Source organism: Lytechinus variegatus, chromosome 8 (assembly GCF_018143015.1).
Source record: "Lytechinus variegatus isolate NC3 chromosome 8, Lvar_3.0, whole genome shotgun sequence".
NCBI classification, from domain to species: domain Eukaryota; kingdom Metazoa; phylum Echinodermata; class Echinoidea; order Temnopleuroida; family Toxopneustidae; genus Lytechinus; species Lytechinus variegatus.
This window is the reverse complement of record NC_054747.1, coordinates 37,931,121-38,003,209: the sequence shown is the minus strand read 5'-3', so window position 1 is coordinate 38,003,209 and position 72,089 is coordinate 37,931,121. Positions and strand designations below refer to the sequence as shown.

At 37.9% G+C, this 72,089-nt stretch overlaps 2 protein-coding genes and 1 pseudogene across 4 annotated transcripts; 2 read left to right on the top strand and 1 right to left on the bottom strand.

Annotated features, from left to right (window-relative positions):
- Positions 1–25,549: 25,549 nt before the first annotated feature.
- LOC121420464 (zinc finger protein 551-like) lies at positions 25,550–32,185 on the bottom strand. Of its 3 annotated transcripts, none has more exons than XR_005970762.1 (4): positions 32,055–32,185; positions 30,963–31,087; positions 28,054–29,437; positions 25,550–25,667 (listed from the first exon to the last, which is right to left on the bottom strand). XR_005970762.1 is itself a non-coding variant. In XM_041615110.1 (3 exons), the coding sequence occupies exons 2-3, from the start codon at positions 31,051–31,053 to the stop codon at positions 28,152–28,154; spliced, it is 1,377 nt and encodes a 458-aa protein (XP_041471044.1). In that variant the 5' UTR covers positions 31,054–31,087; positions 32,055–32,185; the 3' UTR covers positions 25,674–28,151. The 3 variants fall into 3 exon arrangements, 1 of the variants encoding a protein (XP_041471044.1); XR_005970763.1 differs by having other exon boundaries at positions 30,963–31,084; XM_041615110.1 differs by lacking the exon at positions 25,550–25,667 and having other exon boundaries at positions 25,674–29,437.
- Positions 32,186–36,114: 3,929 nt separating this feature from the next.
- On the top strand, positions 36,115–48,476 carry LOC121419710 (proline-rich receptor-like protein kinase PERK10; the record flags this gene model as incomplete). The annotated part of the gene is made up of 3 exons (XM_041614166.1): positions 36,115–36,962; positions 46,150–47,810; positions 48,235–48,476. Coding segments are annotated over exons 2-3 (1,620 nt in total), but the record flags the coding sequence as incomplete, so codon positions are not given.
- Positions 48,477–48,478: 2 nt separating this feature from the next.
- On the top strand, positions 48,479–68,475 carry LOC121419709 (annotated as a pseudogene).
- Positions 68,476–72,089: the final 3,614 nt, after the last annotated feature.

The following is a 72,089-nucleotide window of genomic DNA, read 5'->3' as shown; positions in this document are numbered from 1 at the left end:
TTCACTATTTGGCAAAGCAAAGCCAAATTCTTTTCAAATAATTTGTTCCCATTCACATTGTGCATAATACCGTAAGGGCCTGTAGCGGCCATTTTGACTTTCCAATAACAGTATTTATCACCTTACTGGCAAAATAAATGATATATCTTAAAAGAAATTATGCTTTCAGACAATATTTTACTCATAGATCACTATTACGTGCATTTATGGTCCTCATCCCTGTAAATATTGGTTTCCCACTTTGCATTGTACATAATACTGTTAATGTCTATGGCGGCCATTTGAAAGTAAAAATACAGTATTTAACATAAACTTGAAACCTGAATGATATATTTCTTTAGAAAATACATTTTGAGACAGTATCCCATTAATTTATCACAATTATGCAGTTTAGTGCTCACTAGCTCTTGTGATTTCTGTGCTTCTCTTTCTCATTGTGCATAATACTTTTAGGGCCTTTGGCAGCCATTTTGAATATCAAAATGTAACATTCATCACATACATGGCATATTGATAATATATTTCGTTAACAATTATGTTTTTAGTCCGCATTCCACTTGTTCAATCTTAATAATAAGCATTTTAGTGATCACTATTGTGAATTTTTTGGCCCCCATTATTGTACGCAATGCTGTTTTGGCCAGTGGCGGCTATTTTTTGATATAAAAATACAGCAATTTTCCCATATGTGACATAATAAATGATATATCTCGTTAGTACTGATGATTTGCATATGTTACTTCGTTCACACATCGAGATTTTCTGTACTTTAGTGCTCATTTTTGTGAAAATTAGTTTTCCCTAATAATAGCGTATACAATGGCCTATGGCGGCCATTTTGAATATCAGGAAAATAAATATTTTGTCCAAAATTATTTTTTAAGAAAATATTTCACTCCTGCCACATGATTTCATGCATTTCATAACCATTTTGCAATTTTTTGACTTCCATGGGTAACTTGCATATTTTGGCGGCCATATTGGATTTTGCCAATTTGCGGAAAATGCTCAAGGTTACATAAGTGGCATCATCCAGATTCGTAATCAGCACCCTCGAATTGACAAGAAACCATTAAAAAATATTGTATATATAAGAGAACAAGGTTATGCCTCTTCTATCCTGGACTATTTGTTCGTCTAGTAGGCAAACCGTACTTCTTTGAGCTCCGACGACTATTGCCTCGTATTGGGCTATTTTGTGTGATTTCTTCATGAGCTGCCAAATGATTTTGGACAATATATATATAGGACCCAAGTCACCCTACAGGACAGATTTGAGAGGTTTTCGTTGATTCAGTCTTGTGTATTTTGGGACGATAGATAACTTACACTGTAAAAAAAATGGGTAAAATTTAACCAGCAAGAAGGTAATTATTTGTCCAACCAGTTTGGGTCAGTATTTTACCCAATGCGGGAAGCATATTAGGTTAAATATATAAGCAGCAATTACTTTAGAATGGGCAAAATTTTCATCACACTGGATAAATAAAAATGTTTATAAGAAATGCTCTAACAATGGTGGCAGAGCAAAGTTGAAAGTGAGGGCACAGGGTAAAAGGGCACATTTTCTTTCGAAAAGGGCACTATCTTAAACAAAGGGGGAATTACTTATCTACCCCCACTCACATTACTCATGAAAACTTAGGCACGTAGGATCATTCTTATATGTCTTTTCCCTAATTCATAGTCCCTCCCGTGGCGCTGCCCTGGGTCCGATGCAGAAAAGTTACTATAACGATAACTCTACCATCAAACTATGATATCATTGTTCATCAGCCAATCAGAATCAAGGATTGTATGAAGGTTACTTTCGGATGGCAAAGTTGTAACTTTTATGCAACGGGACCTTGTGGACATGATGCAAAGACCAACCGACGCATATTTGTAAATCTATCATATTCCGTTTTTTTTCTCGTGTCGAAGGGTCATGTGTGGCATTTAGTTGTTATGCATGTGAAAACAGACTGAGGCTCAACATGATAAACGGCACTCAAATCTTTGCAGCGGATAATGGAACACGATTCTGCGCAGACGATGTCGAGATCGATTCTTTACAAAGACAATGCGACCCTGGGGTAAAAGCTTGTTTTGTAAGTTCATTTCGACAATATTTGCAGGGCCGGATCTTAATTTTTTTTCGAAGGAGAGGGTTTGACAGAAAAAATTACAAGCAAGAATAAAACAAAAAAAGTGGGCGTTCACAACCAAATAAAGGTAGCCGATTTATGGTATCGAGATTTTTTTTTAAGGTTCACTTTAAAATGTAGGTCATTACTTTTTGTTTACTTGACTGGCCAATGGGCGGGGTATACCCCTACCCCACCCCCCCCCCCTAGATCCGCCACTGATTTGATCTGTCCCCACACTGGATATTGAGAATAGGCCCTATTTAAAAAATTCATATTCAAAAGTAATAGTAAATATAGTGATGGTGATAACGACAACGACATGAACAATAAATAGCTAAATAAGAAAATGATAATGATGATATATTCAGTGACGAATAAGTAATTTAATTTTCCTCCATTTCATGATAAGGAAAAACTAGTACATCTACACGACCCTAAAACCTCTAACACTTCTTAACCATCGCCTTGTTTTTCTCCCCTTATTTTTGTTTGTTCCAATAACAATCAGAGAGCGAACCCCCCCCCCATGCCCATCCCCTGTGTGTGCAGCATTACTGACCCTCCCCCCCCCAAAAAAAAAAAAAATAATAATAATAATAATAATAGTAAAAAAAAAGGAAACATTTATTGAAAGTTGATATAGCACGTATATATTGAAAAATGACAAATAATATATAGGTTAAGATATGAAGGGGTATAAAGCAACAAAATTGACAAAATAAAGACGCCATAACCCCCCCCCCCCCCCCCCCCCATGTTGAAAATTGAACCAAAGGATAAAAATCTCTCTTTGGTGATATGTTTATCAACTTTCTCATATCGAAAGTGATAAACCTATGCAAAATTAAAGTTAAGAAATGAAGTGATATATATTTCAAAAATGGTCAAAGTATAAAGAAATCCCCCACTCCCTCCAAATACTTATTCTAAAAACGTTCTTCTCCTCCCTTACAGGTGAATTACCTTGTCTTTACGGATGAAGAGAACCGACAAGTCACCACGTTGAAAATTACACGAGGATGTCATTGTACATCATCATCCCGATCGACCGCTTTTAAACAAACACAAGAAATACAAGAAGGCTACTTTTGCTGCTTCACCAACAATTGCAATGACATGCATTTTCCAGATCTTCTTTGATTTCGTCATCCGGCCCTTGCGCTAAATTATTTTTCCCACCGCAGTTCTGGAAGCCAATATGAATATTCATGACTTGCGTCTTCGGAATAATCGGATGTAAAATAAGAAAGTTATGACATCTTAAAGTTTCGCTTAATTTCACAAAACAGTTATATGAACATCCTGGAAACGGAAAGTTTATTTCATCTATTATTTTCAAACAGCAAGAAACATCTCTATTTATTGACAGGTGAACTAGGTGTCCATATACTACATTGTGATGTATTGATTTGTCAAGTTCCTTTGTTCATATTTATGTGAGAGGTCTGTAAACTTTGTTTCGGAGGCTTCAAAACAGTTAACGGAAAATTGACCATCAGTTAGGCTTTGAAAAAAAAATAAAAAGAAGTATATTTTGTTATCATTTGGAAGTTTATACTTCAAATGTTACATAAAGGTCCTAGGGAGCAGAATTCTATTTTTTGAAAACCAATGCTCGGAATATAAAGTTTGTTAGCTATTGTTAATGGAAAATGAAGCCTCCGAAACAACAAATTGGACTATCCCGTACTCAGAAATAAAGAAGCAGTCACTCTAAAAACCTATCTGGTATTTTTCATTGAACATCTACCTTCACATTCTGCATAACAAAAGTAATCCTCAACATTCTAGAAATGAATAAGGGCATTACAAACAAGTCTATGTATTTTATGTTAACAAGAAATGTGCAAGTTTGGGTACCTATGTGCCTGCCAAAATTGAACGAATGAGTGAAGATGTCTATGCTACCCGAGGTAGCACTCATTGAGGTCACTCATATGCCAAAGCATCTTCAAATTATGTGGCTTTATGAGAATGCTACAGATAAAAACATTGAAATTTCAGAGTTACACCATATATTGTGAAAATGACCACATGTATAGGGATGACTCTCAACTAACAATCCATGCTTCCTGTAACAGGGTGAAAAATTACTTTTCTTAAACCTTAAGTTTGTACTCTAAAGTCTAGTGAGTAGCACAGAAAATTTTAATGAAAACTGATCTCAAATTGATATTCAATTACGCAAGAACACACACACACATAAGCTTGATTTTCCTGATTAATTATACATCTTAAAAAAAGTACTATTCAATGTATATTAAAAGTAATGGAATTTTGAGAACCCCAAAGATACATTTCTTACCATCACTTAATTATCGATTTCTCTCTTCCCTATTCTCAATTCTTAATGAAGACCTATTCAAAAATCCAGTGGAGAAACGTCATGTTGAACGTATTGTTGAAAAACAATCCAAACTGAGTTATTATATTTAAGCGTATAAAAGAAAAAGTGAGTGTAAATGAGCCGAAGCATTTAGCTAATGACACCATATAGATTCTGTCAACTACAGTACTAAATAAACCTCAGATAAACAAAATTACAAACGTTTGTTCAAATTTGAATCACCCATACATTCTATTATAATGTTTATGTACCCAATCATGTTATAATTAGGCGTAGGGGAGATCGGGTTAGTTGAAACGTGGGGTAAGTTGAAACATTTAACACCTGTAAAACAAATGTATGCAATACTGCCCTCAATTCATTGATATCAATAATACAACAGTGTTAAATCATTATTGCAATAAATTGAGGGCAGTATTGCATAACTTTATTTTACAGGCGTTAAAGAAAATTATGATGTTTCAACTTTCCTCACGTTCCAACTGGCCCCGATCTTCCCTATGGTTTATGTGAGTTATCTGCGCTGTGATGAAAATGTGAGTTTGGGTCACCATTACTGATAAAACTAATGGTTAGTATAAAAAAATACAAAAAAGTGTTTGAAATATTGAACAATTGTTAAGAAAAATTATGAAATCAAAAATTCAATGTGATTAAAATCATGATCGTAACAAATAGAAGACTAGAACTGCAATCGTTTCAGAACGATGTGCATGCATTGACGCCTCTGATTTAATAGAGGGCAAGAAACAGAAAGAGATAGAAAGAAAACTGTAGATGATATACATTCTCAAAATATTAGAGGGCGCTATTTCTTAAAGGAATGGTCACTGATGCGTAAAACACAGTTAGATTATGTTAAATGATACAATTGGCAAACCCTGAAAATATGAGACAAAAATAAATTCAAAGGAAGTTATGGCAATTCAACTATTTTAAGACTTTGCAATAGAGGGCGCTATTTCTAAAGTTATGGTCACTAATTATGGATAACATGTCTACCAAATTAGAATGAATTTTGATGAGGAACGGTGGCAGGGGAGGACTAACAAATATTACATGTTAATCAAATTGGATATTAGCACATTTTGCTGTCCATTGGAAGTTCTCGAGTAAAATTCTCGAGTAAAATTTTTTAGACCATATTGGCGGCTCATACGTGGTTGTTGAAAATGTGTGCATTGTGAGCAGGATACCATATGTTCAGATTGACTTATCTTGAAATTTTCTGTTGTAACCTATGTCGTATTTGGTATCACTGGAAAGAGTATTCCAATGCGGTGACATTGATACCACTTTTATTTGTGTGGAGGCAATAGACCGGAAGTAAATGCCATATAAAGAAAGACATTAAAAATGAAGGTTTTGCACAATAATTTTAAGCTACCGTCAGCAATTTGTTAGTTTCTGTTACAAAACATTAACAAACTGTTTAAGTATATAACAATACTCATATCTGCCAAGTTAAAAAGAATAAGCTTCAATAATAAGGAAATAAGAGCAAGTTGAAGTTGTGCTGGCATTAAAGTGCATTTTGGGGTATTTTGCTGATTTTCGGGAGCATTTTTGAGATATTTCGTCAGTTGTAAGGTATATATTTTTTTAAATGGCATGAAAGGGCATATCTTGAAGACCCTAAATCCAAGAAAGGGTACGGGTTTGGCCATGCATGACGCAATGAGGAGCATTCAAAGGTAAGTGTTTTTGAAACTTTAGAGGGCGCTATTTCAATGACGAAAAATCAGTGATGCGTGAAAACTGAGTAGTATGTATGATATGGTACTGTAATCAACTCCTGAATATATGAGCTCGAAATGAATAAAAACAAGAAAATTATGGCCATTTTACGATTTTTTGACTTTACATTTTAATAAATATGAAGTTTTTGAAGGAAGGCTATTTCGGATTTGAATTTAAGGCATGAAGATGGCATTTTGAAGGTCAAGTTATACGTCGCAGATGACGGAGCAACTCTTGGACTATCTATAGCAATTTGTTAGAAGTCTTTAGCATGCAGGATACCGAGATATGAAAGAATGAAGAATGGTATGCAAATGGACTTGAAATTGACAAAATGGCGCCTGGATGGTCATGCATGAGTGATTTTGGAAAATGGAAGACGAGAGGCACAACTAGGGATGCTGGGCAACATGTCTACCAAATTTGGTTGAATTTGGATGAAGGACGGAGCCAGGGTAGAGCTAACAAAACCATGTGTTAAACAAATGGGATTTTGGTGGAAGAAGAAGAAGAAGAAGAAGAAGAAGAAGAAGAAGACTAGAACTGCAATCGTTTCAGAACGATGTGCATGCATTGACGCCTCTGATTTAATAGAGGGCAAGAAACAGAAAGAGATAGAAAGAAAACTGTAGATGATATACATTCTCAAAATATTAGAGGGCGCTATTTCTTAAAGGAATGGTCACTGATGCGTAAAACACAGTTAGATTATGTGAAATGATACAATTGGCAAACCCTGAAAATATGAGACAAAAATAAATTCAAAGGAAGTTATGGCAATTCAACTATTTTAAGACTTTGCAATAGAGGGCGCTATTTCTAAAGTTATGGTCACTAATTATGGATAACATGTCTACCAAATTAGAATGAATTTTGATGAGGAACGGTGGCAGGGGAGGACTAACAAATATTACATGTTAATCAAATTGGATATTAGCACATTTTGCTGTCCATAGGAAGTTACATTCTCGAGTAAAATTTTTTAGACCATATTGGCGGCCCATACGTGGTTGTTGAAAATGTGTGCATTGTGAGCAGTATACCATGTGTTCAGATTGACTTATCTTGAAATTTTCTGTTGTAACCTATGTCGTATTTGGTATCACTGGAAAGAGTATTCCAATGCGGTGACATTGATACCACTTTTATTTGTGTGGAGGCAATAGACCGGAAGTAAATGCCATATAAAGAAAGACATTAAAAATGAAGGTTTTGCACAATAATTTTAAGCTACCGTCAGCAATTTGTTAGTTTCTGTTACAAAACATTAACAAACTGTTTAAGTATATAACAATACTCATATCTGCCAAGTTAAAAAGAATAAGCTTCAATAATAAGGAAATAAGAGCAAGTTGAAGTTGTGCTGGCATTAAAGTGCATTTTGGGGTATTTTGCTGATTTTCGGGAGCATTTTTGAGATATTTCGTCAGTTGTAAGGTATATATTTTTTTAAATGGCATGAAAGGGCATATCTTGAAGACCCTAAATCCAAGAAAGGGTACGGGTTTGGCCATGCATGACGCAATGAGGAGCATTCAAAGGTAAGTGTTTTTGAAAGTTTAGAGGGCGCTATTTGAATGACGAAAAATCAGTGATGCGTGAAAACTGAGTAGTATGTATGATATGGTACTGTAATCAACTCCTGAATATATGAGCTCGAAATGAATAAAAACAAGAAAATTATGGCCATTTTACGATTTTTTGACTTTACATTTTAATAAATATGAAGTTTTTGAAGGAAGGCTATTTCGGATTTGAATTTAAGGCATGAAGATGGCATTTTGAAGGTCAAGTTATACGTCGCAGATGACGGAGCAACTCTTGGACTATCTATAGCAATTTGTTAGAAGTCTTTAGCATGCAGGATAACCGAGATATGAAAGAATGAAGAATGGTATGCAAATGGACTTGAAATTGACAAAATGGCGCCTGGATGGTCATGCATGAGTGATTTTGGAAAATGGAAGACGAGAGGCACAACTAGGGATGCTGGGCAACATGTCTACCAAATTTGGTTGAATTTGGATGAAGGACGGAGCCAGGGTAGAGCTAACAAAACCATGTGTTAAACAAATGGGATTTTGGTGGAAGAAGAAGAAGAAGAAGAAGAAGAAGAAGAAGAAGACTAGAACTGCAATCGTTTCAGAACGATGTGCATGCATTGACGCCTCTGATTTAATAGAGGGCAAGAAACAGAAAGAGATAGAAAGAAAACTGTAGATGAATACATTCTCAAAATATTAGAGGGCGCTATTTCTTAAAGGAATGGTCACTGATGCGTAAAACACAGTTAGATTATGTGAAATGATACAATTGGCAAACCCTGAAAATATGAGACAAAAATAAATTCAAAGGAAGTTATGGCAATTCAACTATTTTAAGACTTTGCAATAGAGGGCGCTATTTCTAAAGTTATGGTCACTAATTATGGATAACATGTCTACCAAATTAGAATGAATTTTGATGAGGAACGGTGGCAGGGGAGGACTAACAAATATTACATGTTAATCAAATTGGATATTAGCACATTTTGCTGTCCATAGGAAGTTACATTCTCGAGTAAAATTTTTTAGACCATATTGGCGGCCCATACGTGGTTGTTGAAAATGTGTGCATTGTGAGCAGTATACCATGTGTTCAGATTGACTTATCTTGAAATTTTCTGTTGTAACCTATGTCGTATTTGGTATCACTGGAAAGAGTATTCCAATGCGGTGACATTGATACCACTTTTCTTTGTGTGGAAGCAATAGACCGGAAGTAAATGCCATATAAAGAAAGACATTAAAAATGAAGGTTTTGCACAATAATTTTAAGCTACCGTCAGCAATTTGTTAGTTTCTGTTACAAAAAATTAACGAACTGTTTAAGTATATATCAATACTCATATCTGCCAAGTTAAAAAGAATAAGCTTCAATAATAAGGAAATAAGAGCAAGTTGAAGTTGTGCTGGCAGTAAAGTGCATTTTTGGGTATTTTGCTGATTTTCGGGAGCATTTTTGAGATATTTCGTCAGTTGTAAGGTATATATTTTTTTAAATGGCATGAAAGGGCATATCTTGAAGACCCTAAATCCAAGAAAGGGTACGGGTTTGGCCATGCATGACGCAATGAGGAGCATTCAAAGGTAAGTGTTTTTGAAACTTTAGAGGGCGCTATTTCAATGACGAAAAATCAGTGATGCGTGAAAACAAAGTAGTATGTATGATATGGTACTGTAATCAACTCCTGAATATTTGAGCTCGAAATGAATAAAAACAAGAAAATTATGGCCATTTTACGATTTTTTGACTTTACATTTTAATAAATATGAAGTTTTTGAAGGAAGGCTATTTCGGATTTGAATTTAAGGCATGAAGATGGCATTTTGAAGGTCAAGTTATACGTCGCAGATGACGGAGCAACTCTTGGACTATCTTTAGCAATTTGTTAGAAGTCTTTAGCATGCAGGATAACTGAGATATGAAAGAATGAAGAATGGTATGCAAATGGACTTGAAATTGACAAAATGGCGCCTGGATGGTCATGCATGAGTGATTTTGGAAAATGGAAGACGAGAGGCACAACTAGGGATGCTGGACAACATGTCTACCAAATTTGGTTGAATTTGGATGAAGGACGGAGCCAGGGTAGAGCTAACAAAACCATGTGTTAAACAAATGGGATTTTGGTGGAAGAAGAAGAAGAAGAAGACTAGAACTGCAATCGTTTCAGAACGATGTGCATGCATTGACGCCTCTGATTTAATAGAGGGCAAGAAACAAAAAGAGATAGAAAGAAAACTGTAGATGATATACATTCTCAAAATATTAGAGGGCGCTATTTCTTAAAGGAATGGTCACTGATGCGTAAAACACAGTTAGATTATGTGAAATGATACAATTGGCAAACCCTGAAAATATGAGACAAAAATAAATTCAAAGGAAGTTATGGCAATTCAACTATTTTAAGACTTTGCAATAGAGGGCGCTATTTCTAAAGTTATGGTCACTAATTATGGATAACATGTCTACCAAATTAGAATGAATTTTGATGAGGAACGGTGGCAGGGGAGGACTAACAAATATTACATGTTAATCAAATTGGATATTAGCACATTTTGCTGTCCATAGGAAGTTACATTCTCGAGTAAAATTTTTTAGACCATATTGGCGGCCCATACGTGGTTGTTGAAAATGTGTGCATTGTGAGCAGTATACCATGTGTTCAGATTGACTTATCTTGAAATTTTCTGTTGTAACCTATGTCGTATTTGGTATCACTGGAAAGAGTATTCCAATGCGGTCACATTGATACCACTTTTATTTGTGTGGAGGCAATAGACCGGAAGTAAATGCCATATAAAGAAAGACATTAAAAATGAAGGTTTTGCACAATAATTTTAAGCTACCGTCAGCAATTTGTTAGTTTCTGTTACAAAACATTAACAAACTGTTTAAGTATATATCAATACTCATATCTGCCAAGTTAAAAAGAATAAGCTTCAATAATAAGGAAATAAGAGCAAGTTGAAGTTGTGCTGGCATTAAAGTGCATTTTGGGGTATTTTGCTGATTTTCGGGAGCATTTTTCAGATATTTCGTCAGTTGTAAGGTATATATTTTTTTAAATGGCATGAAAGGGCATATCTTGAAGACCCTAAATCCAAGAAAGGGTACGGGTTTGGCCATGCATGACGCAATGAGGAGCATTCAAAGGTAAGTGTTTTTGAAACTTTAGAGGGCGCTATTTCAATGACGAAAAATCAGTGATGCGTGAAAACTGAGTAGTATGTATGATATGGTACTGTAATCAACTCCTGAATATATGAGCTCGAAATGAATAAAAACAAGAAAATTATGGCCATTTTACGATTTTTTGACTTTACATTTTAATAAATATGAAGTTTTTGAAGGAAGGCTATTTCGGATTTGAATTTAAGGCATGAAGATGGCATTTTGAAGGTCAGGTTATGCGTCGCAGATGACGGAGCAACTCTTGGACTATCTATAGCAATTTGTTAGAAGTCTTTAGCATGCAGGATAACCGAGATATGAAAGAATGAAGAATGGTATGCAAATGGACTTGAAATTGACAAAATGGCGCCTGGATGGTCATGCATGAGTGATTTTGGAAAATGGAAGACGAGAGGCACAACTAGGGATGCTGGGCAACATGTCTACCAAATTTGGTTGAATTTGGATGAAGGACGGAGCCAGGGTAGAGCTAACAAAACCATGTGTTAAACAAATGGGATTTTGGTGGAAGAAGAAGAAGAAGAAGAAGAAGAAGATTACGGAATAGGAATATGGAACAAGAACAATGCATTGTCGCCATTGGGCGTCAATGCAACTAGAACTGCAATCGTTTCAGAACGATGTGCATGCATTGACGCCTCTGATTTAATAGAGGGCAAGAAACAGGAGGAGATCAAGAGAAAACTCTAGATGATATACATTCTCAAAATATTAGAGGGCGCTATTTTTTAAAAGAATGGTCACTGATGCGTAATACACAGTTGGAGTACATGTACGTGAAACGATACAATTGGCAAACCCTGAAAACATGAGACCAAAATAAATTCAAACAAGGAAGTTATGGCAATTTAACTATTTCAAGACTTTGCAATAGAAGGCGCTATTTCTAAAGGTTATGGTCCCTAATTATGAACAGTATGTCTACCAAATCAGAATGAATTTGGATGAGAAACGGAGGCAGGAGAGGACTAACAAAAATTACATGTTAAATTGGATTTTGGCAGATTTTGCTTTTCATAGGAAATTACATTCTCGAGTCAAACAAATTTCGTCCATTTTTAGACCATGTGGCCACTGAAGAAAGAGAGAGAGAGAGAAAGACGCAGAGAGAGTAATAGAAATAAGCATACAAATTCGCTGACAATTCATCAACGTAACCCAGTGTTAAGTACATACCAGAATGATGTGCATGCATAAACTGAGTTTATCGCCTTACTGGACAAATGGCGTGCCATAGTAGTTCGTTTTTGTGCGAAACCGATGCAATAGACACTGTGTACAATTCTGTTGTTGATAATGTGTACATAGTGAGCAGTATACCATGTGTTCAGATTGACTTATCTTGAAATTTTCTGTTGTGACCTATGTCGTATTTGGTATCACTGGAAAGAGTATTCCAATGCGGTGACATTGATACCACTTTTATTTTTGAGCAGGCAATAGACCGGAAGTAAATGCCATATAAAGAAAGACATTAAAAATGAAGGTTTTGCACAATAATTTGAAGCTGACGTCAGATTTTTGTCAGTTTTTGTTACAAAAGGTTGACGAACGGTTGAAGTATATATCAATACTCATATCAGCCAAGTTAGAAAGAATAAGCTTCAATAATAAGGAAATAAGAGCAAGTTGAAGTTGTGCTGGCATTAAAGTGCATTTTGGGTATTTTGCTGATTTTCGGGAGCATTTTTCAGATATTTCGTCAGTTGTAAGGTATATATTTTTTTAAATGGCATGAAAGATCATATCTTGAAGACCCTAAATTCAAAAAAGGGTACGGGTTTGGCCACGCATGACGCAATGAGGAGCATTCAAAGGTAAGCGTTTTTGAAACTTTAGAGGGCGCTATTTCGATGACGGAAGGTCAATGATGCGTGAAAACTCAGTAGCCTGTATGTTATGATACCGTAATCAATTCTTGAAATAATGAGTTCAAAATGAATCAAAACAAGAAAGTTATGGCCATTTTACGAATTTATGACTTTACATTTCAATAAATATGACGTTTTTGAAGGAAGGCTATTTCGGATTTGAATTTAGGACATGAAGATGGCATTTTGAAGGTCAGGTTATGCGTCGCAGATGATAGAGAAAGTCTTGGACTATCTATAGCAATTTGTTAGAAGTCTGTAGCATGCAGGATAATTGAGATATGAAAGAATGAAGAATGGTATGCAAATGGACTTGAAATTGACAAAATGGCGCCTGGATGGTCATGCATGAGTGATTTTGGAAAATGGAAGACGAGAGGCACAACTAGGGATGCTGGACAACATGTGTACCAAATTTGGATGAATTTGGATGAGGGACGGAGTCAGGGTAGAGCTAACAAAATCATGTATTAAACAAATGGGATTTTGGTGGAAGAAGAAGAAGAAGAAGAAGAAGAAGAAGATTACGGAATAGGAATATGGAACAAGAACAATGCATTGTCGCCATTGGGCGTCAATGCAAAGAAGAAGAAGAAGAAGAAGAAGATTACGGAATAGGAATATGGAACAAGAACAATGCATTGTCGCCATTGGGCGTCAATGCAAAGACTAGAACTGCAATCGTTTCAGAACGATGTGCATGCATTGACGCCTCTGATTTAATAGAGGGCAAGAAACAGGAGGAGATCAAGAGAAAACTCTAGATGATATACATTCTCAAAATATTAGAGGGCGCTATTTTTTAAAAGAATGGTCACTGATGCGTAATACACAGTTGGAGTACATGTACGTGAAACGATACAATTGGCAAACCCTGAAAACATGAGACCAAAATAAATTCAAACAAGGAAGTTATGGCAATTTAACTATTTCAAGACTTTGCAATAGAAGGCGCTATTTCTAAAGGTTATGGTCCCTAATTATGAACAGTATGTCTACCAAATCAGAATGAATTTGGATGAGAAACGGAGGCAGGAGAGGACTAACAAAAATTACATGTTAAATTGGATTTTGGCAGATTTTGCTTTTCATAGGAAATTACATTCTCGAGTCAAACAAATTTCGTCCATTTTTAGACCATGTGGCCACTGAAGAAAGAGAGAGAGAGAGAAAGACGCAGAGAGAGTAATAGAAATAAGCATACAAATTCGCTGACAATTCATCAACGTAACCCAGTGTTAAGTACATACCAGAATGATGTGCATGCATAAACTGAGTTTATCGCCTTACTGGACAAATGGCGTGCCATAGTAGTTCGTTTTTGCGCGAAACCGATGCAATAGACACTGTGTACAATTCTGTTGTTGATAATGTGTACATAGTGAGCAGTATACCATGTGTTCAGATTGACTTATCTTGAAATTTTCTGTTGTGACCTATGTCGTATTTGGTATCACTGGAAAGAGTATTCCAATGCGGTGACATTGATACCACTTTTATTTGTGCGCAGGCAATAGACCGGAAGTAAATGCCATATAAAGAAAGACATTAAAAATGAAGGTTTTGCACAATAATTTGAAGCTGACGTCAGCAATTTGTTAGTTTCTGTTACAAAACATTAACGAACTGTTGAAGTATATATCAATACTCAGATCTGCCAAGTCAGAGAGAATAAGCTTCAATAATAAGGAAATAAGAGCAAGTTGAAGTTGTGCTGGCATTAAAGTGCCTTTTGGGGTATTTTGCTGATTTTCGGGAGCATTTTTCAGATATTTCGTCAGTTGTAAGGTATATATTTTTTTTAAATGGCATGAAAGGGCATATCTTGAAGACCCTAAATCCAAGAAAGGGTACGGGTTTGGCCGTGCATGACGCAATGAGGAGCATTCAAAGATAAGTGTTTTTGAAACTTTAGAGGGCGCTATTTCAATGACGAAAAATCAGTGATGCGTGAAAACTGAGTAGTATGTATGATATGGTACTGTAATCAACTCCTGAATATATGAGCTCGAAATGAATAAAAACAAGAAAATTATGGCCATTTTACGATTTTTTGACTTTACATTTTAATAAATATGAAGTTTTTGAAGGAAGGCTATTTCGGATTTGAATTTAAGGCATGAAGATGGCATTTTGAAGGTCAAGTTATGCGTCGCAGATGACGGAGCAACTCTTGGACTATCTATAGCAATTTGTTAGAAGTCTTTAGCATGCAGGATAACTGAGATATGAAAGAATGAAGAATGGTATGCAAATGGACTTGAAATTGACAAAATGGCGCCTGGATGGTCATGCATGAGTGATTTTGGAAAATGGAAGACGAGAGGCACAACTAGGGATGCTGGACAACATGTCTACCAAATTTGGTTGAATTTGGATGAAGGACGGAGTCAGGGTAGAGCTAACAAAACCATGTGTTAAACAAATGGGATTTTGGTGGAAGAAGAAGAAGAAGAAGAAGAAGAAGAAGAAGAAGACTAGAACTGCAATCGTTTCAGAACGATGTGCATGCATTGACGCCTCTGATTTAATAGAGGGCAAGAAACAGGAAGAGATAGAAAGAAAACTGTAGATGATATACATTCTCAAAATATTAGAGGGCGCTATTTCTTAAAGGAATGGTCACTGATGCGTAAAACACAGTTAGATTATGTGAAATGATACAATTGGCAAACCCTGAAAATATGAGACAAAAATAAATTCAAAGGAAGTTATGGCAATTCAACTATTTTAAGACTTTGCAATAGAGGGCGCTATTTCTAAAGTTATGGTCACTAATTATGGATAACATGTCTACCAAATTAGAATGAATTTTGATGAGGAACGGTGGCAGGGGAGGACTAACAAATATTACATGTTAATCAAATTGGATATTAGCACATTTTGCTGTCCATAGGAAGTTACATTCTCGAGTAAAATTTTTTAGACCATATTGGCGGCCCATACGTGGTTGTTGAAAATGTGTGCATTGTGAGCAGTATACCATGTGTTCAGATTGACTTATCTTGAAATTTTCTGTTGTAACCTATGTCGTATTTGGTATCACTGGAAAGAGTATTCCAATGCGGTGACATTGATACCACTTTTATTTGTGTGGAGGCAATAGACCGGAAGTAAATGCCATATAAAGAAAGACATTAAAAATGAAGGTTTTGCACAATAATTTTAAGCTACCGTCAGCAATTTGTTAGTTTCTGTTACAAAACATTAACAAACTGTTTAAGTATATATCAATACTCATATCTGCCAAGTTAAAAAGAATAAGCTTCAATAATAAGGAAATAAGAGCAAGTTGAAGTTGTGCTGGCATTAAAGTGCATTTTGGGGTATTTTGCTGATTTTCGGGAGCATTTTTGAGATATTTCGTCAGTTGTAAGGTATATATTTTTTTAAATGGCATGAAAGGGCATATCTTGAAGACCCTAAATCCAAGAAAGGGTACGGGTTTGGCCATGCATGACGCAATGAGGAGCATTCAAAGGTAAGTGTTTTTGAAACTTTAGAGGGCGCTATTTCAATGACGAAAAATCAGTGATGCGTGAAAACTGAGTAGTATGTATGATATGGTACTGTAATCAACTCCTGAATATATGAGCTCGAAATGAATAAAAACAAGAAAATTATGGCCATTTTACGATTTTTTGACTTTACATTTTAATAAATATGAAGTTTTTGAAGGAAGGCTATTTCGGATTTGAATTTAAGGCATGAAGATGGCATTTTGAAGGTCAAGTTATACGTCGCAGATGACGGAGCAACTCTTGGACTATCTATAGCAATTTGTTAGAAGTCTTTAGCATGCAGGATAACCGAGATATGAAAGAATGAAGAATGGTATGCAAATGGACTTGAAATTGACAAAATGGCGCCTGGATGGTCATGCATGAGTGATTTTGGAAAATGGAAGACGAGAGGCACAACTAGGGATGCTGGGCAACATGTCTACCAAATTTGGTTGAATTTGGATGAAGGACGGAGCCAGGGTAGAGCTAACAAAACCATGTGTTAAACAAATGGGATTTTGGTGGAAGAAGAAGAAGAAGAAGAAGAAGAAGACTAGAACTGCAATCGTTTCAGAACGATGTGCATGCATTGACGCCTCTGATTTAATAGAGGGCAAGAAACAGGAGGAGATCAAGAGAAAACTCTAGATGATATACATTCTCAAAATATTAGAGGGCGCTATTTTTTAAAAGAATGGTCACTGATGCGTAATACACAGTTGGAGTACATGTACGTGAAACGATACAATTGGCAAACTTTGAAAACATGAGACCAAAATAAATTCAAACAAGGAAGTTATGGCAATTTAACTATTTCAAGACTTTGCAATAGAAGGCGCTATTTCTAAAGGTTATGGTCCCTAATTATGAACAGTATGTCTACCAAATCAGAATGAATTTGGATGAGAAACGGAGGCAGGAGAGGACTAACAAAAATTACATGTTAAATTGGATTTTGGCAGATTTTGCTTTTCATAGGAAATTACATTCTCGAGTCAAACAAATTTCGTCCATTTTTAGACCATGTGGCCACTGAAGAAAGAGAGAGAGAAAGACGCAGAGAGAGTAATAGAAATAAGCATACAAATTCGCTGACAATTCATCAACGTAACCCAGTGTTAAGTACATACCAGAATGATGTGCATGCATAAACTGAGTTTATCGCCTTACTGGACAAATGGCGTGCCATAGTAGTTCGTTTTTGTGCGAAACCGATGCAATAGACACTGTGTACAATTCTGTTGTTGATAATGTGTACATAGTGAGCAGTATACCATGTGTTCAGATTGACTTATCTTGAAATTTTCTGTTGTGACCTATGTCGTATTTGGTATCACTGGAAAGAGTATTCCAATGCGGTGACATTGATACCACTTTTATTTTTGAGCAGGCAATAGACCGGAAGTAAATGCCATATAAAGAAAGACATTAAAAATGAAGGTTTTGCACAATAATTTGAAGCTGACGTCAGATTTTTGTCAGTTTTTGTTACAAAAGGTTGACGAACGGTTGAAGTATATATCAATACTCATATCAGCCAAGTTAGAAAGAATAAGCTTCAATAATAAGGAAATAAGAGCAAGTTGAAGTTGTGCTGGCATTAAAGTGCATTTTGGGGTATTTTGCTGATTTTCGGGAGCATTTTTCAGATATTTCGTCAGTTGTAAGGTATATATTTTTTTAAATGGCATGAAAGATCATATCTTGAAGACCCTAAATTCAAAAAAGGTACGGGTTGGCCATGCATGGCGCAATGAGGGGCATTCAAAGGTAAGCGTTTTTGAAACTTTAGAGGGCGCTATTTCAATGACGGAAGATCAATGATGCGTGAAAACTTAGTAGCATGTATGTTATGATACCGTGATCAATTTCTAAAAGAATGAGCGCAAAATGAATAAAAACACAAAAGTTACGGCCATTTTACGACTTTTAGACATTACATTTCAATAAATATGAAGTTTTTGAAGGAAGGCTATTTCGGATTTGAATTTAAGGCATGAAGATGGCATTTTGAAGGTCAAGTTATACGTCGCAGATGATGGAGCAACTCTTGGACTATCTATAGCAATTTGTTAGAAGTCTGTAGCATGCAGGATAACTGAGATATGAAAGAATGAAGAATGGTATGCAAATGGACTTGAAATTGACAAAATGGCGCCTGGATGGTCATGCATGAGTGATTTTGGAAAATGGAAGACGAGAGGCACAACTAGGGATGCTGGACAACATGTCTACCAAATTTGGATGAATTTGGATCAGGGACGGAGTCAGGGTAGAGCTAACAAAACCATGTGTTAAACAAATGGGATTTTGGTGGAAGAAGAAGAAGAAGAAGAAGAAGACTAGAACTGCAATCGTTTCAGAACGATGTGCATGCATTGACGCCTCTGATTTAATAGAGGGCAAGAAACAGAAGGAGATTTTTTTAAAGAATGGTCACTGATGCATAAAACACAGTTGGAGTATGTGAAATGATACAATTGGCAAACCCTGAAAACATGAGACCAAAATAAATTCAAACAAGGAAGTTATGGCAATTTAACTATTTCAAGACTTTGCACGAGAGGGCGCTATTTCTAAAGGTTATGGTCACTAATTATGGACAATATGTCTATCAAATCAAAATGAATTTGGATGAGAAACGGAGGCAGGCGAAGACTAACAAAAATCACATGTTAATCAAATTGGATTTTGGCAGATTTTGCCTTCCATAGGAAGTTACATTCTCGAGTCAAACAGATTTCGTCCATTTTTAGACCATGTGGCCGCTGAACAAAGAGAGAGAGAGAGAGATAAAGACGTAGAGAGAGTAATAGAAATAAGCATACAAATTCACTGACAATTCATTAACGTAACCCAGCGTTAAGTACATATCAGAACGATGTGCATGCATGAACTGAGTTTATCAATGCAATAGACACTGTGTACAATTCTGTTGTTGATAATGTGTGCATAGTGAGCAGTATACCATGTGTTCAGATTGACTTATCTTGAAATTTTCTGTTGTAACCTATGTCGTATTTGGTATCACTGGAAAGAGTATTCCAATGCGGTGACATTGATACCACTTTTATTTGTGCGCAGGCAATAGACCGGAAGTAAATGCCATATAAAGAAAGACATTAAAAATGAAGGTTTTGCACAATAATTTTAAGCTGACGTCAGCAATTTGTTAGTTTCTGTTACAAAACATTAACGAACTGTTGAAGTATATATCAATACTCAGATCTGCCAAGTCAGAGAGAATAAGCTTCAATAATAAGGAAATAAGAGCAAGTTGAAGTTGTGCTGGCATTAAAGTGCCTTTTGGGGTATTTTGCTGATTTTCGGGAGCATTTTTCAGATATTTCGTCAGTTGTAAGGTATATATTTTTTTAAATGGCATGAAAGGGCATATCTTGAAGACCCTAAATCCAAGAAAGGGTACGGGTTTGGCCGTGCATGACGCAATGAGGAGCATTCAAAGATAAGTGTTTTTGAAACTTTAGAGGGCGCTATTTCAATGACGAAAAATCAGTGATGCGTGAAAACTGAGTAGTATGTATGATATGGTACTGTAATCAACTCCTGAATATATGAGCTCGAAATGAATAAAAACAAGAAAATTATGGCCATTTTACGATTTTTTGACTTTACATTTTAATAAATATGAAGTTTTTGAAGGAAGGCTATTTCGGATTTGAATTTAAGGCATGAAGATGGCATTTTGAAGGTCAAGTTATATGTCGCAGATGACGGAGCAACTCTTGGACTATCTATAGCAATTTGTTAGAAGTCTTTAGCATGCAGGATAACTGAGATATGAAAGAATGAAGAATGGTATGCAAATGGACTTGAAATTGACAAAATGGCGCCTGGATGGTCATGCATGAGTGATTTTGGAAAATGGAAGACGAGAGGCACAACTAGGGATGCTGGACAACATGTCTACCAAATTTGGTTGAATTTGGATGAAGGACGGAGTCAGGGTAGAGCTAACAAAACCATGTGTTAAACAAATGGGATTTTGGTGGAAGAAGAAGAAGAAGAAGAAGAAGAAGAAGAAGAAGATTACGGAATAGGAATATGGAACAAGAACAATGCATTGTCGCCATTGGGCGTCAATGCAATTACGGAATAGGAATATGGAACAAGAACAATGCATTGTCGCCGTTGGGCGTCAATGCAATTACGGAATAGGAATATGGAACAAGAACAATGCATTGTCGCCATTGGGCGTCAATGCAATTACGGAATAGGAATATGGAACAAGAACAATGCATTGTCGCCGTTGGGCGTCAATGAAAAGAATAAACAAAATAAATAGAAAATCAACATTGTTGCTTGCTAAGATAGATTAGTTCAAAGAGGAGCAAGCCCACATGCATATGGCTTGACCCAAAAATATTAGAATCTATCCAAGAGATAGAAGAGACTGATACCCCTTTCATAAACATATCCTCCAATTAGCCACCTAAGAGTAATGCGGATAATTCAATAAAAATTGTGTTCCTAAACTCCGAAAATAATCCGCACTATTTTTACGAGTGCCCGTCCTGAAAAAGGAGGATAATCGTCATGGCAACCGCACACACCCCCTTCGATGCGGTTGCGTTGGAAAAGGATGACCTTGTGACCGCTCCATGGCAATTATCCGCATTACTTTCGAAATGCGTTCATAAAGTCAAAATCTGGTCCCGATGCTGCTATTATGCGGATAACTGCAGCATCAAAATAATGCGGATAACTCTGGTCCTCCTCCGATTTTACGACCAAATTATGCTGTTATTAGCCGCATAATTGGGTTTATGAAAGGGGTATGAGATTAAATGTAATTCTCTTTGAACTCTGTACTTACGAAAGCTCTTACCCTTTTACCTCTGAAATCCCCCTCCAGTGCATAACAATAACAATATGCATTTATATAGCGCCATCTATCTCGAAATATTCTATTCCGAGGTGCATTATCATTATTATTACCCCATCTTTAGCTCGAGCTGCCTTTCAGCGCTCAGTGCATTCAAGGAGTTAATTCTGCCGGGTACCCATTCACCTCACTTGGGTTGCGTGCAGCACAATGTGGATACATTTCTTGCTGAAGGAAATTACGCCATGGCTGGGATTCGAACCAAAAACCCTCTGTTTCAAAGTCAGAAGACTAAGCCACTGGGCCACAACGCTCTGTATGATGTTTCATTAATTCAAGTCAATGCTAAATTACAAAGCTCACAGATGACCTCTGACACTTGTCAAGACTTCATTCTCAAATTAAGTTGAATGAGGTTCTCTAACTAATTAGGCCACAACCACTCCCGAATTCCCCAAATTTGCAAGAAAGATGGCAAAGAATTTAATAATATTGCGCCACAACTATGAAACCATACAGGAAGTAGACGAGCGTAGATAAAGTTGTAATATACTGCTTCTCAAACTATTCCTCCCAACTTGCTGAGTTTTGAGTGTGTAATCTGATCAGGAAGACGTTGCTGGCTGACCTAAGATCTGTGTGGGACAACCAAACATCTCTCTGATCTCGTCATGGAATTGGTCCCCGTCGCTAAAAAAAGAGTGGAAATCCAAAAGTAAAATTGAGTATTGTATACTATGGAAGCAGGAGACCGTCAAAAACACGTATATACGTCGTGTCGTAATTCAATTTACTACACGACGTAAATAATTACGTAGTGTAGTAATTCGAATTACTACACGACGTAAATAATTACGTAGTGTAGTAATTCGAATTACTACACGACGCAATTCCGAATTACTGCCCAACGATTTAATGTCATGACGTTAAATGAATTAGTGTCGCTACATCAAATAATTAAGGTCGTGTAGTAATTCGAATTACTACACGACGTAAATAATTACGTAGTGTAGTAATTCCAATTACTACACTACCTAAAGAATTACGTCGTGTAGCAAATAATTACTACACGACGTAATTCCGAATTACTGCTCAACGATTTAACGTCATGACGTTAAATCAACCAATGAGACCGTTCGTTATATGAGCGCAATGCGAAGAGCTGAGACTACAGAGTATTGTACAGGAACGTACCGGCAGGAAGTTAGTTGGATGTCCTGACTAATCTCTTGGTGCCGCCAGTGGATAGAGTAAAAAAAAACAAGGAAAGAGAGAATATATAATAGGAGAGAGAGAAGCGAAAGGGGGAGATTGGAAAGAAAAGGAGGGGGAACGGGAGAGAAAGAGAAGGGAGAACGGAGGGGTCATATCATTGTATGAACAGGATGTTTTATGATTGTGCCCCGAGCAATAGGGCGAAGCCCCAAGCTCAGTGCGTTATAAGAACAAAAAGAGGGGGCACACAATGGCGCATGCAGCAAAAATTTGCTTAATAATAAGTCTCGAGCCAGCGAGAGAAAAAAACTTTAACTTTGAGATTGATTTTGACATGGTATGCATAAAATGACGTATCTTTCATCTTTCTTTCCTATTATCATTTCCTATTCTCGGTTGTAGAACTTTTTTGGGGGGCAGTGCTATGCGGATCGGGTCCGTGGCATGTGACGGCACCAAGGTTTTTAACCTAGGAGGAGACAAAGTAACATTTTGGGGCCAGGGGGAGGGTGACACACATTTTTAAAAAAAAACAGAGCGTGGGGCGCAAGCTAAATTTTATTTTAAATGTAGTCTCTAATCAGTGACTTGAAAAGGGACCTGTTAAGGACTAGCAGTTTGCATAATTAATTGGTCCATGAAAATGATATCTCACGAGCCGAAGAGCTTTGATATCCGGGGATGATATCTGGACGTTCTAAGCACTTTTTGTAATCATGAACACGATGGGTATACACCTATACAATTGATGCGATCGCGCTTGAGCGGAAACAAAATGGCGATTTCACACCAAAAAAAAAATGGTCCAGCTTCACAGGCGTTTGCATATCGAACCTGAATATCAAACCAACTTCACAGTTTGAATATCGAACATCCAACTAACTTCCCTTCTCTTTCTCTCCCGTTCCCCCTTCTTTTCTTTCCAATCTCCCCCTTTCGCTTCTCTCTCTCCTATTATGTAATCTCTCTTTCCTTGTTTTTTTTTTACTCTATCCACTGGCGGCACCAAGAGATTAGTCAGGACATCCAACTAACTTCCTGCCGGTACGTTCCTGTACAATACTCTGTAGTCTCAGCTCTTCGCATTGCGCTCATATAACGAACGGTCTCATTGGTTGATTGACGTTAAATCGTTGAGCAGTAATTCGGAATTACGTCGTGTAGTAATTATTTGCTACACGACGTAATTCTTTAGGTAGTGTAGTAATTGGAATTACTACACTACGTAATTATTTACGTCGTGTAGTAATTCGAATTACTACACGACCTTAATTATTTGATGTAGCGACACTAATTCATTTAACGTCATGACATTAAATCGTTGGGCAGTAATTCGGAATTGCGTCGTGTAGTAATTCGAATTACTACACTACGTAATTATTTACGTCGTGTAGTAATTCGAATTACTACACTACGTAATTATTTACGTCGTGTAGTAAATTGAATTACGACACGACGTATATACGTGTTTTTGACGGTCTCCTGCTTCCATAGTATACTGGGTTCTTTATCTTTAACGTCACCAAACACTCACAAATTGGTCGGAGACCCGATGTGGGGATAAAACAGTAAAATTTGGTGGATTCACAATATGTTGCAACATCTATCGGTTGCAGCGAACCGGCCAAATTTCTAACTTCCGAGTCGACACCGCACGCAGGTGCAGGCAACGCACAGTGCTTGCTCGTGCACTGTAATGTGACTATGATACTTCAAAAATGAACACGATTTGCAAAAGAAGAGGACAAATTCACCGAAAACGGTCTAAATTTTGCAAAGAAATATGCGACAGTATCTCTCCCACCTCCTGGACCCTAGTAAACAGCATATGCAAGCCAGTCGAGCCGTGTTGGCCAGCGCAGAATAATAGCATGCAAGAGATGTCGATTTTTTTTCATGAGGCATTGCAAATTTCACTCTGTTTGCTGCAATCGATAGATGGCGCATCGAATTGTGGATCCACCAATTTGGTCTGCGACCCGGGCCCTGTAACACAAAGGTTAGCTATTAATCGTACGCTTGATTTTCACGATTGATTGTACATTGTAGTCAATGGAATCAATCGTAGAAAAATGTTCTACGATCATTGCTAAGCTTTGTGTTACGGGCCCCTGATTTGGTAATCAAACATTGTAAAATTTGATGCAAATACATGGAACACCTTACTGATTTAGGTTCTATAAATACTTAAATTCAAATCTATGGTACCACCTAGTTACCATCCTTATTAGAATAAAACCAAATTGAATATCTAGTCGTAATGACATCATAGCAATGCTCCTACAATTAGCTTCAAAATCAATTTGGTCTTTACTCCAAAACAATGTCTTGCAATCATCCAAAATTTTTATACATGTATTATTTTTACAGTTCATTTTAATCTAAAATAAAAAGATAAAAATTCACCCTTTTAGGGGGAATGTTTCATAAACATACCTTAAGGCTCAAATCTCAATGTGTTTTGAGCTCCTTTAGTTCTTCTGGCTGTTGACACTTTGACAGCCTACTTATAAAGGGAATCCAGTCACTTCAATCCTATGGCACCACCAAATAATGCAATTGTGTTATGCAGTTGAAGAAATTACTATTTTGATTGAATTTAAGATTTGGGGTGTCAGTCATAATTACTTCTTTTTTATTATCATTGTTTTTGGAGGGAGGGCTGTAAACATACCTTTACTCTAATCTCCATGTTTCATGAGCTCATTTAGTTCTTCTGGCTGATGACTGTATGATAGTCTACTTATATAAAGGGAATCCAGTCACTCAATCCTAAGCCTCCTTCTTGCCTGGCTCTTGTAATTGCTCCAAGGTATGCTTTGAAGTTCTGGGTGAAAAACAGAAGTGTGATTAAATAATGTATTGATATATTACTGATTTATATGATATAGTGGAATAAATATTCATGTTATCATTGTATATACTGTAAAACAAAATGCTTGTGTCAAGTGAATGAGGTTGTTAATAAGTTCAATTCAATAATATTAACTAATCTTTACTTTCTTATATTTGCCTTACAATTTCTTGATCAGAACACTGTTGCAAAAAAGAGTTGTATTTGAACACAAAAAAAATCAGGACTGAAATTATGAAACTATATGATCTTTCAGGGAGATTTGTTCTGAAATAAAAACAAATTATTAAGAAGAACTCACCATACTTGGCCATGATTTTTACTCCATCCATGATCCGGCTGGAATGACGTAGCTAACAAACGGAGGATTTACAAGGTGTGGCAGTACAAAGAAGCAGAATGAGTTCTTGAATAGTTCTTGCTTGCTGGGAAAAAAGAGAGAGAAATCAAAATGACTTTCCTAAAGATTAGAGCTAGATTCCTATGGCACTTCAACAACTCTTGTGTTTTTGGTGATTGATACATAATCATTATGACCCTAGGCATTGGATCTATCACTGTTCCACAAATGCACTCTCTCCACTCCCTGGGGAGCAACCTGGCCAGGCAACAGTGGTTTGTTTACCAATGCACACATGCAAGTTTCCTCTCCTAAACTGGTAATAGCTGTGACTAAGTTCTCTAACTTCTTATATTAGAGGGGGAATGGTACCTAATTCCTCATCCATGGAGTATGTTATTATTATTAGGGTAAACAAAGACTAGATTACCAACATTCATTAATGGAATACAGCAAAAGTTCTTAATTCATCGTTTCAAGCTATAAACAATTCATGCAATAAACATTTTTCAAAAATTTCAAATAGAAAATTTTAGCAACAATGTATTAATTCAAATTTTTTTTTCTTCAAAATGTTAGTGTTAGGAACAAGGAAAACTTTGGCAACAATTGTTTTATATTTAAAAAAAAAATCAAACCTCAGTATGTTTAACTCTGTACAATACTGACATGAATGAACATAGAAAGCTTCTCTGCAAAGTTCGAATTTGTGAAACAAAGACAATTTTTTTTTCAGTTTTGAACCTCATATCCTTAACTTTCATTACAATAATAAACTAACAATCCCTTGCAAAGTACATTCAGCAACAGTAAGAAACAGTCAAAGACTAAAAAAGTCCACACAATTTTGATGGCAGTCAGTATTCTGTTGAAATTGTTGACTGCACATGTATATTCATCCTTTATCAAATTATGCAACACAGGCGAAGTTTTAAACATCCACAGATAACAGAATTGTTTATACCCTATGGCCAGTATTCTGAAGTCAGGTTTAACGAGACCACGGTCTAACTCTCTGCTAAAATTACGGGAATCCAAAAATTCAGCAATGCTGTTGTATTGTATATTTTTTATGTTTACTATTTTGTTTCCTTATGCTTTCATAATGAAGAAAAAATGCTTCAAAATACTTTCATTATCAATCCCAGACAACTTGGGTGTCATATGAGTTAGTAAATTGGAAGTGTACTCTAATTGTCGGATCAGACAAATTTCCTTGATTTTGATTGGCTGAGAAGCACAGTTCCTATGGTAACTGTTGAATTAAAGAGATCTTTCATGAAACCCTAGTGTAATCTATTTTGTCAATGAAATGTTAATGTGCCACTTTATATCTCACCCACAGTTAAGGAAAGGATAAGCCTTGTAGGACAATAAAAATTGAAAAAGATAACCGGATTGTATGAACAATTCTGAAATATTATCAAGTCTACACAAATAATATTTATTCTCTTTAAAAAAATGTTGTGTCCTAACATGCAATTTTTATGATCCACCCCTTAAAGTTCTTGAGTGTTCTGTGTCCTTCTATATGGGAGGATCAAGCCAGGTCAGACATTTCACATATTGATAGTGGACAATGGTGGTGTTGTAGGCCAGAGTTGGACGTGTATTCCGCCAGTGATAGTTGAGGTTTTGACATGGAATAGTATACAAATGATGCATGCAGCTGAGTGCGTTAGCGGAATGCAGAGCAGGCGAGGTTTCTTTAGATAGGTGCAGCACTGTGCACGAGCCGCTGGTAGCGGGTGCCCAGTGTGCACCATCTAAAGAAACCGAGTTTTCTATGCATTTACTTTTACGCACGACAGAGCAAGTGCATTATTTGTTTAATAAAATACCAACACAGAAACAAATTCTCAAAAAGTTATAGTACAGTTTTGTTGGGCTTCTTCTGGGACTTGTACCGCACTGGTTTGCTTGAGCGTGCAATGTCAATTTTTGTTGCGCACATTTTCCACTCTTGTGCGTGCACAATAAGTTGGATGTCATGTGACGCATGTTGACCAATCGCGATGCTTGAAATAATGTATATTTTATAAAGTTCATTGACCTTATATCTGCTGTGTTCTTCATCAACCTCTGGTTCGATATACCTCCAACCCTGACCCACCTTAGTCAGCCCTGATCCGACTAGATTCGTCACTGCTTCTGTGCCCAATTATAAAAATCTTTCATAGCAATTCATCATATATTTGACTGAAAGCACATTATTTTCAGTGCAATTATTCTTTTTTAAATCCCTTAATCAAACCAAGTCGCCCTAAATTAGGTTTCATATTTGCTTCGGCAGTAATTGCTCCAATGTAAATTCAACATAACGATCACATGATTACTTCAATCCTGGATTTGAAATACCAAACCTAAAGCCAACAGTAACCCTATAATATATCTTAGACCAAATAAACCCAGAGCAATAATCCCAGGAGCAAATGTTGCGTCATCATAGACCAAGCAAGTGAAAGTTTTACCCTTCAGTACAATCCAAGCTGACCTGACGTGTGCAGGGTGGTATGTGTACGCCCCATTCCATTCACATGATAAACCACTGTGGTGGTTTTGTAGGACTTTACTTGCTGTGAGAATGTGACATGTGACTGGCCAAACACCCACTCTGTAGGAAGCTTTTCTTACAGATCGAACAGCAATAAGGTCTCTCGTTGGTGTGGACCCTCATGTGCTTCTTGAGGTCGCTGCGATGGTTACTCCTGTGGCCACATTCCTGGCAGAGGTACGGCTGCGAGTTGGTGTGCGTCCGCTTGTGGACACGGAGGAGCTGCGCAGTGACAAACCGTTTGTCGCATTCACAGCAAATGTGGTTGAGTTCCCCAGTGTGAACGGCTTTCTCGTGCTTCGCCAGGTCGTAACGCCGGCTGTACGATTTGCCACAGGTGCCGCACGTGTGAATCTTCAGCCCTGCATGCGTTCTCATGTGGCAGCGCAGTCCAAAGTTACGGGTGAAGCGCATGTCGCAGAGTTCACAGGCAAAGGGTTTCTCGCCCGAGTGAACACGGAAGTGGCGTTCAAGGTCTGGTTTTCTCTTGAAGCCACGGCCACACTGCGGACACTGTAATCGAGATTTGTCTTTCACTGGCCGTCCCATCCGAACTTGACATCTTTTGTTTACTTTGGGGTTGTTGGTAATGGCTCCAGAAGAACCATTACCATCACAGATATCAATGTGATCATTTTCTTTCAGAACAAGCTGTTTTCTTCTCTCGACTGCATCATCTTCATTATCAGCACTAGTTTCCGCACCATTCTGGAATTTGGAAGGCACCCTTCCTCTAGACCTCAACCCTGATTGCTTCCAGACTTCTGAATCATCGCCTTCAATCACAGATCTCTCTTCATATTGTTCCTGCATAATATCCTTTGTGTCTCTTTGTCCTCTCTCCTTTTCTACATCTCCGGCTCCTGCATGACCCCTTACATGCCTGGCATAGCATTTGCAATCAGTTGGGAACCTACTGCATTCCCCACAATAGTAGAGAGAAGGGCCCCCAGAGTCACCCTCGCTGCAATGGCCAAACCCATTCTGAAAAGCTCTTAAAGGACTTGATATTCCCGTGGTACCAATTGACATTCTCGCTCCAGGAACCTTCTGCTCGGGGTGCAGGTCACTTCCTCTTTGACCGGATGACGAGCTTCGACCATTAGTCAGAGAATCTTGTCTTTCCAAACTTGCTGCTTCCATTGCAAGAATAGTTTCAGGCGTCAGTGAAGTGTGGCTGAGACCTCTTTTCTTTTCTTGACCTTGACTTTGACCATGACCTTCTTCCAGAGGGTGTCTGTCAGCCGTGTATTCTCCACCGCTATCCTCCTCTTCAATCCATCCCAAATCGTCATCACCACCTTTGATAACAAGAAAATCAAAACAAAATTCAGAGCATGATCGCCTATTCACTATCAAAATCACATCAAAGTATCTAATCATGAAACATCATGGAATTTCATTCTTCTCGCCAGACTTGCCATCTGTATTCACTATTTAATTTTGAATGAGTAATGTATTATGTAAAGTGGGTATTCATACAGTCTCTCATTCTAAATTACATGTGGCCAACAAGATATCTCAAACAAGGACTGAGAATAAGGAATGGTCATCATTTACCACCTTCGATAAAAATTATTATTTATTTGACCAAATCATGATACAAGCATAGATGAGATTATACATGGTAAAGAGAAACAATACAGAATGGAGCAGTGCTACATGCTGGTCAGGGGTGATAAAAGCATAATAAATAGCTGTTGCTCAGAAGCATATCACCCCCCCACATGGAGCACTGCGTACAAATCAACTTAGACAACAATTTGCACATAAAATGATCTAGCCCAATGTTTGGCGATATTTCTATATTAAAATAATAATGAAATGCAGAAGCTGATTGATGTTTACAACTAGAGAATGATTGAAAGAAATAATCAGAAAGGTAGTCTACTAATCATAATAAGTTGACTGGTGAAAAAAAACGAAAAAAATACAATATCAGAGCATGATTTAATATTCACTACATCACAAAAGGGATAACTTTATACCTTGGTCACATTTACTCTACAACGGCCGTACGGCGAGTCGAAAACAGCAGTTATAACATATTTTTGTGCCAGCTGTACACAGGTGGTATGAATAGAAATGAATAAAAACGGCTGTTTTCGACTCACCGTACGGCAGCAGTACATCAAATGTGACCGTGGTATTACTTGTCAAGTTTAATCAGCATTTCTGGTTATAGGAGAAAAGCTTTAAAACAATCTTTTGTCTCGTCCTATGTGAAAAAAAAAAAATTGTGTAGTTTTTTGTGAAGCTGTTAGAAGAAATGAGGAGCAAATTGTGAAGCAATATCAGGAAATGTATTCCCTTGTATCAAATCATGTAACTTTATGGAATTCACTCTTCTTGCCATCTGTACTCACTTATTGATTGTCAGTAACGATCAAGAGCTATTTTATACAGCAAATATTCAGTTTCTTATACCAAACTATTCAAATTTATTTCAAGGTTAATATTAACTATAATAATTTATGCATATAAATAGATTCAGCTAGATATTTTTACATAAATCTTCTAAAAATGCTAATAACAGGTATAGACACACTTTACTAAGATTCTCATCCAAATACAGATAAGTTTACCATATTATAAATGCATTCTTAATTTTTCATGACATATATTTTTTCTGTTGAATCATCGGTGATAGCAGTCTCATTATCACAAAGAAAATGAGATGTGGCCAACAAAATATCTCAAACAAGCAATGAGAATAAGTTCTGGCACTCCACGTACCATTCTATAAGTAAAGTCATGTTGAACTTAGAGGAGCTAGAGCTTTATGAAACATCCCACCGAAAGAAAGATTTAGAAAAAAATGCCAACCTTCCTCATATTCTGACAGATCTTCTTCTTTAATGAGAGAAGCAGTGTTTGATGAAGAGATAGAAGAGTGGCTCGCTTCTGTAATATTCATATTGAGGATGGCTTCCAGTGTCACATCTCATCTGCTGGTCAAACAAGCAAGGTGTCACAAAAAAATTAACATCACATCAGGTATGAAGGACTTTTCTGGAGATTTTTCAGTCTTTACTTTGGGTACTTGACAATTTATCTAACTTCTAAGTAATACAGTCTGACTTTAATAATAATAATAATTGTACATTTATATTGCACAATTCTATACTCATTACTCAATTGTAAAATAACTAACAAGATAAATACACGAAATCATGATTAAGTGATTTGTCTAAATTTTGGTATTATTTTCGTGTAAATATAAGGCTATAGGCCTAAGTGGTTAAATCATTAATGGGGGAAATGAACTTCTTTTCCATTTACAAATTGTGTGATAAGTAGTCACTTAAACAAATCAAGTATTTTGGAGCAACATTGTCTCCAAATACCCTCTTGTGTGTGGGCCTATGCTTTGCTGTACCAGGCTTCATGGCGAGCGAGTAAGCTTACGACGTTACGTTTAGTAGAATAATTTTCCTCCCCAGAACTAAGCCTCCAGGACAAGGGGCCAATTGCACGAAAGGGTCTTTCCAAGGACCGTCTTTCATGTCGCCCATCTAATCTTTTTTTATGATGCGCCATGTGAAAAGCATTTTAAATAAATCATCTGCAAACATATTTCATTCATCCGTTAAAATAAACAAAATATTTGTTTATAAAATGATGTGATATATCATGAAATTGTATAAAATTTGATTAAAAAGCAAGCTAACGAATCTTATTCTTTGTCAGAAATTTCAAAAACACCCCGCTTATAGCGTATCATAAAAGATGGGCGACACGAAAGACGGTCCTTGGAAAGACCCTTTCGTGCAATCGGCCCCAGGCTTTTCTCACTCTCATTTCCCAACTGCGACTGGTATAAACACAAATATGAACACTTGGGACTAAAGTAAAAAAAAAAAATATGAGACTTTTTTTAGAGAAATCATGTCACTAATATTGACATCACAGACTTACCATGTATGAACATACATAAAACAAGAGTCGATCTTTAAATCTGGAATTCTACGTATACGTATACAGGCAAATGGATAATTTTCTACACCGAGTCTAGATGAAATCAGCATTCTCGTATTTATTTTTGCAACGCTGCCATCTCGTGGCAGCTTTGATCACACAGTGCGTGCAGTACGCAGCCCAAGATGAAATATCTTGAGCACGAGATATTCTTTTGGGGGGGGGGAAGAAGCGGATCCAGGATTTTCCAAAGGGGGGCAAATTTTTGGGAGGAAAATTTTGACAAGCCCCCCCCCCAAAAAAAAGAATAACTAAAAAAAAGGTTTTCAACGACAAATTAAGGATATTGCGTACCCGAAAAAAAATTGACAAGCAAAAAAAAAACGGTCTTCAATTTCAAAAGAAGGGTAATTTTAAACATTACAAATTTTTAATTTTGCTTCTCAAAAGGGGGGGTGCACGTGCCCCCCCTAGATCCGCGCCTGTGGGGTGTTCATGGACTAGGTTTCTCTTGCTTTAAGATCATCCCCACCACTACCATCATCACCATCATCATCATCACCATCATTATCATCATCATCACCATCATCACCATCATCATCACCATCATCATCCCAATCATCATCATCACCATCACCATCATCATCACCATCATCACCATCCTCTTCCTCATCATCATCATCAGTATATCATCATTCATCATCACCATCATCATCATTGTCATCATCAGTATCATCATTCACCATCATCATCATCGTCATCATTATCATCATCATCATCACCATCATCATCATCATCACCTTCCTCATCATCATCATCAGTATATCATCATTCATCATCATCATCATTGTCATCATCAGTATCATCATTCACCATCATCATCATCGTCATCACCATCGTTAAATCGCCATCGAAGACTAAATTCTAAACTAGGTATTCAACTATTGCCCCTTTATTTTGAAAAACCTTGAACCGAATACTACAAAAGATCCTTTTGCTATCATATCATTCATTTCATTTCCTTCAAATCGATATGTTTTCAAGATTTTTTTTATTTTGTTATTAGTTTATTAGTGATCTCGATTTCCTTTTTTTCTTTTTCCCCTCACTCATTGATTATTATGTTCATTTTGTTGACTGTTGTATAAATGTATTGTTTTTATGCTTTTTCTTTTAATTTCTGTTGATACAGGGCCCCTTGGTCGAACAGTTTTCATAACTGAAAGGGCTACCTTGTTAAAATAAAGAGGCAAATAAATAAAACCAATAAATAAATACTTATTAGAAGGTTTCAAAGTGTGTCGACTTATAGAATTTACTCATTTCATCTATTTAGAAAATGGATTCGAAGTTTTAGTTTTTATGCAATGACCAGTATTTAACTTTTGATACCAATTGACAGACCACTTTGGTGTTATGGCTTAGGGGGACTGCCACATGGGCGACGCCATAGGGCGGATGCAGAGGTGATTTAAGTACCCTGTGACTTTAAAATAGTGAACTTAAGAGGAGGGGAGAAAAATATATTAAAAGACAAGTCCACTCCAACAAAAAGTTGATTTGAATAAAATGGGGAAAATCCATTGCAAGTATAACGCTGAAAATTTCATCCAAATCGGATTTAAAATAAACAATTTATGACTTTATTCGAGTTTCGCTTAATTTCAAGGACAAGTCCACCCCAACAAAAACTTGATTTGAATAAAAAAGAAAAATTCAACAAGCATAACACTGAAAATTTCATCAAAATCGGATGTAAAATAAGAAAGTTATGGCATTTTAAAGTTTCGCTTTATTTCACAAAACAGTTACATGCACATCTCGATCGGTATGCAAATGAGAATCTGATGACATCACTCTCTCACTGTTTCTTTTGTATTTCATTATCTGAAATATGAAATATTCTATTTTTCTCCCATTGTCAAGTGAAACAATGATTAATTCCTCCATGATCATGTGGAATTAGCATTATTTCATACTATATATGGTTCAGTCAAGTTGATCCTTATTGTAAAATCTTTAAAAAAAACCCCGAAATATTGTATAATTCAAACAATAAAACACAAAAGAAATAGTGAGTGACGGACATCATCGACCGTCTCATTTGTAAGTCACTAAGTTATACATATCACTGTTTTGTGGAAAATAAGCGAAACTTTAACATGTCATAACTTTCCTATTTTGATTTTGATGAAATTTTTAGCATTATGATAATTTAACTTTCCTCTATTTATTTGAATTAACATTTTTTCTCGGGTGGACTTGACCTTTAAGGAAAAAAAAGTATGCAACGAGGTTTTGGCCGTGTAGCTCCATATTATCCATGTAATAACATTTTTGAACAAATAATTTTTTTTCACCCCCGATTGCCAATTCGTATATTGCCAACTCGTCCATTCATCACATGGTCTATTTTCATTTCATCTATTACCATTCCGTCCACCAACATTTCGCCCAACAACCGTTTTGGGTCCAATCATCACTTCGTCTAATCACCATTTAGTCTTTTTGTACACTTTAAAAGAGAAATTCCAGTAGTTACAGTAAACACTGATTTCACGAGAAAGTCTGTAAAACAAGGCCTAAAGGTATTGTTATAACTTTGTGAGCAGCCGATTTAAAAAAATTCTCAAACCAAGATGAAACATGTGTACAAGTGAATGTATTAGAACTAATAAACCCTTAAAACAACCATTATTGAGAATGAAAAGCTAAAACTACAAGGCAAACCCCGATTTTGTACATAGGCGTCGTATGGGATGAAATTAAGATGGTGTTTCCGGTCACTTTATATTTCAATTTTTGAAGCACTAAATAATTATTTTCGAACGCAATTTTTTCTGGGCTTCATTTTTGTAACATATCACAGACACTGGTGACAAGTGTGACCTTCTAGCTCAGATTTTTTTAAACGTCAAACCAATGTTAACCAATCACTTTAACTGTCAGTATATCATCGAGGATCTAGATCTGGTACAGTTACATAAACTGAACTTTGTGAAATCTTGAAATCTACGCTGAAAAATGTTCACACCGAAGATCCCCAACACAGATAATCGCACGTGGGACAATGTATAATTATTGCTTAGAGCGTCGGGCCCAACGCTCTACCCGAATCCTGTGCTTATTTGCTGATTTCTCAGCAATTACACAATGTCTTCCAGAATCCTTTGGCACATGCGTTTTATTCATACAAACAGACACTTTGGTGGTCATTTCATTGGATTCTGTACGAACTCATTTTGATATCGTTACCAAAACTAGCATTTACCTTTAAAACACTCATAGTTCAATTATACAAAATGGTATATAGATTATTAGACCAAAAATAAACCTGGTAGTTCAATTCAATTCTTTATTTCATTTCCATGATACAAAGAAATAAGTTAAAATTAAATGATTAGAACATATAGAGTAAAAACAAAATCAAATTTTCGTCTAAATCAGACTAGGGATTTGCACACATTGCCCTTTTCTCTCGTTAAGATGAGATTTTTCAATACACCAACTTATGAAAATATGACTGAATAATTATGATTTCATGTAATAATGAAATATGTTGAGAAAGAAAAGTGGACATAGCATCATCAGTCAAACTTGTTTAATTTCGCATCGATGTACATTTTCATCACAAAATATTGCTTAAATTCAACAAATTTATTTTCTTTCAAATTTGGATGAAATTTTCAGCATTTTGCTATTTGAATTTCATTGGATATTTCTATCTTCTGCCTCTTTAAGTATCCCTTTGAAATTGAACTATGAATGAGTAGTAAGAAAATTATTACCAAAAATTCTGTAAGGCTATTTAATACGGATTTATTGGTCATAAGTATAATAAAATCTTACTGACTGATATTATTCACTTTCGCAATGTGTAGTTATTATTCAAGCATGCATTTTGGGTGGTCTTTACATAGAACTAAACCACTGGTCCAAGGCCACGGCTTTCTGATTATTGCTAGATTATGGTGGTAATAAAACAACAAACCGATATGAAATTAAATTGTTAGCACGCCATGAAACCCAATCCAACCTTCCATGATCTTTGCTAAAAAGAAAGATTTTTTACTTGGGAGCTATGCCTCGAAAAAAAGGGAGAGTCCCTTATCATGCCAAGAAAGGGAAAGAGGGTTTTCCCCCTGCCCGACTGCGCACTGCACGCTAGTGACGTCACGATAATTCGCCGCCACGTCAACAGGCGACCTGGCGCTGAACTTTTCGGGAGATTTATGATAGTCTAAATATTCAAACATTTAAGATAACAATACAATATTGCATAAACTCTCCAGTCAATGTGATCGATGTTCATATTAAAAATTTATTCTAGATATGTTTGATCTGAATTTTTGTATTTTTATTCGACGCAACGTATGTTATCCAGAGATATGATCACTGATTCAGGCAATAAATCGATACAAAAGATTTACAAGAAAGACTAGGCATAGGACATAGCGTTGGTATCTGCGATCTCGTTCGTACACACAATACACATAACAATACCTTCCTGCATTTCGTGTGTTCTCGTGTGTGTCCTGTCGATTGCCATGAAGCTAGCAAGGCATACTAGTACTTGTGTAATGTATTGTGCGTGTGTGTGTGTTTGTGCCTGTGTATAATCAATGAAGCAGGGGCCGTGTACAACGATCATACACAACATGTCGGCGGTTGGTCCAACCAATCTAACGTTGTACATTGCGGGGGTTCCCCTAACACGCTCCGCGTACACGAACGACCCAATCCAGCAATTCGGCATTTTCCCTCTTACATGATTCCTTGTTCGGCGTTTTTGATCAACTGAAATTCTGTGAATTATTTTCGTTTTGGAATTCCGACGTCATTTCGAGAAGCAGGGGAATTACAAGAAAATCACCCGATGTCCATCATATTAGTCTAAGGTTCACAAAGGTAGGAAAATGCATCATTTTCTTTGAGTGAATGAAGCTGAGCCGAGTGAAGACTGAAGTCGAGTGAAAAGCTATTACGAGACCTGTCCTGGCTGTAGCACAGAGCTGTGTGTCTACCAATTTCTTTTTCTTTTTTCCATGGCATTGATGTCGGTATAAAGAAATTACCCCCACGGCCACGCAGCCATTATTTCTCTAACTTCCAGCTGGCATAGGACTGGTACTCGGGGACATTGTAATGTTAAGTTTAGGGTAGATAACTGTTAGTTAATCATGGATTTGTCTTAAATAATATACAAAAAATAAATTAGAGTCTGACTGAGTGTGATTGAACTGATTCTGACTGGCCTGTCGCATGCTGGGAGCTGGACTAATGGAGGGCGGGAGTGGACATGTGCTTGTGAAACTGGGGGGGGGGGGGGGGAGACAATGCCCTGCCTCTGATCTGGATAATAATAGTGAACTGAAGGTATTCATTTGGAAACCATCACTGAAGCTGAATGCCTATGATGTTTATGATGTTAGATCTATATAGATCTACATGTACTGTATATTTTCATGCACTCGTGTTTGGCTAGATCTAGTCTAAACACTTATCTTTAATCATTTGTAACAATGATCAATAGCCAATCAAAATTAGAGATTCCGACCATTATCATATATGCATGACAAAGTTATGAAATGGTAACTTTTAAGAAGCGGGACCCAGGTACCCATTCACCTCACCTGGGTTGAGTGCAACAGAATGTGGGTAAAATTCTTGCTGGAGGAAAACACGCCATGACTTGGAATCGAACCCATGATGTCCCTCAGATTGAAAGTACCCGAGATTCTGGAAGAATGCTGATGATCCCAGCAGTCGTGCTTCCAGTTCAAGTCCTCCTTCTCGTCATAACCACGAGAAGTCTAGACCACGATTATATGATCATATGTTCTGAGTTTTATGGCACTGTTTCTGCAATTTTTTTTACTGAGATGGCATTTTTCCCCAGCAATCGGGATATTTTTTCTTCTTCGAGTAGGGCCAAGCATCCCTAAACATGATACGCATTTACAAAATACATATTATGAAATAATAATTCCTAGAGCAAAAGGAAGGAAAAGTTGAACCTTTGTTCTCAACACAAAGAAAAAATCTGAAGAATTCCCTCTAATTTTCGGCTTCTCAACTTTCAACAGATGAACATTCATGATCAAATTCATGAGCAGTTTGTAACTTTGTTCTCAAATTTTGTTTTGAAACGATGTCAGAGCATGCATCTACATGTAGCAACGCACCTGGCCAGAATTACAGTTTAGATATGAATCAAGTTCTCGAAACCAATCAGATATTATGACATCATGACTCTATTCTGATTTTACAGTTGGCTACTCCGAATAAAAATAATATGTCCATTTATATAGCGCAGTTACTATGTGCATATACTCAACTGCGCTAAAAAGGCTACACATGCGGGTGTAATTATGGGAGTCTCTGTGACTTTCACATACATTGCGGGTATCAAAAAAGGAGGTCATAAATACTTATTGTTACGTACATAATGTCCGTATATCGTGAGTGAATTGATAACAAGTAGATCGTGAAGTGAAGTATTGTGTACATTCCCCGCCCCCACACAACTCTCTCATCACTGCCCCCCCCATTTGTGTATCAAATGTACGCTTCTATTTTATTAAATAGAAATTCATCTGATTTGTTACCAACGAACGTATTTACAACATGCGTTGAATGTGGACATAATGTATGGGGGGGGGGGGGATTTTTAAATGATATATTTATATCGCACAGCACACCGAGTGGTGAACATGTAGAAAGGTCGATGGGCCTTTTTTCTTATCTCTCAAAAGTAACCAGGGGACCAACGGCTTAAGGTCCTCTCCGAGGGACCTGGTAATGACGATAAATGCCTTTATACCAAAGGGTAATATCGCACCACTTTGGAATCGAACCCGGGTCACCGGAATCCGAAACCCCCGCTCTACCGACTGAGCTATATTCTTACTTGTACTTGTAGCTTTGGCTTTTGGGGCCTTTTGCCTAAAATGTACGATGTTTCTTGGACCCAACTCCGTCCAATATAGTTTGAATGAAACCCTCTATCAGTTATACTGTAGAAAGTCTCGAGAAAACAAAGCGATCTGATCCAGGGCAGGGATGGCGTCCAGGGGAGGGGGAGACATATAGGTGATGTCATTTTCTCAAAATCATTGAATCATACATATACGTGTATTATCGAGTTAAACGACCTAAGGTCTCCTTTTATTTATTTTTTCTCTCTCTCCGTTTTTTCTTTTTTTTGGGGGGGGGGGGGTACTGCTTGAAAAATCGTAGGGAGCGCTTGTTCCCTGTGGGGCCGACCCTACTTAGGGGTACAGTTCGCAACTTCGCATCACAAACCTTCTTTTTCTCCAGAACATCTCTTCATCTTTATACCCTTTACCAAAATATGCCAGTAATACAACCCCTCTCCAGCTCCCTATTCCAACTGTTCCGTTCACACCCACTTTTCCAGAAGAAGTTCAAAATTGAAAATGATGAGGTGGGTTTGGTCACGCCACTTGTTATTAGAGAGACATTGTGAAATCGTCCATGTGTTTGCTTTTATAATGGTACTATTTATTTTGTGTGTACCTGGGGAAAGGAAATGGAAGGAAACCAAACATAAAACTAAACCATCACGTGTATAGCTATCATGGGTAGAGTAAACAATGCTCCGGGAAAATCATAAAGAACTCGGCTATAAATAATAACAATAGACCTCGAGATTTGTTGACATTGACTCTCTTGGTCTAAAGTTCGAGGATACTTTTTTAGGGATGTGGTGCATGTTAACACCACTGGCGGATCCAGTTGGGGGTAAAACAAGGGACGACCCCCCCCCTCCATTATAAAATTTTGAGAATCACTCATCAATTATTTCTCAGTCCCAAGCAACTTATCCGCGCCCCTCTATTTAAAATTTGCTCTTCGCGCCCTCATACTGTATATTTGTAAACTGGATCCGTTATTGGGTAAAACGGTTGTGGATAAAATCAACTTTATGCCTAAATGTATTTCGTTTTTTTTTTCTTGTAAGGTGTGTTTTTGTGTCTGTGTTGAATTTTGTACATCATGCCATTGCGTGCAAGACTGCTGCCTTGTATAAAAGTTGCGAAAAGTGTTATGTTGTTATCAAAGAAGACATGAGATTTAATGAAAATTGTAAGTGCGGTTTCAGTATGTTTGTATGTAAAAGTTGTTCGATGAGGTATAACGTTGGGCGGAGGGGGCGGGGCGCTTATTTTACTTTGCTCAAGTAGTAACGTTAGGGCTTCGTTTTTCGCACAACATCCTACACGACAGCAAATGATTATACATGTATATTACTTTTAATAGTATACATCAGGCATTCTTTTCAATACTTTGACCGATTCATTGTTGTGCAGAGCTTATGCATGTGTGGTACATTAAAATGCAATGAAAATGTGGGCGTGGATTCGTCTCCTAGGTAACGCAGCCGATACAATGGTTTGACCTTTTCTTCTCCAACCCGGGGGAAGAAAATTCTGATTATCAGGAGATTATTAACGACTGGAATAAACTCAGATAACTTTAACTTTCCATACAAGCGATGCAATGTACATGTAAACTTAAAAGAACGCTTGAAAATGGTAGCTTTTGCTGGGAGAGGCAAGTTACGCTGTTTATTGTGTAAAAAGTAAAAACTGCCAAAACATATCAGATAGGGTCCTACAAAGGCGACCATGCATATTTCTAGATTAAAACGCTCACATTTTTTTCAACGGGGAGGGTCTACCCCTTTAGTCCTTTCCTTATACATGCACACCCAACATATGCTTCTTGGTCTTCATTTCCGCGCGATTATTTGGTTGGTTATCTTATTACCAATTTTTTTTAAATACGTATGTTATCTTTTGAGGAGCAAAGTAAAATAAGAATAAAAAAGTACATTGAAGTATGTGAACATGTTATGTTTAGGGTATACATGTAACTTTGATTAATGTATATAAAGGGGAAAAACACGTGGATCAATTGGTTAAAGATTTTGTCGTTGATGTGTACAGAAATAAAGGTTAAGTTGATCCTCCAAATTTTTGTGTCAGTATAGCCTACAGACGCTTACCCCCCCCCGGGGCTTAAGCGGCGAGAAGGCCCCCCCAGGCCTTCTCGCCGCTTAAACCTATATGTACTATGAAGACATCTCCGTGTCTTTATGACACAGTCACATTTCTCCTACGGCGTCCGTACCAGCTACAAAGAGGTGGTTTGTATGTGGTAGGGAAATGTGACTGTTGCATTACTCTCCGTGACTGCATTTGTCATGCTTTATTATTGAAAGAGTTGCGTTTAAACGCAAGTCAAAAAATCAAACGCAAGTCCCAAATGCGCGCTGTTGATTGGTTGAAAATCAAGTTGCGCATGATTTTCAGAGTTGCGATCGATTGCAACTCTTTCTGCAACGGACCCCTGGTCTTATAATCACAGGCTCACCAATCAGGGTGACATTTTGTGAAAGTTTTCAGCACTGTCTGACAATTTCAATAAAAACTTATTTTTATTTGATCGGAAGCTCTGGTCGCTGACTGCGCATGATCAAAAGATCTATACGCATGATCATGAGGAAGGTCATTTGTACTAAACATGGTGGTTAAAAATATCTTATAAGCACAATTTGATGTCAATTTTATTCAATATATCCACAAAAAATTTTGAATTGTGGTTTTCATTTACATCCACAAAAACAATATCACAATACATCAATTCAACAACTATGCCATTTCACAGTTGCAACAACATTCATGCATTCAAAGTAGGAATGCAACAAATGCCTTCATAAGGTATTCATTGATGTGCTATTCTAGGCACCTGGTCTATTCAATTTCTTCATCCTGCTATGTAAGGTAAGCTTACGTACTTATCTTGCTTTGAAATCTGCCTATCTTAATGAAATGAAATGGAAGGTCATGTGACCAAAATTGTCCATAGTGAACTACGAACTGGTCTATTCTAGTAAAATACTTGGTTTTTATTGAATCAGAAGCTCTGGCCGCTGACTGTAAGAATTAAACTGCCGAAGAAAGGCAACTTGTCAGTGCTGAAAATTATTGCGTGAAACGTCCCGTCCCCAGTATTATCTTTGCACCCATCCCCAGTCTGCTTGATGTTAGGGGAATGCCCCTGTACGTATTGCTGTTGTGCGCGCCGTGATGTAATGGCACCCACTACACTGCATACATGTACATGTAGCATGGTGAATTTGAAAAGAAATGACACAACTGCATTTAGATCGACGCAATAAACATGAACAATGCCACAACCCATAAGATTAGGCTACTTGCGCAGGAGTAGTCCAAGTAGACTAAATCTTTTGTGCCTGACTTCGAGATTGCAAAGACTAATTTATCATCTTCCCCTGTTTTCTAACTTTAATAAAGACATGGTCTGCAGCAATTTGATAATGGATTATCATGAATTCGTAGGATAAATATGGATGTATTTGTTCTTGTTTTTTTTCACGAGAAGAGGACAGTTGTTACAAACTCAAGAGTCTGTTTTTGCAGACTATACTTGTGACGTAAACAGGGACTTGCCCGTTTGCAAGGGTGGTGTTTTTCGATTATCGTGTCGCATTGCTGCACGTTTGTCTATGGCACCGGGCTATGGCAACAACAATTAAAATCTGGTAATCAATGAACACAAATAATATTACTGCTACATCGATGCAGACCTAACCTTGATCTAGTTCAAGGTTAAATGAACGAAATCAGTAAACTATGATACTGTTTGAAATTATTCAGAGGGATTCGCATGAAACTCATGCATGCTCGTCCCGATGCTCGTCGTGATTCAATTGTCCACATGGAAAGAATTGCTCGCACCAGGAGCGTACCTATGATTTTCCACCGGGGGGGGGGGCAAACCCGTCCGCCGAAAAAAAATTGCCCCCCCCGGCGGAAAAAATTGACAAAAAAAAGAAAGGTCTTCAATCCTAAATAAAGGTTTTCGTTCCAGAAAAAAAAAATTGACAAGCAAAAAAAAAGAAAGTCTTCACGCTCGTCAAGGGGGGGGGGCGAAATAGATATTGTCGAAATTTCCCGTACAACACGTATGGAATCGCCCCAAAGGGAAGTCGAACATATTTGTACATGCAGTGGTAGGGGTAGACTTTAGCATTAAACTTCTACAATCATGACAATACGAATTTAGAATATCCACCGAACATCAATACATTTCTCTTGCTATGATCTTCCGCCCCTGGATGGGTTATCTCTCTTCCTATTTAAAGCTAGTTTCCCGCTTTTGATTAAGTTTTATTGTCCAAAATGGGGTCGAGTCTCGCCATTGTAAAGGTTTAGAAAGCTGTGAAGCAACGCAGACTGCAATGTAGAAAAATTGTATGAGCACTGTATTGTGTATGTCTTTGCAATATGATCCCAGTACATCTTTTCTGCATGACCGACATTTCACCTTGGCCCATTGTCCACGATAAATAACAGCAACAGAAACAACAACAAATAAAGTAATTCGTTTTCATAATTCATAATTATTGTGCTCTGTTAAATTCAGAATACACTGTATAACTGTGGTGTTAAAACCGACACCAATTGGTGTTAATAGAGGACCACACCTGAAGTGTTAAAATTACACCCTAAAGATTGAACATAACACCAAAGTGTTTAAATGTAACAACCAAAGGTGTTGTAATAACACCTCTAGGCGTAAAACTAACACCACCAATTTAACACCGGTGTAAAATAACTGGTGTGGTCCTCTATGTTCACCGGTCAACACCACAGTTTGTGCTGTGTAAGACTAGAGTTGTACGCAGGCCTTCAGAACAAGGTTTTGAGGTTGAAGATAATGAAAGGGGGACAGACACTAGTCTGCTATGTGCAGAAGAATGGCTTGTGAGGTGGGAACTCGGCTCGCGAAGCGCGCTGCTTCTGGTTCGCTTCGCAAAAAGGGCGAGCGAACATCTGCAGCCCTAGTCTGCTATGCAGACTCCTTAAATCAGGTGTGATACACACACTGCAGATGTGGGTCTACAGTTGTAGACTAGACATACACTATCATGTCCCGAAAGAAGGGACAAAGATGGAACAAGGTCAAAGAAAAGCCACTGAGATGGGGAGAGAGTAACAGTAACGAGGGGAGGGGGGGGGGTCAAAGTAGATCAGAAAAAGGGATATGTGGGAGGGGGAGGTATATAGGATTGCAATTAGAACACAACGGATGCTTGTGTCTTTTGAATCCTAGAGTATTATATAAGATTAATTCGTATAGATGTTTTTATAATTAACTAATAAATTCTTGAATGCTTTTCACTCGAAGCACATTCATCATTTGCGATGCTTCAATGTATGCAGCGTCACTTTCACTGCATCGACGCAATCGCTGTGCGGAAGAAAATATTGTACATGTATTGCGAAATATAATTTATGAATATTGCGCAATTCACATATTTGCGAAACAAACCATACATGTAATAAGTATAGTGGTCTCTGTTGCTATTTCCATTGAGCTACTAACGGAGTAATACGCATGTAGCTCCACGTTATATCATTGCACATACATTTTTTTTTTAAATACTCGTCTTTACTCGAGTATGCGGCTAGCCGCGCTAATCGATGTCCCCTGCGCCTTGTTGCAAAAAATAAACTTAAATAAAAATACTGTCATGTCAGCTCTGTATGAGAATGTATAGTGCTGGCTGAAAATGATAATATCTATACTAAATAAAATAGATTCAAATTAGCAAAAAGATTATATTGACATTTAAGTCTAATAAAAACAAATCTGTAGACTAATATTAGGGTACCATGTATGTGCCCCCACCGCCAGGATGGGAGAGAAGGCTCCTTTTTTATTCTCTCTTCAAAAAATTAATTCTGCTCATCTTCTCAATTATCATTTATGGAACCATCCCATGACACTTAAACCTGAACGAAGACTCGTTTAAATCTCATTCCACAGAAACTCGCTCAATAACCCGCGTCTGCGCATGTCCCATTTCCAACGGTGCTTACCCGATCGTAGTCTTAAAACCCAGACTCATTTGTAAAAATAACACACCCGAACATCACAAACACACACATAACTGTGTCCCACGGGCCAGGACCCTGTTTCATAAGGCCTACATATTGTTCTTTGTGTTGATTTCTACTCTTTGATGAACGATCCATCGTAAAAATCATTCCTTAAGTTTTATGTTACGGGGGTGGGGGCGATTCAAACAACAATGACTCTGCCTACTTGATCACCCCATTAAAAATGCAATCGAAAATCTGTATTAATGTATCAGCCAGCATCATTCGTGCACAGATATTCTGTGTTAGCTTACCAAATGCGACCGTCTGTATGTTTGCTATTATTAGTTTTTTAAAATGACGTCAATAATATCCCGACCCCGAGACATGCCGAGATGGCATTTGTTTTAGGAAACGCTGAATCATTATTTTAAGTGACATTAGTCTTTTGTACTAGGTGATATCATGTGATTATTGATGAAGTGTCATTATTTGTAGAACGTGTAGACTTCTAAAGATATATCATTTCAATTGAAATTGTACAGTAGCTTTCAATGAAAAAACTTGTCAGGTGGGGCAAAAAAAATTGATAAAAGGTCATCAATATTCTGTCAGGGAGTGTCTGAGAGAGATGAAGGTGAAAGAAAGTAAGAACGAAAAAAAAAAGAAAGAAGGAAGGAAGGAAGGAAGGAGGGAGGGGAGAAAGAAAGAGAGAGAGAGAGGAGAGAAAGAAAGAAAGAAAGAAAGAAGAAGAAAGAAAGAGGGGAATGAGAGAGGAGTAAGTTGAGGACTGATTAACCTTCGAGGGAGGGGGGGGGGGGTCAGGCAAAATAACAAAAAGTGCACAGTGTGTATGTCGGGCAGTCCATTTGCTGTGATTTTCTATGAATAGCCTTCATACTTCAGACACACTTGCTCTACGGTGAGTCGAAAGCAGACGTTTTAACATTTTTCGAACAAGCTACATACATGTATATACATGTAGGTGATTTGAATAAAGATGAATAAAACGGCTGCTTTCGACTCGCAGTACGACCACCGAAGGGAAATGTAACTGCAACATATCTTGTCATTATCATTCCGGGGACGACAATGCCTTGATTGTAACGTTTATTTGCTAGCCTAACATTTTTTATTTGTTCTTGTTTTATTTCACACAGATTCCTGTCCATTTTGACGAGACCATCTGAACGTGAGACGCTGGGATAAATAATTAAATAATGGAATCACCTGGCCTAAAATCAAATATGCTTGATTGTTGATATCAGTGGGGGAATTCCCACATCGTGAACTCGGGACATTAAAGCGTCCGCTGCTCTTACGTTCTGTGTTTGCATAATTGACATGATTTTTGCATGGAAGCTCGTGAATGCGGATATTGAATGCAATGTTGTGTGATAGATTCATGTACATTTATAAGGAAGTTGCTGAGTCAAACTTACAATGAGTGAAGGAAAGGGAGAGATTTCAGAGGTAGATGGCTCCGCCCCTCTTGATTTAAGAGTGAAAAGGGAAGTAAAGTCAGAGCCGACAACAACACCTGTGACGGAGAATGTTCCACTCAATCTATCCAGGCCGGTGCATCCGAAAACTGCCTCTTCAGCACCGCCGGAACAACCAACTCCCGCAGCTCCTCCGCTGCAGATGCTACTACAGAGGGGGACTGGGGATGTTGGGGTCCAGGGCAAGCCAGGGAGTCCAGAAGTACAAGCAGCGGTTGTTCCCCCTCCACTTGTGAAGCACAGTACAAGCGATAGTGGGAGTGTCAGCAAGACAATGCTTGTTAAAGCACCACCCAAATCTACGGCACCAATGCATCACCAGATCAGCGTGGTGCCTCCGCCGGATACGATGGCTTCTGGACATGTTGTCGGTGCCCCCTACAAGAGATCAGCTCCCGCTTTTCTTCAGCATGGCTACCTGGTTCCTCCGCATCTAACTCCTCATGCAATCGCACTAGAGACTGTTGTAGGGAGCCCGAAGATACCGTTGGTTACCTCTGAGAGTAATCACGCTTCCGGGAACGTCAAGACAACATCTCCAGCCATTCCCTCGGGACCAACTAAGTTGGCCAAAACAACGCATTTAACGCCACCGGCACTGTCACCCACTAAAAGCCCCAAATCGATAGCTGCTCCGTCGGCGTCAGCAGGTGCACCTTCCCCAGCGTCAGCAAGAGCACCTTCCCCAGCAAACTCCCCAGCGCATGAGCACTATGTGAAAGCACCCAGTCCTCGTCCTCACCCGAAGAAAAAGACTTCACCAGTACCGCGGGAAAGTCCCAGTCATGTGGTTCAGGTGACATCAGAGTCTGGTCCTGCCAAAGCCTCTCCAGCCTCGAGCGGAAGACCTGAAAAGCATGGTCCAACTCTTCATGGAGTACACCAAGCATTGCCAATGAGCATGGACAGATTAGTAGCACACGGGGCGCCACCGCGGCCCCATGGAACGACTGGACCCCATCCTGGAAATTCGCAGAAGCACCCTCCAGGTCACTCGTCACCTAGCGGTCTACACTCCCAGGAGGTTCCATCACACCCTCGACCAAGGTTACCGCAGCATCGCAAGAAATCCCCAACCACGTCAACGCCAGCGTCGAAAAGTGCGGTATCGCAGAACCCGGAGTTAACGGCGGGACCGCGTCATGTTTCTGGCTTACCGCAGCATCTACCGCGGCAAGGACAACCTCTGCATGTCTCTCCGCAGCAACTACCGCAGCGGTTACCGATTGGGACTCCCCATCACGCTGTGCATGCCCCACCAGTGGAAGCTCTGTTAACCCTTCGTCATCCTATCACGTCTGGCTCCTCTATTCCAGAAGGTATGTCTATACAATGTAAAACAAAACCTGTCATTGTATAACCTCATCTACATGTAGCCTCAACACCAACAAAACTGTCGTTTTAATTCATATGTCACATGTTATGTTGCATTGCCCAATAGTCAATTGCCGATCGAGAAAAAGCAGACTTTTAAAGTCATGCTGATTATATTTTGTATTCATATCGACCAGTTTTAAAATCAAACACTTCAATACGATTCAAGTTTAAAAGTGCACGGATACTATTCATCCGACAAGATTATTGTTGTTTTTTTTTGCATTCATAATGTGAAGAAAATTAAATTTAACTTCAATGTGAATAGAAAAGTATAACAGTCTATTACATGTACATTTATTTAGAATTTCAATTACAATGTAGATCTAGTCTATTCTAAATCATATGATTGGATGTTTTTGACTAAAGGTGTATCGCTTTACCCTCCACGTGTTACCCGCCCGCCCGGTATCAACCCAGGACCGCATGGACCCTCTCCTGTAGTCTCTCCAGCTACCAACCCCCACCCAGCCACGACCCTCTCCGCCCCGCCCTTCCCCACCCGCCCATCTCCACCCCGTACCGCAACCGCTCCCCACACCTCGGCGCAGGTGTCCCCGTCCTCCCCGCCGACCTCCTCCACCTCCCAGCCACACCCATCCACCCTTCCTTTCGTGAGCTGCCACACCGGGAGACGATACGACACCCTGGAGCAGCCGGGCAGGGATACATCCCACCACCCTTCTAGCAGCGAATACTACCCCATGAGACCGAGGGGTCCTCAGCCATCCTCCACCACCGGCCCGCCCATCCATCCGGCGTGCCACCTCGGATACAGACACCTAGCCCCATGCAGGCTCCTGGTCAAAGTAAGTTCATTGTATAACTCAATATTTCATCATTGCTTTGTGTCTGGCTCGTGCACAGTCATATCAACAAAAGTCCTAGCCGTATGATGGTACTGTATGTCATTGAAATTATGTAAAAGCTTTTGTCTGTCAGGGGCGGGTTTCACTGGTGTGACTGTAGCAGTGCATTTTTAGGGTCCGTTTACATAAACAGTTGGAATCAAGAACAACTTCATTTTGAGCCAATCAGACGCTCATATTTAAGGATTTTTTATTTTTGTTTTTACTCTGATTCCGTTGGAACGTAACTCTCTGCAACGCGCCCTTGATCAGAAGCTATGATCGTCACAACACAGAAATAGAATACTCAGTAGAGTATATTACATAGGAGGGATATAGGCCCTATTTCAGATCATCGGCCGAACAGACACTAGTCCCGATTCTTACACGATATTGATTATTAGTCATTCTTTTAACTACCATCCAAGTTCATTTTATATCTGGATCAATGCCAAAATACTGATAAAATGAATGTAATACCTTCAGGATATTCATTATTCATTTTATTGCGGACCGGACCTCTTTTACCATGTTGGGCATATTTACCCCCTACGTCATTAGCCGTATTGTTTGGTGAGAGGAAAAAATTCTATTGCTTGCGTCAGTGGTGGTTGTGGTATTGTTCAAAGCGTCATGGCGTCATCGAGACCGTGTTTCAAAATCAAAGCGATACCGGAACATCACGTACCAGTGATAAGTTCATACTCTCATAAACCTGATGTAGACTTTGTACCCCCCCCCCCTACACACACACACATTCGTCCTCGCATACACACCATAAAGCAAACTATTGAGCCCCGTGTTGACTCAGATTTATGTGAATTTACATTCGCGTTAATAACTGATATCAAATTGCCTTTTCCGGGATGTAAATTTCCATTTTACGACACTGTAAAAACCGTGGTTTTAAAACTGACACCACTTGGTGTTAATAGAGAACCACACCCTGAGGTGTTGAAATAACACCCTTGAGATTGAACATAACACCAAAGAGTGTAAATGTAACAACCATAAGTGTTGTAATAACACCTATAGGTGTAAAACTAACATCACCAATTTAACACCGGTGTAAAATAACTGGTGTGGTCCTCTATGTACACCGGTTAACACCACAGTTTTTGCTGTGTATGATTAGGTTGTACAAGACAAGTCGAATATTCATAGAGAGAGAGAGAGTGGAAATGAATTAGGAATAGAAGTAGAAATGCAAAATTAATTTCAACAAAAAAGAGGAAAGGGTATAAGTTAAGTTACAAACACATTGCACGGGAATAGGAAGAGGGCTACAATTCAGGCTATTTCAAAGGACATATTCTCATCTGTCCCCAGGCTCAATATTGATCTCTATTTTTTTAATTTACTCTCAAAATGAACACAAACTTCGCATGAAAGTAGATTTTTGCCCGCTTTCCAGTCTATTTTCTTTTTTTTCAATTAAAATTTATTTTGATGTTCCCCTTTCAATATTTTGAAAATTCTTTTTACACATTTTCAAATAGATGTGCCACAATTCATGATCAATACGTGTGAATTAAATTTCAATGATGAATGAAATTTATTGTGAAATAGATTCGGAAAGGATTGGTTGAAATTTCGTAATAGATAGTGTGAGTCGGGATCAGTTACCTTTAATCGTACGCACCTCTCTTCGTTCGAATCGCAAACAGCAGAACTAACAAAATATGATTACCTTATTTGCCATTGCTCTTGACAAATACGCTGTAATGATTACAACGAACATTATGTTATTATTCCACTTAGTAGAGGTGAAGTCCCGGATTTGCTTGCCAAAACGAGCATGATTAATTTCGTATGTGGTTATGACTTCCGTTTCTCGAGTGTCCATTTCTTAAATTCTAGGTTTCTAACTCTTGTAACATTTATGTGGTAAATTGCCAATTCATCTAGTGCGAACTCGTCCACTCACCACATGGTCTACCTTCATTTAGTCTAATGCCATTCCGTCCATCAACAATTAGTCGAACAACCATTTGGTCCAATCATCACTTCGTATGATTAGCAGTTTGGTCTAATGTCCATTTTCTTTTCATTCATTTCGCCCGGTTAACACTTAGTCCGATTCGACCAAATGGTATGGACTAAATGGCTTTTGGACCAACTGGTTATTATAGGAAATGACAATTAGAATATGTGGATAGTGGACGAACTGATGGTAGACCAAATGATAGTAGGTAATTCTTCTCTTCCTTTTGCTCTTCTTCTTCTTCTTCTTCTCCTCCCTCTTTCCCCTTTTTAACTTCAAGCAAAGTAAAGTGAATTTTGTGAAAATTCTTTTTTTAATTAGAAAGTTAATGATTAGGCTTATATACTCTCTAGTTGTTAGGTGAACATCAATGTGATATTTATACGTCCATCCTTCCTAAATCACCCATTGTCCGTACTATCTCTTCAGACAATCAACGACGGTTATTTCCCTCGGCTTCAATTCTTGTTTTTCTTGAAATTAACTCATAATGAAATTGAAACTTCGCGAAGCTGGCTCCTAGCCAGTACATCCTCCCCTTTCTTGATTAATGGGGATTCCCCCCAATGTACCACGTGATCGCTCATTTGGCGCCAACTCGCGTGAGTTGGCTGCTATATTAATGCACACGATACCGTCGAGGATTTAGATAAGAATGGATGCTGAAAAGTAAAACCCATTCGACACAAGGAAAGCTCCATCAAATACTGTTTGCAAAGTCAGAGAGTTGGGGGAAAAAGACTGAAATACTCTTAAATTTGTTTCTATTTCGGGATACTCAAATCGATTTTATCCTTCAGAAAGGCTGCTTTTCTCGGAAATGCTCTATCTAAACATCACCACACGATCCAAATATGAAGATTGAGAGTTGACGATCCTCGACTCTAAAATGTCACTTATTTTTTGTTGTGGGCAATGCTGTAACAGTTTCCGGTGTGTGTGTGTGGGGGGGTCTGCATCAGTCACTGGAAATCCTGTCTGAGACTATAAGTTTCGAAGGTTGGGTGACCTTTGACACATTTCATCTATCATCGGCCTGTATGTTTTGTCTGGCTTGCTAGAAGTTGATGAGGTCTTGGGCCCGTTGCAGAGAGAGTTGCGTTTAAACGCAAGTCAAAAAATCAATCGTAACTCCCAAATGCGCACCGTTGATTGGTTGGAAATCAAGCTACGCGTATTTTTTAGAGTTGCGATTGATTGCAATTCTTTCTGCAATGGGCCCCTGAACTTTAGAATCAAGTTCGGAGCAAGGGCGGACATTTCTTGAGCCGCGGCTGGGAAGTGGACGACAGAAGTGGATGTTTGAAAATTGACGACGGACCTCTCCCCCCCCCCCTTAAGAAAAAAAAATGCTGCCATAATTTTTCAAATTTGCTGCCATAATTTGGAGCAACAATAGATTATTTTACTAGAATTAGTACTTCGTTATGCACAGAAAACCCAGTTCACTTTAACTTCTGTTATAACAACGGCAGGAAAAAAAAACTTTCAAGGCGCGTCATTCCAGACATGCCGGATCTCGGGTTCATTACTCATTGGAAAGTATTCGTATCCGAACGGAAACCGGATCGCTTTGTTTTTAGTGTAAGGAGGGATCCCTAGTGTAAGAGATACATGCATACCAACAATGTTTAGTACCGTGGAGGGAAAAAAAATAGTGAATTGTATTCTGTTAATTATGGTTTAAAACATGGACCTACTGGTTTAACCCTAGTTTAACCATTTACCTACTGGTTTAACCCTAGTTTAACCATGGAACTTATGGTTTAACCCAAGTTTAACCATGGACCTTCTAGGTTAACCCTAGTTTCACCATGCACCTACTGGTTTAACCTAGTTTAACCATGGAACTTATGGTTTAACCCAAGTTTAACCATGGACCTTCTAGGTTAACCCTAGTTTCACCATGCACCTACTGGTTTTACCCTAGTTTAACTACGGACCTACTGGTTTAATCCTAGTTTAAACATGGACCTACTAAACTAGAATTTTAAACCACACTTCTAGTTCTATGGAACGCTGGCCTTCTTTATCCATTCTTTATTCATTCTTTATTCATGACAATTATAATGTATCAATCAAATTCATTAAAATTCATAATATTTTCGTATGTTTCTATTCTTCTTATTTCACGACTCAGTTGTTTTTTTACAACGTTTTGCAGCAGGATGAAAAAAATATTTAATTGATGAATGGGTTGACAATTGGCACTCCATAAAAGTGATTCAAGTTCTGAATCATGGCTATCATAATACCACCAGTGTTACTCTACTCCAAAGGGTTTATTACGCCATAGGAGAGCCAAGAATACATGTCTTGCGTCATTTTCCAAGAACCGCATTGTGGATCAACAACTTGGTACCTCGACCTTGAAGGGGTACTCTAGGCTGGAATGATTTATATACAAAAATAGAGTAAAATTCACCAAGTAAAATGCTGAAAATTCCATCAAAATCTGATAACAGTAAAAAAAAAATATAGGAATTGTTTTTTTTTTTGTAATTATCAGAATTTTACCAAACACGTTATTTGAATAAAGGTAAATGTCTCTGAAGTTTAAACACAGGAATTGAAGTTGGGCTATCAAATACGCCTTATGTAGAGATGATTTATCGTTATTGCTTAGCGTGCTTTACCGAGTAAATATGGTTGACATTTTATCATGTTCAAGAGTAACCAAATATAGGACTATCCGCGGCATATGTATTGGTTAGTTAATGCTGATGTGCGTTTTGGGGTATAACATGTGATATCATATACATGTCTAAATATATTTTTTTTTCGTAGAATAAAGTGATCTACCGGGATGTTGCAATGCTTCCCAAACGAAATAAATGAGCTTCTAAGTGTGCAGTATCAAAGTTTCAGAATTACATTTAGCCTTGGGAAGTTGAACCGACATTGACGTCACAATACTGTTTCTGTTGTTGCTGTTGCTATCTTTCAATGTTTTCTGAAATGAGTTGGTTATTTCCATGGTTATTTCTAAATATACTCTTGCGTTATTACCGACTTTTGGTTGCTTTTCAAGTAAATATCTATGAGATGCTTTTGATCCTTGCAAGTTAGAACATTTTAAAAATATATGAATATTTGTAAACATTAACACATGCTGTACTAGTAGGCCTATATTCATGGAGCTATAGCTTTATGGTATATTCGTCTACGGAGTTATGGGCCGGTAAACAGACCCAACTAGAGTTCATTTGGATTTTTTTCTGTGGTATATCGAATATCAATATCATATTGTATAATCCCGTGTAGCAAGCTATATTTTATCTTCTCGACTGTTCTAACTCATGATTTGTTTGTTTTTCTTATCAATAGTAAATTTGCTTGGGTATTAATGTTTAGTTTGCGAATTGAATACTGCATAATAGACTTCCTTTTGTTGACCCTTATAACCTCTGTTCAAACCGTGCTGTATACAGTTACAGTGCTCTGTGCACTAGGGGTACTGGTAGACGTACACTCATGCCTACGTCTGCGTACAGTACATAACTATATGGGCATTGACTGTGTGTGCATGCAAGTACTGTACATTGGGCGCGTTTTGTGCATGTATGGGTGGGGATTCCCCAGTTACGCAGTTAATATCGATGTCGCCCAATAGAGTTTTCGTATCCCTTGCTAAATACTTCAGACGCTAGCTATCTGCGTTGCAATGGCAATAGTATTATGGAGTTTGTCTTGAAAATGGACTCGATTATTTTTTGTTTTCCCTGAAGGAGCTTTATATGTTCAAGTGATGACCATAAATGATAACCTATCACGGCCGGATGATGACGTTCATGCATACGGTCAAAATGGTATCTAAATTAGCAAAGTCAGGGGTTGTTACCGTGTAAACCCACTTTTTGACAGCCTAGTACGTGAGGATTGTGTGTATGGGAGGGGGGGGGTCACACTCATTAAAATTAAATGTTTGAAGCATTTGAGGCATAGAAAAGCGTTACTAAATACTTGAATATATGGTCCACTGATTCCACTTGGATTCTTGGAAGATCAAGGAGTTGTGCTTGGAAGATCAAGGAGTTGTGCTTGGGAAGATCAAAGCACGGTGCCTCACTAGTCTGCAGGCACAGACCCTGATTGAAACTTTGATCAAAAAGTGTGTCTCCACGCAAAGACTAGCACATACAAAACTTGTTGTTTCAATTCAGGAGGGCCTTCAGTACACGACGCATGAGTAGGCTGCACATTCAGACCCTTAACTCGAGTGAAGGGTTTGCACAGCACACCAGTGCCTCACCTTGAAATGACAGTGGGCCCCACAACTATGCCATGGAGGGGGGGGGGGGGTCCCACTCCACTCCGGTGTGGCAAGGTGGGCCCTAACCGGGGAACATGTGATCGTATAAAAGGTCCAAAGTTCGATCAAACATCCCATTTAAATGCAAACATAATGGTGTTTGACAACCAGCCAAGAAGTTCGAATCTATTTCATGAGAAACGTACTTAGGCGGTGTTTTCCCCACGGTTCAAATCGCAGTGTTTATCTACTGCGCAGTTCTGAATAATGGTCAATTACATATTATCTGTAAACACATATATGATGTATTAGGATTATAGGGGCGTCGTGGTCTAGTGGTTACGACTCTCATCTTTCAATAAGAGAGACGTGGGTTCGAATCCCAGCCATGCCATGTCGTGTTTTCCTTCAGCTAGAAATTTACCATTGTGCTGCACTCAACCCATGACTGAGGTGAATGGGTACCCGGCAGGATTAATTCCTTGAATGCTCTGAGCGCTGAAAGGCGGCTCGAGCCAAAGCCGGGGGTAATCATGATAACAATGTGCATCGGAATAGATTATTTCTAGATAAATGGCGCTATACAAAAGCCTGTTATTATGTCTGTTATATAATCATGCTGATATTTTTCTTCATTTTATTCGTCCATGAAGTCAGTTGATTTCCCTTCTATTTAGTATAGTCAGCTGTTCATTCTTGGTCCTAGTACCCCTCCCCCCTCCGCCAGGCCAGTCTATCTTCCTTATTACCCTCCTTTCGATGATAGTAATGGTGCAATCTTGCGTGCGAAATCGTTCTAAAAAATGGAATGAGGAAATAGTTAGGAAACCCGCAACATACAGGCATTGTTAGTCCAGACAAGTTACGAAGAAAGATGTGCATGACTGTACACGTCCAGCTGACCACATTCCCTTATAGTGGGATTTTTGGAATGTTAAAGGGTTATTCGGGGCTGAAAATAATTATATCTAAATAAAAGAGAGTAAAATTTACAGAGCAATATGCTGAAATGTCATAAAGACCTCATAACAACGAAATTAATTTATTTTAAAGTATATCAATATTTTCCTTTTTACGTATTAAAGTTATGCTATTATTAATTATGAAATCATAGATATTTCATATATGTTTTCATGATATGTCTCCCTTATGATAAAATTATTTGCAGCAATAAATCTCTATAAAGCCATGAGTTGTCAATCAATATTTCAATTCTTGAGGACAAACTTGGTTTTTTTTCATTAGTTGACTTGACAAGATAACGTATCCCGTCATGTTAACAAGGCTACTTCGCCATCTCGTAAATTCGATGGCTGTTTATAAAGGCTCTGTAATTACAAAATAAATTAGCATATTACGAACATGGTCACATGTTTCTCTGTTTTTGTCTCTAAAATAGAAACACAAACTTTTCCGTTTATTTGGTTAACCATTATCACACCTTCAAACTACACCTCGTGATTGCCGTATATGCCTACCGCTTCTATACAGGTTTTAATCATTTCCTTTAATACACACAGCGCAATTTGAATTCACAGACTCCCAGGCGCGCTCCCGGGTACGAGTGGTAAATAGGGGAAATCCCTTTTCCGTAATTGAAGGTCTGATAAACTATTATTGTTTTTGTAGCGTATGCTACGCCTGGGCTCGAGCTAAATATCTGATAACTACATGTAGAAGGAAATAGTGCAAGAATAAACCGTCATGATTATTGTTCAAGGTTTCATGCGAATTTATTCTGCAGCTTATATATATATTTATTTGTCTCATGAGTAATGCAATAAAACTGGTTGTTTTCCTTTTCCGCTGTTCGGGAAATACTATATTGTTATTACGCTAGATATTGGAATTGAATGTGTATTGTTATGCTTATTAGAATAATGATTTTACAAATTGTTATCATCTGTTAATCTATTTAATATGTAACTGTGATTTTGCGATAGATTTTGACATAATATTCCAAAGATATTTCTTTCTTATAATGTCCTTTTTTTGTATTCCCTTATTTTTTATGGTCATGGAACATTTGGGGTGTAGTACCTAAGCACCCCCCCCCCCGTCAATCTACACGCCAGTGCCTCCACACTGTAAGAACTGCGGTGTCAAAACTGAAACCAATTGGTATTAATAGAGGACCACACCCAGAGGTGTTGAAATTACACCCTAGAGATTAAATATGACACCAAATAGTGTAAGTGTAACAACAGAAGGTGTTGTAATAACACCTATACTATAGGTGTAAAACTAACACCACCAATTTAACACCGGTGTAAAATAACTGGTGTGGTCCTCTATGTACAACGGTTAACACCACAGTTTTTGATGTGCAGTGTTATATCGCCATGTACGATTTTTGTGTTTACTCCATATTGAAATAATATCCCTACATAGTCATTGATTTAATACATCTGGTTTTTTTTTCTCTCTTCTGTCTATCATTATTCTCCACTAGGATATCCTCCATCGTCTGCTCCGTTCGCTGTCAATCCATTCGTCAGTCTATCAATCGCCATCGATTGCCAGAGAGCTACTGAGCAAGATTCCGATGGAGACACGTAAGATATTCATTTCATGATTTCATACATTCTCTGCTATCGTAATGGTCCTTTGTTTATACCTAGTTTCCACTCTCACGAGTTGTGCCACGATTGAAACGGTTGTCTTAATCGGTTACACTTCGTAATTCCGAAGGTTCGTAATTCCGAAGTTTCTTTATTCCGAAGGTTCGTAATTCCGAAACAAGTAAATTGCCTATAGCTCGATGTTCGTTAATCCGAAAACGAAAAAGGGTTCGTTAATCCGAACATGTGTGGCTTAATTCCGAGGATTCGTTAGTCCGAAAACGAAATGAGGTTCGTAATGCCGAAGGTTTGTTAATCCGAAAACGAAATGAGGTTCTTAATTCCGAAGGTTCGTTAGTCCGAAAACGAAATGAACAACGAACCTCACTTCGTTTTCGGATAAACGAACCATCGGAAGAAAGAACCTCATTTCGTTTTCGGATAAACGAACCTTCGGCACAACGAACCTTCGGAATATCCGAACCCTCGGATTAATGAAGCTTCGGAAATACGAATGTATACGGTCTTGATCGTGGAGTGGTCGTAGTGGTCGTGTGAAATCTGGTCGTAGATGAATCGTAAAGTGTGCGGTAATTATTCTTTAAACTGCTGAATCTTCGTTATCTGTGACGTACGTACAATCGCATAATAAACGTTGAAGTTCTGAATTATATGTTCTTTTGTCTCAGCTGCAGGGTTTGGTTCAATTTCTTGATATTCATTTGCCTTCATCTTTATGTTTTGATGTCGTATGGCGTCGTTGATATTTTTCTTAATCTCCTACATGTACGCCCAGACTGTAGTCATCATTCCATTGTCCCTCTGGTTTAACTGATCATAACTAATCTTCCTTTATACTTCTAACTTCTCAATAATCATTTGCCTCAATCTTCATAGTATTCTTATGTCCTCGATTAATTTTGTCATAGTATTTAAAGCAAAGAATTGTCCCCGTGTACCAAATTATATGTAATCATGTGAAAATATTATTGTCTCCTGAAATCCGTGCGCATATCATGCAACCTTTTTATTATTATGATTAGTTTGTTAGAGGAAGAAACCAGTATTAAACTGTTTTTTTAGCCTCTGTCTATCCTAGCGCTATTCAAACAAAAGAAGAAAAGATCTCTTTCCTTGAAAGCAAATAAGGAAGTTCATATCCTTGTCAAAGGTCAAGTATTTTACCAAAATGCGAATATGCGAATATCATTCAACGTATTTCGAACCATCGTCAATAGGAATTGAAAATGAAGGGAGTAAATGCATTTTGGCGGGCCCGATAGCAATGGTAATAATTCATATGACAAAGAATTTTTTTGATTTTTTTTTTGGGGGGGTAGAGTATGAGAGATCTAGAGCAATTGATAGAGGACGTCTTACGGTAATTTCTGTCCTATTTTCTACCCCTCTTATCATTTATTGTCCGTATTGATATTTCCCTCTAAAATTTAATCGTATACCCCCCCCCCTGCATCTGTTCGTTGCTGTCCTGCTATCTGTTTTTCTTTCTTATTCTGCATATATCAGCCTTACACATGTCGACAAAAACATTTTTAGATCATTGTGGTAATTTGTCTTAAAATGCCACATCCCACACCCCCCCCCCCCCCGACCCGGACCGCCATCCATTCAATCTCCCAATGATGGCAGTCTCTCCAGGGCCTCCTTTCCTTCGCTGATATGTATTACGTTGGCTCCCGGAAACTCTGAAGATATCTGGGTTTAAGATGTGCCAAGCGAGAGATAAACATGGCTTTATCATATCCTTTATCTACCTTTCGTTTCCTGTACCCTCGATTTTAGGGGAAACCCTAGCTAGTTTGACTCTTCGAAATCTAACACACCAACCCGCATTCTGTAGGATCTGTTTACAGTCGGTCGCCGATTCGTGTACAGAATTAAGTCAAGCTCATGTTACTTTTTTGTAAATCTTAAGTCGATCCGATTTGGGGATGTGAGTCCAATGTTGATTCAGATAAAAGATGGAATTTATTCAATTTATGTGGTGTGAAGTCTTGGAATGAAACATCCGGGAGCTATTTCCTGTAATTGGATCCCGGGTAATTTGCTTATTTTTTTTCTTTGTGGTTAAAAAAACTCTTAGAACATAGAATACGACGAAATATTTATGATAATTTTCATTTACGTAGCCTTCTTTCATGTACAATTACTATAAACGCTTTCTTCCTTCTTTATTTTTGAATTCATTCAACAATAAATCAGTCATTATTGTATTGCTGCTACTATTCTACTTCAATACTGCTACTACTACTACTACTACTACTACTACTACTACTACTACTACTACTACTACTACTACTACTACTACTACTACTACTACTACTACTACTACTACTACTACTACTACTACTACTACTACTACTACTACTACTACTACTACTACTACTACTACTACTACTACTACTACTACTACTACTACTACTACTACTACTACTACTACTACTACTACTGCTACGACTACTACTACTACTACTACTTCTGCTACTGACTACTACTACTGCTGCTACTACTGCCACTATCACCAACTACTACTACTACTACTACTACTACTACTTCTACTTCTACTACTACTACTACTACTACTACTACTACTACTACTACTACTACTACTACTACTACTACTACTATACTACTACTACTTCTACTATATACTACTACTACTACTACTACTACTACTACTACTACTACTACTACTACTACTACTACTACTACTACTACTACTACTACTACTACTACTACTACTACTACTACTACTACTACTACTACTACTACTACTATACTCTTACTACTACTACTACTAATAATAATACCACCATCACCACTACTACTACTACTACTACTACTACTACTACTACTGTTACTACTTCTACTTCCACTACTACTACTTCTACTACTACTACCCTTAAACCCCCCCCCCCCATTTATCATATTTTTACCTTCTATGCTCAGATAGTATATTGTAAAATTGATATATTTCTCTGATGATATTTCATGTTTCACAGTGCTCTACACATTGCCATTGTTCAAGACAAGGCAGATATGGGTCTGATCCGGAGATTGATTGAACTTGTGCAGTTAGCTGGAAAGTCTGTCGACATCTTCAATTTCATGCAACAGGTTAGAAGAACTTAAAGGGGAAGTTCACCCTGACAAAAAATTTATTGTAAAAATAGCAGAAAAAATAATAAAAAATATTGCCGAAGGTTCGAGAAAAATTCATCAAATAATTAAAAAGTTATTATAATTTCAATTATTTGATTTGTGACGTCATATGCGAGCAGTATTCCTACATAGCGAATGGTAAAAAATCAATGAAATGTCATTTTCTCAGAAAATTGAAAATGGTTTTCACTGGAACTTTTGTATATCAATAGACAAATCATTTCACACCCGATCATGAAAAGAAAACAAAATGAAGTCATCAGGAACCATACAAAATTTGAAATTCATACATTTTATATTACATAACACATGGGGCAGCTGCTCGTTTATGACGTCACAAATCCAAAATTTTGAACTCTAATAACTTTCTTACTCTTTAACGGATTTTCCTCAAACTTTCACCAATATTTTTTACTATTTTTTCTGCTATTTTTACAACAAAGTTTTCTTCAGGGTGAACTTCCCCTTTAATTTTTTCACAATATATTTTTTTATGGGGGGTGTTTTTTATTTTCAGAAATTGATTTGAAGGTATGAAAGGTTTCTTGAATTTCCACCAGTTTTCTACTATCCATTGTCCCTAAATGCCATGTTTTGACTTGTGAGTTATATAAGCTGATCCAGAATGAGTGCCATGACATTTGCTCCTGCGACAATTGCTCGGGCTTAATTTAGTCCAGATTGGACCTTGTTTGGAAGTGCCCTCTCCCAAAGCTAACATAGAGGGCACATGTCTCCCAATCTCTATAATCAGCGTCAAACCACTTATCTTCCCTTGTTGGGGAGGGAAGATGAGTGGTTTGGCGCTGATTAGAGATTGGGAGACATGTGCCCTCTATGTTAGCTTTGGGAGAGGGCACTTCCAAACAACAAGGTCCAATCTGGACTAGGCTTAATTTCTTCTAAGGTATAGGGTTAGTGTTAGGACTGTACTAGGATTTCATATTAGGTTTAGGGTAGGGCATAGTGTCAAACACAGGGTTGAAGTTGGTGATTCGATGAGTGCGTGGAATTTAGAGCCGAGCAATTGTCGCCAGAGCAAATGTCATGGAACCCCATAATGAGATACCAGTAATACATGTATTCCACAAGTTGGCCCTGGTCAATATTGCATGAATGATGAAGTGATATATTTCTGGTATTCATGCAGAAACGGCATCCAAAATAATTGTAAATGTTGATATACTTTATTATGTCATCATACCATGCGATATTATATGATAATGCACAGTAAGTTTTGTACATGACTGTATGGAGAATTTGTGAGATTTTGGTGCTTCGTGCAATATGCTCTTATATTGCCTCTATATCTGCAAAGCATGCAGACCGAAAGATGTACTTGCAATACTTTGCTAAACCCCCTCAATTTATAATCATTTGTTATTTCATCACTTATAATTAATATTCTAATGAATAGTATCTAAAAATAAGCTATTCCGAGGCGCATTATTATTATTAACCTGATTTAGCTTGAATTGATACCCTTTTTGATAAACTACTCCCCCCCCCTCATCTAGCATGCATCATGAAAAAAAATCATCATATATATCATATATTTTTTTTTCTTACATATTTCATCCTTTTGATTATACCTTAGACTCCCCCATCTAGTATTCAGCATTCATCAGAGCTTCCATAAATCGTACTGATTTTCCATATGTAGTACTGAATATGAGAAGAATACTGATGGTTTCATGCAAAATACTGATTTCTTAAGTTTCAGTTTATGTGTTGTCCTATGGTATTCCTGTGAAAATATTAATTTCCTCACCAAAATACTGATTTTCAGCCTTGAAAATACTGAAATGTTCTTGTTCAGGTTGGCAGCTCTGATTCATCATGAAAGATATAGTTTTTTATATTGGCACTTTTTATTTTAGTTTTTCACATGTATTTTTCCTTTTGATTACACCTTAGACTCCCCTCCATCTTGCGTGCATCATGAAAGATTGTGACATCATCAAGTTGCTGATGGAGGCTGGCGCTAACCCGAACGAAGCGGATCGTAACGGTCAAACGGCCGCCCATCACGCATGCAAGAACAACACGGAGAGATGCCTTGGTACCCTACTGAAATACACAGAGGTGGACGTCAATTTAAACATCAGAAATTATGAAGGTATGCTTTCAATTTCGAAGACCAGGACCCCATCTTGTATATTTTTTTTCCCTCAATTTTTTCAAAGGTCAAGTCCACCCCAGAAAAATGTTGATTTGAATAGAGAAAAATCAAACAAGCATAATGCTGAAAATTTCATCAAAATCGGATGTAAAACAAGAAAGTTATGACATTTTAAAGTTTATCTTATTTTTCACAAAACATCGATATGCACAACTCAGTGACATGCATGCGAGACAGTCGATGTCCCTCACTCACTTTTTCTTTTGTTTTTTATTGTTTAAATTATACAATATTTCATTTTTATAGATTTGACAATAAAGATCAACTTGATTGAACCATATAGTATTAAAAAATGGTAATTGCACATGTTCAGGGAGGAATTAATCGTTGTTTCACACAATGGAGAAAATTTGAATATTTCATATATGATGTACAAAAGAAATTGTGAGTGAGTGATGTCATCAGTCTTCTCATTTGCATACCAACAAGGATGTGAATATAAATTATAAATGTTTTGTGAAATTAAGCGAAAGTTTAAATGGTCATAACTTTCAAAGTTTGAATGGTCATAACTTTCTTATTTTACATTCGATTTTGATGAAATTTTCAGTGTTATGCTTGTTGGATTTTTTCTTTTTATTCGAATCAAATTTTTGTTGGGGTGGACTTGTCCTTTAATCAATAATATAATGCCTATTATGACAATTTATTATTCATTAAAAAATGAAATAATTTTTTTATTGTTCTCTGTTCTTACTTCACTTTACAAACTACCTAAAGCATAAAAATTGAGAGCAATTTTTAAATGCAGGATACATAGACATTGAATTATTTTGAGAAAGTTCTCTCAGTTTTAGGATTAAACAACTCATCCGTTCAGATTTCAGGCTGACACTTATTTCATCTTTCTTTGCTAACAGGTTACACCCCTCTCCATCTAGCTGCTATGGTAGGCAACCCAACGCTGGTAACCATGTTACTTGAGAAAGGAGCTGATATCAACTCAAAGGTTAGACATTGTATAACTTTTTTTAATTCTATGTGGTCAACCCCTTTTATAACCACTTTGTATTCACTATCACATTCCTTGGAAGACCATTAACTCTCTCATGTCAATAATAGTAATAATGATGATGATGGTGATGATGATGGTGATGATGATGATGGTGATGGTGATGGTGATGGTGATGATGGTGATGGTGATGATGATGGTGATGATGATGATGGTGGTGATGATGATGGTGATGATGATGATGATGATGGTGATGGTGATGATGATGATATGGTGATGGTGATGGTGATGATGATGATGATATGATAATGGTGATGGTCAATCCACAATTTGCAACTCCCCACCCAGGTGTTAAATGGGTACCCAGTAGAAGGCGAAAGCCTATGTAGTATGCCTAGCAATTGAGTCTTGGAACTCTTGTTGGAATGCTCCCCAGGGAGTGGAGAAGGTGCATATATTGTATGCAGGCATACAAGGATCCGATGACCAGGGTAATAATATGTCTGTAAAGCGCTTAGAGACGGCGTTCCGATGTGTTATGCGCTATACAAATGCGGAATATTATTATAATTATTACTACTGTGGTACGGTGCATAAGCATTCAAGATATGAGTTTCAGCCTCTCTCTGATCATTATTTTTTTCTCTCATTTTGTCAGGATTCCAAGAATGGGTGGACCCCGCTGTTCCACGCCGTCACCAACCAAGATACCAAGCTGGTCCATAATCTACTGAGCTCTGGAGCCGAGGTCAACATCCAATCTTACTCCGGTAACACTGTCCTTCACGTCGCTACCGGGCGTGGCTATACGGACATCGTCAAGATCCTCGTTCATTACGGAGCTGATATGAGCCTCAAGAATACCCAGTGGGATACGCCGGCTACGATCACGACGGATAAAAATGTAAGTAGGACAATAAGGGGGCCGTTAAAAAAAAAAATGACATTTCACACATAATAGTTATAATTCATTGGTTTCATGATCCTTCCACAATGTCCTTCAAGGGTGTATTGGCTTCTCTTGTTTGAGATCCTAAATTGAGAGTCAGAAGTTTGATAGATAATCAGGTTATTACCAAATAAAAATGATTTCTCTGAAATCCTACAGATGAAGTGTTAGAGCCCCAGCATTCATTTTACATGTAGAAATGTTGAGAGGATAAAAGTTTTAGATGATAAATGTCTTGTTTTTCTTTTCAGATGTCAAGTCTGCTCCGTGGTCTTGGAGCGGGCAGTCCGCAGCCAAGCGAAGCTTCGTCTCCGACCACCGCGCCACCAACTCTCCCCATGCCTCTCAACGATGCCTACCTCATACACCCTCCACAACCTGGCTCTGCCTCTGCGTTAGCAGCTGCTGCCGCCGCCGCTGCAGCTGCTGCTTCGGGACAATCTAAGAAGCCTTCAACGGTCACCACGCTGACCACCGAAAGACTGAAGGGACCCGCGAACGAGGTCTACGAGGTCACACGTTCCGTGACACGCGGAGATGGAAAGATTTCCGATGAGCACCGGGCCATTCACAAACAGTTACAGGAGAAACTGCGCCAATCGATCCAAATCCGTCAGGTCAACGAACGCAGAGTTGGCGAATCTCACCAGAGGAAGTCGACCGAAGACATGTCTCCTGAACGGCACCTAGGTACCAAGAAAATAGTTATTGTTCCAGTGTCTGCAGGGGAAAGGGAGAAATTAGATCAAATAAGCGCTTCCCATTCAGGAAGTAAAGCACTTTCAGACTCTCTTGGTCTACGGATTTCACTGCCGTCGCAGATAAGCAAGAGATCACCAACAGAAGGAGGTGAGCAGAAATCCCAACATGTTGTAGTGCCACGGACAAAAGACGCAACTGAACAAGCTGATGGGACAGTGAAATCAAAGTCAACTCCTGACGTTGTACCCAAAATTGAAATCACATCCCCTGAGCCTGTCGACAAAACCAAAGCACAATCCATTAGCGACAGCAATCACAAAGATGTCCAGAAAGCTTCTGACAAGGATGGCAAGCATGTCGTGTCGAGCAGTCCATCAGATAGGTGTACCCATCAAATGGTTTGTTTTATGAATGGACATCGAGGTACGATCCCCAAAACGGTGGACGATCTGAAATGGGTTAGCAAAAAGATCACGCAGGGTGGCGAAACGGAACAAGTAGAGCCAGCACCTTCTGAATCCACGCCAAAACATACCCCGATGGAAGCTGCGCTCATATCGTCTGCTTTGATTGCACCCGACATTGCTGCACTAACGAGGAAAACTAAAGAAGTCGAAAGAGTGAGTCCTCCACCCACCAAGGTGACGACAGTGCCAGCGGAAAGTGAGAATGAGGTACGTGCGAGAATGCTTTCATTGCAGTACAAGAACAGTGACGCAATCCTGGGAAACCGTTACGAACGGAAGCTGGACTCCGTCGGCAGCGAGCAGGAGCACGAGGTCGCCAATACCATTTTGACGATTCACTCACGTCTTCAGCAACAACAGGAGCAGGAACGCCAGCAGAAACAGGCGCAGACCTGTGACGCCGACTCAACCGTCAAAACCGAGCCTGTTAGTCCCAATCCTGTATTAAGCAGTACTACGAGTGACAATCCTTCGGCCCGGTCGCAGTCGGGAAGCCCGCTTTCACCGCCCGTCCTCGAGAGAGAAGGAGACAGACCGCTTGCGAAGAACAGCAGTGACAACGATGATATGGAACCCAATCTGATCATCGATGAAACACTGAAATCAAAATCTCGCAAACGAACGAGAACCCCTACAAAGTCCATCCCAAACCTTTCACCTACAAAGACCTCTTCGACATCACCGAGCCCTCAGTTGGGTACATCGTCGAGTACTTCATCGACGTCAGACTTTGTTGGAATGCCCAGCAACGCAGGAAAGTCTGAGAAGGTGAAGGTAACTGGTGATCCCAAAAAACTTTGGACAAAGAAAGCAATGGCCATGATGGGAAGCCTAGAACCAAAGAGAAAGAGGAAAAAGAGCGAGAAATCCGTCAAAGAAAATTACTAGAATTCTTTTTGTGTTTTATGTAGATCACCTGTAATTTCCCTACTGAAGGCAAAATACATAAGATTCACATGATGTTGTCACATGCCTGTACTTAATTGCAAGGATTTCTTCAAAACCCTTTACCTGTGTCAAAAGTGATTAGGATCTTTGTATAACATACTCAACCTTAACATCAGTCCAGCCCTGTTTTTTTTTCATTTCCACCCTAATTCATGAACTCCCTGAACCCTGATGATCTAAGAATCTTTCCTTATGAGTAAGAAATTACTAGAGATGTACATCATTTCGGATTAATTCAGTAAGGAGGGATGGGGTAAGTGGGTGAGATGTTCATATTTCATTCATTTACCCCAAAATTTATATGCGCAAGGTTTTTCCTTGTTTTATTCCCAAAGTATAATTTTGACTAGACATGAAATTGAAAGTTAAGCAAAGTCTAGGACCAGTATTCTGAACTCCGGATCGATTTAAAACTCTGGTCTTAAGGCAAAATTGTGAATTAAACTATGGATAGCCAATTGTAACATCAGTCTCCAAGAATAGTAGTTGAATTTATCAGCTTATGTTCCACTCCAATTATTCAGAATTGTTTGAGAATGATAACTAAAATAGCTCTCTTTACCATTTTTGCATGGGTAAGAACTTAATTCCGTTAAAACAGCGTACAAAGTAAACATACCTTGACCTCTTTGGCTTATCTAAATTTTAGCATTGACTTGATTCGAGTTAAACTGAACTTCAAAATATGGGCGTTTAGAACAACTCGGTCTTGTTATCTACTGTGGGCAGTGATAATAACGGGCCGCAGAGCGCTTTTCAAAGTGGGGGGGCTGACCATGCAAAAAAATCACGATCCTATGGTCATTTTAAGGGTTTTGTACACGTTTTTGGAAAAAAAAAGTGGGGTGGCTGAAGCCACTCCGCTTAAGCGGCCCCTGATTAATTATAATAATGGTGGCTACTTGTATAGCGCACAGGTCCACATTTCGGTGCTCATTGCGCCAATTCCCTTCCATTGCTTAAAACATATAATGATACAAGTTTCTTCCCTCTTTAGGGGATGATATGAAATGCTCTTTGCATTGCCAAAGTAAGCCCAGCCTGTTTTCCTTCTTTCATGGTTAATTCCTACACAATTATGGTCCTTATTTTGAAGTCCAGTCTAACTGAGGCCATGGTCAAACTCTTTGCTAAAATTATGAGAAGCCAAAATTTTGTGTTTACATCCTATAGTTTGTATGTTTACTGAGCTCTTTCCCCAAACTACAGTTGTGAATAAAGCTATGTTAGGTATGTTAGCTGTCATATTTGGCTTATCCATAGTTATACCCCATGCTTAGACCAGAGTTTAAAGTTCAGATTATGGGCCTATGTGTATTCATAATACCTCAATACCTTGGTGGCTGTAGCGTGAAGTGCATGATCTTTCATAGTTTGGGAGAAAGAATTTGTTGAAAATTCAGCTATTTCATTTTTTTATCTATGGCATTTATTCTGAACTCTGGTCTTTAAGTTGTTGTTAGAGTCTTGCATTTCTTTGTATAATGACGAAACTCCGTTGAGCATTTCAAGAGAAAACTTTATCTGATTATTTGTTACAAGCTATTGAAATCCTTGCATCTGATTGGCTCAGAGCAAGTTAGCAAATGAAAATCACTGACTATTATCTGTTTCATGAAATGTTGGTCCATAGCATTTATATTTGCGCCATATTTCTGTTAAAAACATTCAAAGACACAGGCTCATTCAATTAAGCTAATTACGACACATCTGCTGAAATAAATGAGTTTGAGGGACGATTTGAAGAGTTCATTTTGTCAATGCTCCCTAATTGTTGTCATGTGATTGAATTAAGAAAGTAGCCAATCAAAATCAAGGATAGTTGTCAAATCCGACAAGTTGTCAGACGGCAATGTTAATGAAATGCTGTCTAATCTTAGGGGACATCTTTGAAATAAAGAAATCAAATTAAATTATATATTTATATATATATCATGTATGTTATGTCTTAAATGGGCATTCATTTGTATTTAATACCGATGTCCTCAGGCGTTTGCCTTTCATTGTGTTTTCTTCCTTTGAAATAACTTATTGGCAGACTTCTTTGACTCGTATTATCAAAGTTGACATGCTATTTTTTGTAGTGTCAGTTACCTATCTTATGTCTGTTTGTTTGTCATTATTGGATAACTTCTCATAGATATCTTTTTCCTTTGAAATACTGTTAATCTTGATGTAGAGAGTTATTTTAGGCAATATTTGGAAAGATTGTGCCAGTAAAAGAAGACAAGCATTGAGTTGTTTTGACCTTGATTATATTTTTAAATCAAACAAGATAATAATTTTGATCAGTCAAACATTATGTAACAAATAGAGGTTTTGACACTCGCCTTTCAAACAGAGAGTCGTTGGTTCGAATCCTAGCCATGGCGTGTTTTCCTTCAGCAAGGAATTTACATACACCGTGCTGCACTCGACCCAGGTGAGGTAAATGAGTACCGGCAGGAAGTAATTCCTCAAAAAGCTGTGCGCACCAGAATCGGTAGACTAGCTTAGCTGGGGTAATATAGGAGCGCCTTGAGCACCTAGCAAGGTGGAAATGTGCGCTATACAAATCTTATATCATGTTCTTCTCCTTCTCACTTTATCTACAGATGTACATTCATTTTTGTTCACTTTATTGGGAACAATTTCTCATCTTTTATCCTGGCAAGGGCTCAACATTAGCAGTGGCCCCGGAGCAACAAAAAATGAGTGTCAGGCCACCAAATTGTCGTAAAAGCCCACACTTGGTGGCCCAGTTGGGCTACCAAACTTTTGATAAATTGTATTGTTCTCTATTATTTTAGGGCCACCAAATTTGCTTTGCGGGCCACCAAAAATATTGAATTAATGATTTTGGTGGAGTAATCGGGCCACCAAGGAAAAAGTTAGTGTGTAGCCTCGATCCTGGTATGTTGATGTTTTGCTGAATAAGACCAAATACCTCAGTACATCTGATTTTTATTCCGACTTGCATTTGTAGTCGGCCATGGACAATGAAACATACAATCTAACTCAGTTGGTGATAGCCAAAAAATATCTTTATATTCTTTTTATCCTTTGTTTTGGGGGGGGTTACCAGAGATTTACCAAACCATACCCGTTTGAAGGTGCATATGTGTTTGCCTCTCTAAGAGAAATTAATACGAACCTTCAAACTAGAGACTAGTTGTATGGTATTGTGCGTCTCTAAATAAGAATTGATTATTATTATTATTGTTAGAGTAGGATGGATGTCGGCTTTCATATATTTGAACACATAATTCAAACTGCCATTGAGGAAGTCTATTACGCTATTGAACTCTTTGGCCCGTATTCTGAAGTCGTGTTTAACTTAAACTCGGGTTTAAAGTTGTGGTTTAAGTATGGACAGCCAATTGTTACATAATCACTAACAGTAGAGATATCAAACTTCAGCTCATTCGGCTCTCAAATCATTTCATAATTGTGTAGGAAGTATAATTATAGATGATTGTCTTCACAATCAATGAATCAGGAAAGCGCACAGTAAACATAAGAAACATACAGCTTAATGAAAATGTTGATACTTTTGGCCTCCCATACTTAAACCACAACTTTAAACCTGAGTTTAAGTTAAACCCGACTTCAGAATATGGGCCTTATACCTCACTATCTTATTGTGGTTAAGGTTCAGTAGCAATTATGATTTTTGTGCAAGTGTTGGTCGCACTCTAAATGCACTTCATCTTTTCAATGCAGATTTGCATTCATGTACGACTTGTGCACTAATTGAAATTTCATTTTAAAAAATGAACAAACTACATCAGATGTCAAATTCAATATTATCTGTCGCATACATGTTATGCATAGAAATGTCAGGTACAAATTCTTATTTGATTTTGACATAATTCATTTGACCATTTCGTCTTATTCTGATTACTTTGTTTGGCTTTTTGGAGCATTTTTTCCCTCTCATTTATTTTCTATCCTTTGTTTGCGTTGTAGTATAGCTTTGCATAGTAAATAGCTTTTTGTGCCAATTTTGCTGACCAGACATTTTTCTTCTGTTCATATTCACTTGCTGTACGTGTACCAATAACATTTGCATTTTCTCCAAGTTTTTCACATATGTGAAATAATTTTTTATATGCGGTATTCATGATATACCAAACTATAAAAGGGGCATTACTTACTGTTTAACTATGTATGCAAATCAACGTTATTGTCTTGTCAATGATTATCGTATTGAAGGATTGAGTAATTTGTGGTCATGTTCAGTTTAATGAATGCACCGAGTACTATTTTTGATCGAGACGTAATTCTTTGAAATTTGTCCCCCGGTATGAAGGGTGTATTATCGGGCAATTATGTGGATGTACATACAGGAATTCAATTTTTTGAATGAAAAATAAATCTAGGTTTAAAGGTATTAGTGTTTGTTTTATTTTCATCTTATCTTGTGGTTGAGATGTATAGAATGGCATGTGCGTCTCTTGATGCATAGAGAGATTTGATCGTTCCCATTTTCTTTCTCTTCTCCCTTTCTCAATATTTCTCTTCATATTTCCCTTTTCCTTTTCTCTTCATCTCCCTATTGCTCTCTGTCTTGATATCTCTCTATCCATCCCTCTTTCCTTTTTTTTTTTTTCTCTCTCTCTCATCCATCTCCTTGATCAATTATCATAAAGACTTGTTATCATTAATAAATTGACAATTTCAGTAACAAAGTATTAACCAATCCGATCAGAATGAGGGATATCAGTAGCTTAGATTTAAGCTGTCGTAAATTTGTTTTAACATACCGGTATATAATGAAAGGGACCCCCCCCCCCTTCTCTAACTCTCACTCTCTTGTTATTTGCATTCAGCACTGAGAATTTTGAAATTTTTGAGACAAATAAAAACAATCAAAAGCCCCCGTCACACTTTTTCGGAATCAGCATGAATCAAGCAGAGCCAAGCGGAATGAAATTTTTTCAAAATTCGAGCCACATTCGCGAGTGGAATTTCAAATTGATCTAAATTTGTAAAAATGCTGTTTGATGACCTTAATGCCTTTAAGTGCCGACTGACGTTGCAGCAACAGCTAGCCACGCATTTATGTGGTTCGATTCTCCCATGAATGCGATTGGAATGTTTCGAATGTTGTCAGATGTCAGAAATATTTGGAATGCAGTCAGGGTGCTGTTGGACTGCACTTTGAATATCCAGGAATGTGCCAAGAATTTTCATTCCAACAGCATTCCGATGGCA

Bases quoted from the DNA above. Each gene is read 5' to 3' on its own strand.
- LOC121420464 (XM_041615110.1), bottom strand. From the start codon at position 31,053: ATGAATATTACAGAAGCGAGCCACTCTTCTATCTCTTCATCAAACACT. The intron at 29,438-30,962 runs GTTGGCATTTTT...TTGTTATCAAAG, and splicing joins TCTGTCAGAATATGAGGAAG to GTGGTGATGACGATTTGGGA.